Raw genomic sequence first — 71,888 nt, forward strand, 5'->3', positions numbered from 1 at the left:
CCATTGTCATCTTCTCAATCATTTAGTACCCTATACCACTAACGTCACAACCCTTGCACATCCACAACCACCCAACAATACTCTACACCGACACCACCTTGGCCGCCTTCCACCATTACACATAATATTATACCAAATGGAGGTAATGTTGGTAGAATATTTTTTACAATGATCGTAACTGTTGTAAATTTACAGAGTTGACAACATCATTTTAAAATAAAAAACCGCAAAAAAAAAGAAAAAATGGAGTTATAAAATTGAAAACTAGTTTTGATTTGTAAAAATTTTAAACCATAAAACTAGAAAACACCTCAAACGAAGCCTTATTCAATGAGTTTCTAGTGGAAGAATGTCTAAAATAATGCAATTTGTTTGGATATCATGTAAGGTATCTCTCGAGGGTTAGCTCAAGTGGTAAGAGCTATAGGACATAAGGGTTGGGGAGGGGAAGGTCCATGGTTCGAATCCTGTAAGGAAAATTTGAAGGGATTTTCTAACTTCCACTAACATTTGCCTATAAAAAAAATGTAAGGTATCTAGATTTTCATCTTGTTTATGAAGAATTCTCCTTACTTTTTGTCTTCTAGTTAATGTTTGTTTGTATTGGTGATAGCTGAGTATTCAAATATAGTCTAAACATTTCAATTTGTTAAAATTTTGCTTAGAGAACGATATTGAAAGATTTTTTTTTAGTTACAATAGGAAAATAAAACAAGCACAAAGAAACTAAACAACTATATCCTGACAAAGGAGGGGAACCACAGTCGACGGCGGGATCTTCCATTCCTTCCAATCCCGGTTCTCCGTGACGACAATCTTAGCCATTGCATCAGCCACCGTATTCCTTTCTCGAGGGACGTGGACTACTGTAACGCTCTAATTCCAGGCTAGCAAAACTCTTCCGGCGAGAATCTCCTCTCGATGCCAATAGCTCGAAACATCACCACTGCTAAGCAACACCTCCTGAAGCTGGATACAATTCACATAGCAATTAACCTGTCGAAATCCTAGATCCCATGTGTGAGACAAACCTTGAATCACAGCCACGAGCTCAGCTTGAAACGCATCACCAACACCAAAAGTTGAGAAATTAATTTTGATAAAAAGAACTATTAGGGACCAAAATTACAAATTAATTATAGTATAAGATAAAAATGCAATAACCCAAAAAAAAACTAGCTTGAAATATAGTTTAACTAGTGTTTTTTACCCGCGCGTTGCACGGGGAATATGTCTATTGTATTTGATACATCAATCAAGACATTGGTTATTAAAAATATAATAAACAACAAATGAAATAGAAGAGTAGGAAATGATGAGCAAAGTGGACAAAAAATCTTAAATTGAGACTCTTATTGCATGAATTAAAATTGGTACAATTGAATAACTAATAAAAAGTTAGAGAGTAACAAAGGAAAGAGAAGAAAGAAAAAAAAAACAGGGAAGAGAAAGAAATCAGAGGTTCTAAAATTATACTTGGTTTCTTGGGTCCTTTACCGTAGGTGGAGGTGAATCTTATTATAATTAACTCTTGTATGTTTGGTATTACAGACTATGATGTGCTTAAGAAAATCAAGGTATGCTTAGGTTTCTATTCATGTATCATCTATCATTTAACCAATTATATTCTCCACTCTTATCAGTCTTTGGCTACGTTTGTCTTTCCTTTTATCAAAACCATGACCCATGTAAAAACTTTTGCATTTTGAAACTATGTATTCATTTCAGTGCATCATAAATTATGTTTACACGCCACAATACCAGCATGGTTGAAGGAGAAAATTCTTTACATGGGGTAAACCAACTACCAAAAACAGAACAACACATTTGATCTTATAACCTCTTCTCTTTTGTAACTCTAATACTGCCTGCAATGAGGGTTTTTCCTATCTATGTAACTTGTTTACCGTGACATTCAAATGGTATAAAAACTTGTTTGCTTCACTCTCTTGTTTCTAATGGGAATATTTCAGGGACTTGCTACATATTCACATAAAAAAGGAAAATTGACTTGTACAGAGAACAAATAAAAGTGAACACAATATTTAATGGGAATAAAATAAAGGTAAACCTCCAATGGCAACAATGTTAATGTGAACGGTGAACCTTCTCCTCTAGCATGACTTCTTGAATTGTAGAACATAATCCAAAGGTTTTCAAGTCAGAAAATTACAGCAAGAAACTAATTCAAAAGGGAAAAGAGAACAACATGAAAGTACGCCCCCTGGGAGCCATTTTTTACAGATATAGGTAAAGCCTAAACATGTAAATGAAGACTTGACAATCTAAAGATAATTAAGAGGCGAGGAAAGATAAAAGCTAAAAATTCTTTCCAAGACCACATGTACCACAAGATCATATGACTTTTAATACGTAAAGGAGATTTTAACAGAAATCATTCATGGATATATCAATATATAGAAAAAAAAAAGACTAAAGAAATATATGCTCTTAGAATTTCATCTATAAGCCAGCCGGAACTTGATGCCACTGCTGCTCTAATACCGAAGCCAACTATATAAAACTGACTGATAATCATAAATAAATAAGATTAAGAACAGTAACAGCTTGAAATGAAAACCAAAAAATACATAGAAACCCAACAGGTGCACAACACAACTCAAGGAAAAAATCATAACATGATAGCTTAAACATTTAATTAAACGCACTTGTCTTGCATAAATGGAAAAATATAGCAACAACCACAACTAATGAAAAACTCTGTACACACCAATTCACCAGGAATATAAAACAAAGAACGAAGAAGAATACTAAAAAACCACTGAGTCCAACTCACCATTATAATGAGAATTCACACAATAATTGTAGCCAAAAGTGAACAAAGGTCTTTTTAGGCTTTGATATGTCTTCAAGCTTCACATCTTCTAGGTCCTTCAAGAAATAAAGTCAGCATTTATTTTTAGAACTTTGAAGTGTTATAACTACAATAGTTTGGATTCTGGCCTTTGTTTGTTGTCATTTCATATGCTACCTGCAAGCATAATAGTTTACAGGGTTGATAATAATCATTAATTACATAACAAATATACAAAATAAAAAAGATCAATATTCATCATACGTGTAGTACCTGCAAACAAATTTCTTCATTCAAAGATAGCAAAAAGGTATGGTGAAGAAAATTAATGAGAGTATCACACAATTTCACATGACCAAGAAATGACTAAATAAAAGAACTAAATTAACATAGTCTATGATTGACATCTGCAAGTTTAAGATGAAGAAGCTCAATAGAACATGACCACCACTTATGACAAAACTACAGTCAAAATGAACCTTACAACCATAGATACCAAAACATGGCCCAAAGAGAATTTAAAGGAATCCAATTCAACATTCTGCTCGTGGAAGCAAACAATGGTTCCACATTTCAGATTAAATGAGAAAGCGCAGTGTTTCCCAGCCCCCTCAAAAATAAAAATAAGAGACAAATAAAATGTTATTTGTCATCCACTTTAAGGGATTTTAGCTTTATGCTCCTCTAGTCAAGCTCCTTCAGGACACCATGTTTCGGTTTCTTCCTTTGCCTTGATATGGTATTGGTTTTCGTGGTACCTATCTAATCAAATATCCACCCACAAATTAAAGACATAAAATATGTTGTCATGTTTCTGCAATGTAACAAATATGTAGATAAAAAAGATATAGATAAAGCTTTAGATGTTTGAAGGAAGCAAAGCTAACAAATATATAGATAAATCATTTCCTTTGTTTCCTAAAATCCCTCAACCATATCAAGAATTGAGACCATTATAAGAAGAAGCATCTTTGAGGATACACTTCTCCTAGTATTAGTGATAACAAAATGAAGACATCATCTAATGTCTGGGAAACAAAATCCATAGGATTTTCAAAGTCAGTTCATCTCAAAACAAACAACCATACATATAACACAATCAATTTAAAAAGAAAATATAGGAAATTGAAAACCAAGGAAAGGAGATCAAGTTAAACAACATATTAGATCAAAGTTCAACATGAAACCAATCAGAGTAGCTCCCAACATTTTGGCTCCACTTATAGATTGCAGATCAGGAAAAATGCTAAGAATTCACATACAGAACAAACAAAACTGAACTGTTAATTCCTCAACAAATATAGAATTGGCTTTACTTCCTATGGTAATGGGCAAGCACTATCATAATTCAATATAAGTGTCATGATTTATTTTTTTATCTTTACCTATTAAAGGGATTGAAAAGAAAACTGCATAAAAAACCTGGAAGTCCAAGGTCATAAAACCAAAAATTTGGAGAAGTAGACTTGTTTGAGAACAACGCAGTCCGAGAAGATGCAGAATTCTGTTTTTGAAACATCCTGAAAATTTTCAAAGCTTGATTATAGGTGTGTTGTTCGTAAACAAAAGATATTCTAATTAATAGGACTTCACCACTTCAGTATAAGTAATAGTATAACATCATATGCAAAAGGGAGAAAGAGATAGCAGAATCCCTAACAAAAACTTCCTATGAAAATCAAAACCAGTTTTTTTTTTAGATAGAGTGAGAACCCATAAGGTTTAGAAGTTCTAACTCTTTCATGAAATCATGAACATGGAAATAAAGTAAATTGAACACCCTACACTCGTTGAAGGTCATGTTTAATAGAATAAGGAAAATGCAAATAAATTACACAATTATTTATCCCCAACTTCAGCTATAATAGCCTTTACTTCCAAACAAATTACTGAATAAGTATAGCAATAGCAAATACCTTTTATCTGATCTTACTTGAATCTTTTTGTGTCACAGACTATGAAAAACGTAATAGCCACTTTGAAATGGGCAGTAGATTCAGTTTCTTCAAGGGAAAAAAAGTTTTAAAGTTGTGCAAAACACAATATGTTCCATTAAAAATCAACTTGTTCGAAAGCATTAAAAATGCAATTTCAGTTTCCGTACCAATAGAAAAAAAACAGTTACAGAGAGAGTGAATCTTTGCCACCATGACCGCATAAATAATAGAAGAGTTGACGCATTCCATTTTTTTTTTATAAACCAAAATTATATTGAAGAGAAGTACAAGGGGTACTTCAACCCAATACAAAGAATAGGGATCAAGAAAGAGAATGTAAATACATACAAAAACCTCAAAGAACAACCCAACGCGAAGGAGTAAGACTTGATAAGGTATGTCTCATTAAAACCTTACTAGGAAAACCCCCTTGGGAAAAACCTAGAAGGAAAAAGAGTACATACAGTATCAAACCAAAAGTCTCCACAAAAAATAAATACAAAAACCACTGATTGTGCTCCACAAAAGCTCCACCTCCACATACCAGTAGCAATAGCACCCAATTTAAGGCCAAGCTAACCAATTCATCTCTTGGACACATGAACTAAAACTCCACCAAAGCAAAATATAATGAAGAAGGATTGTGCCATTTAGTACAAAAGAACAAATCTGCCTCCCTAAGCAACTCGGCAATAACGCAGCAAAGGATATCATTAGTGCAGCATAGCAATACATTCCTTAGGATTATTTTCCCATTCATAGAAAGAAGAGATGAAATTCCTATCATGAGTTCTCAACCAAAGCCAAACTTTGTACTTCACTAGCTCTACTATTCTAACAACCTCAACCCCCACACCACTGAATACCGAGCCATTCCTAGTCTGCCAAATTGAATTCACCACAGCAATCCAGATTAAGTTCATGATCTTACCATCTTTCATTTTGCAAGAAATCAGATTTTCATGAAGGAAAAAATGAGATTCTGCCTCACATGAAAAAGTTGTGTGTACTCCTAACCAGAAACATATCTCCATCCACACTTTCCAAGACACTCCACAGGTGAAGAAAAGATGCTTGCAACTCTCCTCCTCAACTGCACACAACCCACATGACAAACTAGTATTCACAGGAAGTGCATTTCTCCTAGCCAAGTCAATTTTGGTCTGCACTTTTCCTATAAGAACTCTCCAAGCCAAAGCTAGCGATCCAGAAGGAGCTTTAGCTTTCCATAAACGCCCGAACACTAACCTTTCCTCCAAAACCAGATCACCCTGCAACATCTCATATGCATAACAAACGCTATAAGTCCCTGAACCTTCTTTCACCCAACACCAAGAATCCTTGAAAGTTTCCTTTGGAGAAAAACTTCCAATTTTACTTTTCAATTCCTCAACTCTAACCTTTTCCCTGCTCAGTAATCCCCTATGCCACTCAAACTTCCAAATCCATCTTCCATTCTCCCAACCTCCCATATCATGGATGGAAGCTTCTTTCAAAGAAGATAGGATAAATAGCCTTGGAAACAATTGCCTCAAGGCACCTCCACCCACCCAATTTTCCTCCCAAAAGGAAACTGCTTTTCCATCTCCTATCCGTCTACAAACAGCCTCGCCAAACCACTTCCCCTCTTCAGAGCCAAAACACATTGAGTGCAAATCCTTCCACCGGTAAGAGTCATTTTGATGTACAACCCCATTATATTTAGCATGAATAATCCGACACCAGAGACTATCTCTTTCCATCATCAGACGCCAACGCCACTTCCCTAACAAGGCTATATTAAAAAGCTTTAAATCCTTCACTCCCAATCCACCCATGTCTGAACGTAAACCAAGAGTCTTCGTGAATCTTGGGGTGGAATCCTTGCGAATGCTTCTTGTGGAAGGATTGACTGTGGTGGATGAGTTTCCTGAAACACAGTTAAAGAAAACGAAATGTAGCATATCAAGACATAAGCATATGGAGAAGAAAATAGGCAAGTTAAGGCTTTACTTAGCAGTATATATTGGAACATCTATGGTAAAATTTGACAAACTTGACTACCTAGGGCTTCCTGTAATCATCTGAGGAAATCTGCTGAACCTGCAATCATTCAAGAAACAGATATCTGTAACACAGAAACAAATAGAAGCCAACGGAAGGAAGAAATCCAGAAAACCAACCTTCTCCTCGGAGCATGGGGTGTGCTTCAACGATTCCCACCACAACCAAACTCACTGGAATACATAGAACCGTCGTAATCTCTGTGGAAACGTCGGTTGGGAGGCGATGAATAGAAGAGGGAGAGAAGGGAATTGCACGGATGAAGCGTGACTTAGGCCAGTTTTTTATTTAATCTAGGTAATTTTAGATAATTAGGGAAAATATTTTAAAATTTTATGAAAAAGTTTCTCAGATTTAAAATTATCTTTAAAAAATCGGTTTCAAGATTTGTAATGGAAATACATTTTAGGTGAAGAAAAAGTTTATTTTTAGAGTATTAATTAAAATTTATGGTATTTTTATTTAATTTTCGCATTTTTATTTAATTCAGAATTTTATGAGTTTCTTTTTGTGATTTGGTAGATTTTGATAGTTTTTATTAATTAACTTTTATGGTATTTTTATTGAATTTTTTTCATGTAAATATGCAGTAAATTAGGGTTGAGACTTTTCCTAATTTAAAGAGATAATGGAAATGGTTTCAAGATTTATTTTGGAAATAAATTTAGTAAGGAGTAATCTAAGTAAATCTTAGACAATTAAGGAAAATCTTTTAAAATTCAGTTTCAAGATAAAATAACACATTTATTTTTAGGATATTAATTAAAATTTATGGTATTTTTATTGAATTTTCGGATTTTTATTTAATTCAGAATTTTATGATTTTTTTTTTTGTGATTTGGTAGATTTTGATAGCTTTTATTAATTAATTTTTATGGTATTTTTATTGAATTTTTTTCATGTAAATATGTAGTAAATTAGGGTTGAGACTTTTCCTAATTTAAAGAGATAATGAAAACGGTTTCAAGATTTGTTTTGGAAATAAATTTAGTAAGGAGTAGTCGGGTAAATCTTAGATAAAATCAAGAAATAAACAACCTAAATCCTAATCAAATCTAAAATTAAAAAATGTATTTTTTTATGAGAATTAACCTGAGTATGACACGTGGATTTTTTTTTATGAGAATTAACGTGAGAATGACACGTCACTAAGAATTAACGTGAGAATGACACGTCACTAAATCAGCCTGATAGAAGTTCTTCTTTTCTAATATATATTTATTTATTTATTTATTTATTTATTTATTTATTTATATTGATATTGATGATGAGTATATGCAAAACTAATGAGTTTGAGGAAAACATGAACCAACCTTAAGAATGGGCTAAACATACTCATGAAGATTAAATGTGAGCTCTTCATATGCTTTCATCAATTTGACCGACATGTGCATCGTTAAAAAAAAAATTAGTAAGTTGTGCATCATTCACATACAGTGCAAATAATATGCTTATACACACAGCTCAAACATGATGAATAAAAACATGCAAAATTTGAGAAATGAATATAAATTCAGGCTATCCTAAGTTTCGTAAATTTCTATAAATTATACCAAAATCTGGTTTAGAATGGCTTCACACGCATGGATTTCTACAAACTATACTAAAATCTGGTTTAAAAAAATACAAAAGCGGAAGAAGAACAATAGAAAAAACATTACATCAGAATCAAAATATTAAGTCTTCAACAATAATTCGTTAAAGGGTCTATGCAAAAATTTGTAAACTTTTGGATCAAAACACACAAAATATGTGAAATTTAAGAATTCAGGATTGAATTACGAACAAAGGATAAACTGAAATGGCACAAACCATCAATCACAACATGATAAACTCTTCTTCACGTAACATCATCTTACGACATACCTCTGTCCTGATCGCGACATGTGGCAGAGGTAGGAATAGCTGCTATCAAATCTTTGCGTGTCCATGGTAGCTTTGTGGACCCTCAGCACCAAATCAACTCCCTTTTTTAGAATTAGCATTAAATAAATAATAAGATAAAATCAAGAAATAAACAACCTAAATCCTAATCAAATCTAAACTTTAAAAAGGTACTAAATAAAGATAGATAAAAACTACCAAAATCTAGCAAATCACAATAAAAAACTCATAAAATCCTGAATTAAATAAAAATATGAAAATTCAATAAAAATACCATAAAAATTCATTTATACTCTAAAAGTAACTCAAAAATAAAATAAAATATTTCATGAAATTAAAATTAAATAAATAATAAATCCGGATAGATAAAAACTATCAAAATCTAGCAAATCACAATAAAAACTCATAAAATCCTGCATTAATTAAAAATCCGAAAATTCAATAAAAATCAATTATTATACTCTATAAATAAATGTAAAATAAAATAAAATATTTCCAGGAAGTAAAATTAAATAAATAATAAGATAAAATTAAGAAATAAACAACCTAAATCCTAATCAAATCTAAAATTTAAAAAGGTACTAAATAAAGATAGATAAAAACTACCAAGTCTAGCAAATCACAATAAAAAATCATAAAATCCTGAATTGATTAAAAATCCGAAAATTTAAGAAAAATTAATTAATATACTCTAAAAGTAAATCTAAAATAAAACAAAGTATTTCCTGGATTTAAAATAAAATAAAATAAATAATAAGATAAATTAAAATAAAATTAAGAAATAAACAACCTAAATCCCAATCAAATCTAATATTAAAAATGGTATTAAATAAAGATAGATAAAAACTAATAAAATCTAGCAAATCACAATAAAAACTCATAAAATCCCGAATTAATAAAAAATTCGAAAATTCAATAAAAATTAATCAATATATTCTAAAAATAAATTTAAAATAAATTAAAAGACCAAATCTTATCTTTTAAAATAATATCAATCAATTATTTTAGAATATATAAAATTAAAACATATATCAATTGAAAATTATATCTTCTAAAATAATATCAATTAATTAGGTTAGAATATATAAAATTAAAACATATATCAATTGAAAATTATATCCTCTGACAAATTGACACGTGGAATAATTTTTATGAGAATTAATCTAGTGCTGACACGTCACTATAAAAATTATTCTTTTCTAATATATATTGATTGATATTGATATTGATTTCTATACACCGACGGTGTTATATTTAAAAGGAAGAAATGGTTTTGCCCTTTCTGGAAACATCTTAAACCCTTGATTCTGGAAACTACCACACTGAGCCCTCGCTAGTAGAACTCTCTGGAACCCTGATTTCCCTTTATACCCTCTTCTCTCACACCACCGTTTCCACTTGCTTCACACTTCTTCCAATATCATCATCACCGTAACCGTAACCGCTTTTCACGCTCTCTTTCCACATTTCGTTATTCGGAAACCATGGACGAAGATTTCGATATTCCGGCGGCGGGGAACGACGACTTCGACTTCGCCGGCGCCGACGGCGGCAATCCGATGTTCAAGGTCGGCGATGAGAAGGAGATTGGGATTCAGGGCTTGAAGAAGAAACTCATCAAGGAAGGTGAAGGTTGGGATACCCCTGATGCTGGTGATGAAGTCCATGGTACCCTTCTTCTTCTTCCTCTCTCTGTTTGTTACATTCGTTGCTTCGATTAGATTTTGCTGTGAATGCGCTTAATCTTGGTTTTTCTATGGTTTTTTCCGATTTGCAGTTCATTATACTGGAACATTGCTTGATGGCACCAAATTTGATTCCAGCAGAGATAGGGGAACCCCTTTCAATTTCACGCTTGGACAAGGTGAGTGCACTCTTGAATTGCCCATTGTAATTGAATGTGTTAGATCCATTTCTCATGTTAGTTTTATTAGATGGTTTATTTGACTCTTTTTCTGAATTCACTTGTTACTCTATTCTAGTTGCATTTACAATTTTACATGTACTTTGTGTGTTTACTAGTATTGGGGGGAAGGGAAATGAAGGGATTTGCAGGGTGAAGGGTCATGTTCAAATCCTGGCGAATACTAACAATTAACAACTAACATTTGCGTATAAAAAATGTGTTTACTATTATTGCTTCTTTTTGCTTTATTTTTTGGTGGGGTAAATTGTTATGGTTGGATTGAATGTTTGCTAATACTGTTTGGCAAACACAAGCTACATTAGGTGTTACTCTTACAAATTACTAACAGGTTAATTGTTACTTTGGCAATGCAGGGCAAGTTATTAAGGGATGGGATGAAGGGATTAAAACTATGAAGAAAGGCGAAAATGCTCTTTTCACAATCCCAGCTGAACTAGCTTATGGTGAATCCGGTTCTCCTCCAACGATTCCCCCCAATGCGACTCTCCAATTTGATGTTGAGCTGCTGTCTTGGACTAGTGTGAAGGACATATGTAAGGATGGAGGTATTTTTAAGAAGATACTATCCGAGGGGGAGAAATGGGAGAACCCCAAGGATCCTGATGAAGTTTTAGGTATGCATGTTTCTGATGTCTTTAATTTTTTATTTGATTAGTGATTACTATGTTAGTTAACTCGTGTTTACTATAATTTGTACTGAACTCTTGGTGTTGCAGTTAAGTATGAAGCGCGTCTTGATGATGGAACGCTTGTATCAAAATCGGATGGAGTTGAGTTCACAGTCAAAGAAGGTCAGTGCCTACAAAATCTGTTAGTGTCTCTCGCTCTCTTGTGATTTTGCTTTTCATTGGCTCTTACATTGATGTTTGCAATGTGGCAGCTCATTTTTGTCCTGCATTGTCAACGGCTGTTAAAACCATGAAGAAGGGAGAAAAAGTGATTTTGACAGTGAAGCCACAATGTGAGTTTTCAACAGATTGTTTTTGTAAATGGTGAATATTACCCTTGATATTATTTTCCTTTAATTTTTAATAGAAGATTTATGCTTTTCTTTGTTGTGTTATAGATGGGTTTGGTGAGAAGGGGAAGCCGGCGCATGGTGATGAAGGTGCTATTCCACCTAACGCAACATTGCAGATTACTCTTGAGTTAGTTTCTTGGAAGACTGTTACAGATGTAACTGATGACAAGAAGGTCGTTAAGAAGATCCTCAAGGAAGGGGAAGGATTTGAGCGTCCAAATGAGGGGGCTGTTGTGAAATGTGATTGCTCATTACCTTGAATGATGACTTTTCATTTGTTTATAGCTAGTGCATGGCTTCTCATTTGTTTTGACCTCATTTTTATCTTTCCAGTGAAACTGATTGGGAAGCTTCAAGATGGTACTGTCTTTTTGAAGAAGGGCCATGATGATGAAGGGGAGCTGTTTGAATTCAAAACAGATGAGGGTAACCTGAAATGTCCCTGTGTTCTCCACCATCTCCTGCAAATTTATTTTATGCTAACTAGTTTGAATATTTAATGTGTTGAGCAGAGCAAGTAATTGATGGGCTTGATAGAGGTGTGGTGACTATGAAGAAGGGTGAGGTAGCATTGTTGACTGTTGCGCCTGAGTATGCTTTTGGTTCATCACAGTCCCAGCAGGAATTGGCAGTGGTTCCTCCTAACTCCACCCTGTATTATGAGCTTGAGCTAGTGTCATTTGAGAAGGTAAGTTGATAACTGGATGATGTCAGAAATTGTACATTGATCTTATATACGTTTCAATTTTGGTTATTGAGATCTATTATTGAAAAGTAGTGTGCTAATGACCATGCAATTATAGTTTGTCAAATTAGACCAGATTAAAGGAGATATTTATAACTAAAGCACTTTGCCTCTTATTTCTAATTTTTTTGGCTATAAATTCCAATTTTCATTTTCCCTCCTCCCTGACTTTGTGCCTGTTTTTATGTCTGTACATATTAATTAATTACAACCTGTCATTTTTTTCTTACTGAATCATCATTATGTGTGATCGGTTTGAGTGCCAAAAGGTCTTAGATTTTCTCATCCTATATGAACTGAGGAGTGCACTTTAGTTGGATAAACTGATAGGATAGTTGCTTATTGAAAAATTAGTGATTGAGGTTGTGATAAAAATGCTTATATAAAAGAAATATAAACTAAAAAAAACAGTTTGAATTAAGTCAGTATTCTTTAGTCTATGTAAAGCATCTATATGTGTTCTTAACTTCGCCATCATTACTGCTTTTGTTTATTTGCAAAGCTGCTTTTCTTGGTCCAAGGACTTTGGGAAGTTTCTTTTATTTTTTATTTTTTTGAATGATGAGTTGATGACAAATGTTTATATTTTGTTTCCTGATATTTACTGAATATATGCATTTAGGAGAAGGAATCTTGGGACATGAACACTCCAGAGAAGATAGAGGCTGCTGGTAAGAAGAAAGAAGAAGGGAATGCATTGTTTAAAGCTGGTAAATATGCAAGAGCTTCTAAAAGATATGAGAAGGTAAAGAGTAAGAGTATTCTATATATTGACTTCCTTCCATTTCAATGCATTCTCTCAGACTTTTTTGGTAACCATACCACAGGCTATCAAGTACATTGAGTATGATACCGCCTTTAATGAGGAGGAGAAGAAAAATTCCAAGGCCTTGAAAATTGCTTGCAATTTGAACAATGCAGCATGCAAGTTGAAGTTGAAAGATTATAAACAAGCTGAGAAATTATGTACAAAGGTGTGAATGCTGTCCTGTCTCTTATATTGTAGTTGTAGAAACTTTACTTGTTTGCTCACTAACATTAACTAATTTTAACCTGGGCAAGCAGGTTCTGGAACTTGAGAGCACAAATGTGAAGGCTCTCTATAGAAGGGCGCAGGCATATATCCAGTTGGCTGACTTGGATTTAGCTGAATTTGATATCAAGAAAGCTCTTGAGATTGACCCTAACAACAGGTATATATTTTGAATGAATTTCTAAAATTATTAATGGCCTCCTTAGATGGGTAAATCCTGCCTGCGTATGGTTCAGACATCAGTTGTATGTATTTTGGACTATTTATCTTTTCTCTGTTGTGATTTTTATTGTAAAATGACTAATCTAATTCCTTTTGATATATCAATAGGGATGTCAAGCTGGAGTATAAGACTTTGAAGGAAAAGATGAAGGAGTTCAATAAAAAGGAAGCAAAATTTTATGGAAATATGTTCAGCAAAATGAGCAAGCTAGACTCTCTCGACAGTAATGTGAGTATTCCATTTGGCAACTTCTAGCGGTTTTCTAGACAAACTAGTTGTGTATGAAATAGGTCCTGAACGTAGTCCTTTATCTAAATAATAGGACAAACTCAGAAAAAAAAATGTTCAAATTCTGTCATAGTTGAATTGAATTTTCATAGTATTCTTATAAAAAAGGCAAAGAAGAATCTTTTATTTTTTTATTTAGGAGAAAAGTAACATGTATATAATTTCGAATAATATATTCGTTGTATTTAACCTGTTCTTTCTACTGCAAAAATAAATGTGCCACAATATTGACACGAAGTCTTTGAACTCGGAATGTAGTGTTCTGTAATGTTGCTTCTCATTGTGATTAGTGGGAGAAAGTTTATGTTATAGTTATTTTTGCGTGTCTAATATGCTCATTCATTTATCATTGCAGAAACCAGCTTCCAAGGATGCCCAACCCATGAGTATCGACAGCACGGCATAATAAGCACAAGAGCTCCATATGATCTGGAGTCTGCTTCAATGTTTGTTTTTTGACATTTGGATTATGATGGATTTATGGCATGTCAACAGGGATAACTTTTATTCAGTTGTTGAGAATGGGGAAAAATGTGTTGTCAAATTTAAATATTAATGGATAGTGACATTTTGCCATTCTGGTTATTGTGTTAAAGTGTGCTTTAGTGTCTTGTTTTGATCTAATCGTTTTGCTATATGAAGTTGGTTCTGCGTATGAATTGATTTGGTGTCACTGATCTGTGTTTCTGTAATATGATTAATCATCAACAATGATGCAAATAAGTTATACTGATCCTAGTAACAAGTTGAAGGAAGTGTCATGAGGAGGTTGGGAGAATATGAATTTGTCTAGACTAAATTTTTTTCATGGATCACCTGACAGTTTATTTAAATGGCTCAGGCTCTTTTATGAAATGTGGTATTGTGAGCAAGATGATGATCACCATAAACCGGTGTGGAGATAATGAAGAACATAGAATAGAGCCAACACGTGTGGCTGTTATTTTTGTTTGTCAATGGTTCATAATTCATTCAAAACTCAAAAAAGTTGCTAAACGGCACTTACAACATGTGTGAAAAATCTCAATAGCTAAAACGTGATGTAAAAACCCTAAAGGAGACATGTTGACTTCTGAGTGGATAAATTTTCGCCTTCAAATTTAAACAACCTTCTGCTCTAACAACTCTTAAGCTCCACTAGAGTGGTAGTTCTTCACAAGTTAAAATAGTTTTTATGTAAATTACTTCTAGTACACAAGAGTTATATTGCAAATAGTATGTACTGACGGTAAGTTGTAACATCGAAATGCACGGTGAACCAATTTTTAACATGCATAACGGTAACGCTGAAAAATCCTTCTTTTAAAAAGTCATTGATTAGATTAACTAATCGATCTAGATCCAAAATTCAAACTACGTGGTGTCAAGTGAGGAATTGCATGAGGAGCAGTTGGCACGTATAAGGCGAAGCTGACACTTGGCCCTTATGACTCTCCACTGATGCCGAATATAAATACGCCTAATGTTTACGTCTATATAAGCATATGCAACTGAGAATTCAAGATTAGAAATTAAGAGAGAATAATCATTATGGCAGATATGGGAGGTAGGAAGTCTTGCAATGACAGTTGTGGATGCGCAATGCCCTGCCCTGGTGGTTCTACTTGCAGGTTAATTTCTTTTGTTACCTTATGGTCTAAATCATTGTCATTTTCATGTATGCACATAAAAACCATCCAAGTTTTTATGCTTTTCATGATTGGAAGAGGCCAAGATGCATAGAATTATATAATAGGATCACGATGCCGAAAAGACAAGATTGGATATATATTTTTCTCCAATAATTTGGATTTGATACTGAAATCAATGATGATTGCAGTAATCGTTATTTTGATCATTTATGATAATTACTATCATCACGTTAGAATTCAACTATGAGCATGCATGTTCATTACAATTTTTTGGTAGATGATGTTCATTACAAAGTTAGGAATAACTATTCAACACAAAAAGAACTTTTTTAATGATAACTTACAAGCTTGAATATATTCTCAGGTGCACTGGTAGTGAGACCTCCAGTGGAGGTGACCACTCAACATGCTCCTGTGGTGAGCACTGCGGGTGCAACCCATGCGCATGTCCCAAGACAGTTGCTGCTGGAACCGGTTGCAAGTGTGCCTCCGGTTGCAGATGTACTTCATGCCATGCTTAGTTAAACATGAATATGATCACCACCACCACCACCACATAAGAGAGACACTATATGATATATTTCCTTCCAATCGTTAGTTTAAGTTTAGTCATGCAGTTTCCGGATGTTATTTATGGCAATTTTGCTTCGTTTGTAATATGACAAGCGTTAATGAATAACAGCATATGTGCATTTCGTTCAGAATTCAGATAAATGACTTTTTGTTATTATTTCTTCGATTTAATTGCACTTTTGATCCCACTTAACTTGAATGTGCAATCAAGTCCCTAAACTTTAGAAATTGAATGTTTGATCCCAAACTTTACAATATGTCAACAGTTTTTATTTTCCCTCAATAGTCTATTATCTGTTAAAATATTAATGATTTATGGAATAAGAAAAAGAAAAATTTATTGTGAGATTGGATAACAGCGCTGAAAAACATGGCGTCTTGTCTCGCGGTTGTGTGTCTTATACGATTCGTACGATTTGTCCGTTCAGATTTAAGATCAACGAGTTTTGAATAATATATTAAAATTTCAGCTCGATCCAACGGCTGCAATAATGGCCTTAAATTGCCAATCAAATAATTATTTCACACATAAGGAGAAGATTAAGGGAATTTGTCTCCTTGATTCCATTAATGTGAGGACCTAGATTTGAATGTTTCAATTTCCAAGGACATTTTTTTCCCTCTCTTTTTTTTTTCATTTTGTTTTCTTGCTTTGTTTTCTTCCTTGATCAAGGTTGTAAAGCCTTAATTTCTCGAGGGTCACTTTAGTAATCTTTTCTGAAAACCTGAGTAAATTTTTGTCGAAACTTAAACCTTTTCAAAGCATAATAAATAGCAACATAAGAAGAAATAACTGAATACTCATTTTATTAATTTCAAAAAGTTGAGTACATTCATTTTATTAAACATAAAGGAAACTAATGCCTTAGCCTTTTCCGATTCGATCAACACACGATGACTTCAAGAAGGCGTCAGACCCTAGAAAAAGAAAAGAGGCTCGACCTCACCAACCCCAAAGTACAGACTCCACGCTCTCCCACCCGACTCAAGGTCCTCTAGCCTCTAACGCTACGCCAATAGCATCCTGGACTAGGGTCTTCATCATCCTTTCTTGCAGTCCCACCGCTTGTCGAACATGCTAAGAACCACGTATGCGTAGTCCTCAACATGAGCAGCCAGTAATAGGGGCTGCAGCTGTGGTCTCAGCGGTCACTAGCTCTAGCAAAGCTGGCGAGTAAAACGGTGAGTCCGAGCCTGGAGTATATACCCTGGCGACCTTAGGGTATACTCTACTGACAGGGGAGAATACTTTAGAATGTCGGAGGAATCCACCTCCATCGAAGGAGACATCGCATCGTCCTCTGTAGATGTATTTTTTGGGAGAGGCCTACCACATAACGTGGTCTTAAAGTCTCGAATGATTAGTCTTATGGTTACCGGTTATAGAATACCTCAGGAGAAAAATCCTCAGATACGTGGTAATTTTTTCTGACTAATTAGTAATACCATGATTTTAATAAATATGCACTATCAGTGTAAAATAATTTGGATATGCATCGTTAGTGTAAAACAGTTTTATATTGACAACCAATCATGATATGTTACATAGGAGCAGCAATTACTTTTTTTTTAAATTCCATTTAAAACAAAAATGTATTTCATGATTTGGCGGAACTTAATTGGATCAGTGTGTAATCAAATTTTATATTATATTACAGTTTCTTCCATATTTTTGTTTTTGTTAATATATATTTAATTCAATAATTTTCCTTTGAAATTTTTTTATTGCAAGAAGGCAGAAGTTGGGCCTGGTTCTGGATCATTTCATAGTGGACCATTTCATGACAGGCCGGGTACGTGGTAATGGAGCAGCAACTAGCAAGCAATCAACTAGGGTTTCCTTCGCGAAATATATAAGATGAAAAACAACACCACGATAGGGTTTTAACAACACACAGCGAGAGAGCGAGAGCGAGAGCGAGTGCGAGTGAGAGAGTGTTGCTGCTGCTTCACCATCCATCAACATGGGTACGTACATGCTTCTTCTCCTTCGATCTGTATCTCGATCCTCATACACCAACTGTTTGTGTTTGCAATTTTGTCTAATGGAGGTTCTTCTTCTTCTTCTTCTTCTGTATCAGGGATTTCTAGGGATTCCATGCACAAGAGGCGTGCCACTGGTGGAAAGCAGAAGACCTGGAGGAAGAAGCGAAAGTTAGCTCTTAGATCTTTTTTTATTTGTTTATTAATTTCAATTTGATTTTGATTTGTGCCATTATTTATTTTTGCTGATTCGAGTTGCTTCTTCAATTTCTGAATCTGAAACTGGATTAGAATAATGGGATTTTGCGTCATTTTGATTGCTACAATGGTTGGTAGTGCATTTACAAATTCGTGTTGAACCTTGATGCTAATTTGTTGAGCTTTTTTATGTCACTGCTTGATTTTAGTTCTTTTTCTTTATTTTGGATGATAAATGATTGAGCATGCTACTCTTGCTTACTGCTACTTGAAGGATAGGGCCTATCTGTTCATATGTAATTATAAATTTTTATCATATGTAAGGGGCATGGTGGTGGGATTATAGTGTAGATGTACATGATCCACTTGATTATGGTGAGCTTCTTGAATTCGCAGAATTGTCTCTGGATGAGTTACACATAGATGCTATGTTTTTTTTATGATGAGAATGGGAGACATGAAAATAATACAATTAATAGTAGATAGTTAATTGTAGGAAATTGATAAGAGCTAAGAACTAATTTTAAATAGCATTAGTTATGCTTTTGATGATATTTTGTTAGGTTCGGAAAAAATATGATATGTTTGTAACATGTTTGTGCAGTAAATAATATATTTTGAAATGGACTAGGGAAAGATACTTGTTTTTCTTAATTTTATGGTTGCAATTATATATTTATAAATTGTAATCCTCATCTAAATTGTCATGTATTATTTAGAAATATGAACGTCTCTTTCCAAATATTATGCATTATGTAATATATACATATATGGATTTATACATTTGTAATTTACATGTCTATTGCAGATTGTATTGCACCTTGACCTTTTTATAATGCAGTGTTTTTTTGTTAATAAAAATAATAGTATGACAGAAAAAGTAGATACGGCAATCAGGGCCATGAAATGTAGCTAAACAGAGTGCATTATTAACAATTATGGCAAAGATCTCTGATGCCATTTTGCAAATTTATACCAAGTTGAATAATCTGTTGGTGCTTATTAATAGTTATCTGTTTCATGTTTAATGTGCCTAAGCTTTGTCTGTCTGTTTTGAACTGCGATCTTAATTTTAATTCATTTATTTCAATGTATAGGGTTTGATGTGTGCTCTAATAATCCTATTTTGAACTAATATTTTTTGGTTGCCTCATATAGGTATGAGCTTGGTCGCCAGCCAGCTAACACTAAGCTATCTAGCAACAAGACTGTCAGGAGGATTCGTGTTAGGGGTGGTAATGTCAAGTGGAGGGCTCTGAGATTGGATACTGGAAACTTCTCATGGGGAAGCGAGACTGTTACTCGGAAAACCCGTCTTCTAGATGTGGTTTACAATGCCTCAAACAATGAGCTTGTCCGAACTCAGACCCTTGTCAAAGGTGCTATTGTTCAGGTTGATGCTGCTCCATTCAAGCAGTGGTACCTCCAGCACTATGGTGTTGAAATTGGCAGGAAAAAGAAAACAGCTGCCAAGAAGGACTCTACTGAGGTTATGGCTATGAAAATCTATTTATTCATTATTTACTTTTATGATGTGTTCTACTTTATGTCTTGCCTTGTTTTTCTTAATATTGGTTCTAGTTAGTAGCCTGAACACAATATTTTCAATTATATCTAACATAATTAATTTAGTATTTTCCAGGTTGTGTATATTTGATTGGATTTATTTATAATATATATGTATTTAATTTTAACTTTATACTTTAATTTATTGAAGCTGATGGTCATTCCTTTTGCGCTGCTTTGTATAACTTGTAGGAAGGTGAGGCTGTTGCAGAAGACACCAAAAAGAGCAACCATGTGCAGCGAAAGCTGGAGAATCGCCAGAAAGATCGTACCCTTGATTCTCACATTGAAGAGCAGTTTGGCGGTGGACGATTGCTGGCCTGCATATCTTCTCGACCTGGTCAATGTGGCAGGGCTGATGGGTAATGCTTACATTGTGATTATGTTTTGGAACTACTTGTATTGATCTATATATAGTTGTTCTTAAATGTTTTCATTTCGTGAACTATGCAGCTACATTCTAGAGGGTAAAGAGCTTGAATTTTACATGAAGAAACTCCAGAAGAAGAAGGGAAAGGGTGCTGCTTGATTGTAGTATTTCCCAAATTTTTCTTTATGGTTTTAGTTTTCATTGGAGGCTAGTACCATTCAAGGGTATGTTTTGTGCTTCAGTTGATATTTTTGATCGACAACCTTCAGATGATGCCATAGGACATCATTTAGAACTTTTACACCAGTTTTTTGCTAAGGGTCATCTTGATTGTTTTTAAATTAATGATTTACAATTTTATCCATGATTATGCTTTGCAATCAATATTACCTGGATAAATATAACTTCTCTGAAATGCTGTTGCAGATTAAGAATAATCGGGTAAATTGTGCATGTGGATTCCAAATAAAGCTTATCTAATTTTAGTTACTTATGAAATGCGTGTAGCGTTACTACTGTAGAGAATATTGACCAATTTAACTTTAAGTATGTTATTCTTGACTGGTGAAAATAAATCTTATTCTTGATTGGTAAACGAACTTTCACTTGAGACTATTAAAAGGATTGGGTTATTGAGTTTTGACCCCTTTACTGCTCACTGATTTCATGTGGGTAGATTTTAGATGTGAAAGAAGGGCAAAACTAAATGTACCTCCCAATGTCATGTGATACTTTCGGTTGCAGGGTTGTGGTTATAGAAGGGCAAAACTAAGTGAACCTCCCAATTCTACATTTTTACCATTTCGGCCTTGACTTCTTAAAATACAATCATTTTTTTAAAGACTTAGAATCGATAACTTGTGTTTTCAGGTTTCGTCATATAATTTACAAAAGCTTCATTTGAATTTAGTTCGTATAAGTAAAGTTGTCAGACTCGTGAGTCTAAGCAGACTCGTTTTGAATTTAGTTCGTATAAGCAAAGTTATCAGACTCACGCAGACTTGTTTTGGGTAGGTAGACTCGACTCGTAGACTCGACGAGACTCGAGTCTACCAGAAATGAAAATTTACTAAGTATAATCCTGTCACATGAAGAATAAATACAAACATATAATCTAATTATAAGAGCATCCAAGATTTTTTAACGCAAAGGAGGAAGAGGAACGCGATAGAGGTTGAAAATAGGTTTAGTTTTAGGGATTTTTAATAAATTTGGGATTTTTTAACTTAAAAAAAAAAACCTTGACTCGGTGACCGAGTCAGACCGAGTCAGGCCAGAAAACGAGTCTGGCAGCGAGTCGACTCGTTTTTCCTATGTAGACTCGCGAGTCTACCAAGTCAGCGAGTTAACTCGCGAGTCTAACAACCTTGCGTATAAGTCAATGTTAATTTAGGTATGTAAAGTTATAGTACTTGAACAATATTATAAATTTTTTCTAGAAACAAGAAGATTCTATGGATAATAGTGGTGTTTCAGAAACTTAACAAAAATATTAGGGTAGTTGTTATTCCCACCCTCTTGACATCTAGTTCCACCTCCGTTAAATATGTTAAATTTGAAAACACCCTTAAAAATTTTCCGCTTGCACTTTAAAGTTTGAAATTTGCAATTTTTTGTACTTTAAAGTGCGTTAAAATGCGAAAATTGCAAATTTTAACTTTTCATTCTCAAAAACTGAATTTTTTTCCGTCTCGAATCAAGATGAAGTGAACTAAAGTTAAAGAGAAAAACAATGTAATTGCATGTTTGTCGCTTCGCCAAAAGAGCTGTGTCCCGGACCCAAATTCCTTCATCTGCTATTTTGTCTTTTCGCCATTTTAAGGGGGTGGAATTAGATGAGAGGGGATGAGAATAACAATTACCAAATATTAAATCACCATAATAAGCCACCTCGAGACAACCTTCAAGTTGAACCAATAATCGTTGGATATTTTGCTTCATCACATAGGCTTAGGAACAAACCTTAAGTTGTAGGTTGTGATAGGTTGGTGAGGTCACAACACATCGTTTATTGGGAATCTTGTCAACATAGGGATCGAAATGGGTTAGGCCACGCTTCACACGGGCCAAGAATGACTTGCATTATACTTTTGCGGTCCAAACCTAGCTTATCATAGGCCAATTTTGAAGGTTTTTTTGGACGATCTAACATGGTGAGCCTATTTTAAATAAGCAGAGTTAGGTAGAAAAATAACAAATTATAGTACTGGTTTTTTTAAAGCATGTTCCATTCAAACAAGACATTATTTTGTTTGACTAGAGAAAAAAAACAGGCAACACCTCTTCCTTAGTGAAATTTTTTTTTAATAAATAATTTAGATAAAATAGTTTTAAAATTTAAAATTGCCGCTAAACATATTTAATATTATATGTGTATTATTGAAAAATATTTAAAACCAAAAAACTCCCAATTTCAGCTTCAAAACCCCAAATTCAGAATAGAAGAATTTCACCCAAATCTCCTTCCCATAGTTGCTGCCCCATACATCTCCGACCACCGCTCCGCCCATTCCCGGCCACCGGCGACCACTCCGTTCTCCGGCCACCGCGTCTCTGCTCCATCCAAGCTCTTAGGTAATTTTTTTCGTTTTTCCAGTCTGTTTCTGCGTCCTCTCACCTCTGTTTCTCAGTTTCTCAGTTTCCCTCTCTCTAATCTCCCAAAGGCTTGTTTCTTCTCCTCTGTTTTCTTTCCCCTTTTTAGTGCTGTGCTGGTGGGTGTTCCTCTGTTTGGGATTGGATGATTAGTTATTTAGATTAAATTCTACTCTTTAGACTTTATTTTTCATGTCAATTAAAACCTGAAGTCTTGAATTTGTCATCATGTTTTGGTAATTGGTATGTAATATGCTCAATGACAGTATGAGACTTAATATCTATTGATTGAACCTGTTGTTATGATATTTGCTATTGTATCTATGATGTTGAGCCTATATTTGATGATATAACTTGTTATTACTTAGCAGAATTTTTATTTGTTGTATTGTATAATTGCATTATGCAGGTTTTTAATGTGTGTATGTATAATTGTAAATTGTGGGCTTCCAATTGTGCTAGGTGTTATTGCAAAAAAAAAAGGTGAAATGACAGAGGTTAGTGATAGTCAAGGGAAGGAGTTGGAGAAGAAGAAACTGCACAAGAAAAGTAAAAGGCCAAGAGAATGTGAAAGCAATGGAGGTGATGATTTAGTTGTCGGTGAAGACAGGCAAGGCAAGAAGATGAAGTTGAGCAAGAAAGTTGGTAGAACTGAAGATGAAGATGATGACCAAAGTAAGAAGATGGAGAAGAAGAAAAGGAAGAAGGAGAAGAAACTGAGTGAAGAAAGCAAACAAGATGAGTTTAAAAGCAATGAGGGTGAAGATGACGACCGAGGCAAGGAGATGAAAAAGAATAAGAAGGAGAAACTAATTGAAGAAAGCGAAAGTAAGGAAGAGTATGACAAGTTGAGAAGCAATGAAGGTGCAGATGGTGACCAAGGCAAGAAGATGAAGAAAAAGAAGCTGAGTGACAAGAGCAAAAGTAAGAACAGCGAGTTTAAAAGCAATGAAGGCGAAGATGATGAACGAGGCAAGGAGATGAAAAAGAATAAGAAGAAAAAATCAACTGAAGAAAGCAAAAGTAAGGATGAGCATAACAAGTTGAGAAGCAATGAAGGTGAAGATGGTGACCAAGGCAAGAAGATGAAGAAAAAGAAGCTGAGTGACAAGAGCAAAAGTAAGAACAGTGAGTTTAATAGCAATGAAGGTGATCCCTCTTCGGCTAGTGTTAAGGAAGGAGATGCTAAAGCTTGTGGCGATGTCACTGGAGTTGATGATCAAAGCAAGAAAAAGAAGACAAAAAAGAAAGCCAAGGCAGGTACTGATGAATCTAGTATTCCTGCAGCACTAGGCGAAACATCCAAACCCAAACGAGTAACTTTTTCTGATCAAGTGGAGGTTTGTGGTGATGATGGTTTAGTGCGTGGGAAAAGGTTTACACCAGAAGAAGATGAGAAGATCAAAGAGGCTGTTTGTGACTATATAAAGTCTCATGGTTTGGGAGATGAAGGTCTAAATATGATTCTCTATTGCATATCACATCCTGAAGTTAGAGGTTGTTGGAAGGAAATTGGAGCAGCCTTGCCTCATAGGCCTCATCAGAGTGTTTATTATCGTGCTCATATTATTTTTGAAAGGGATGAGGGGCGTAAGTGGACACCTGAAGAGCTTGATTTTTTACTCAAGGCCCAGGATCAACATGGAAGTGATTGGAAATTAATTGCTGAAGCTTTAAATAAACATCGTCTTCATGTGAAAGATACATGGCGGAGAATAAGACGAACCAATGCAAACAAAGGACGTTGGTCCCAAGATGAGCATCAAAGGCTATTTGATTTAGTAAACAAAGATCTATGCGCAAGAGCTGCAGAGGATTGTAGAAAAACAAAACATGGTATGTTGCGAGATAATGTTAGTTGGGAGGCAATCAGTGACGAGTTTGGCACTAGAGCTATTGCACTGTGCTGCATGAAGTGGTATCAGCAATTAACTTCACCAATGGTTGCTGATGGTATCTGGAGTGATAGTGATGACTACCGCCTGCTGAATGCTTTATATGCTTTGGATGCTTGCTCCATGGAGAGGTAGACTGGGACAATCTGCTTGAGCACAGGTCTGGTGATGTATGTAGAAAACGATGGCACCAAATGGTCCGAAATGTTAGAGAACATGCGGGGAAGTCTTTTGCTGAGCAGGTGGAAATTCTTTCGAAGAGATATCGCCCTGACTTAGTGGAAGCAAGAGAGGCATTTGACAGCAAACCTGTAGTTGGTTGAGGTTATTATTAGAAATTTGGAGGCCTATACTCAACCACAAAAGCTAGCTCAAGAGTTAAGGTTTGCACTATCCTTATAAAGGCTATCTATGCTCTATCTCTAGCCAATGTGGGACTTCTAACACACCCCCTCACGTCCAGGACTGAACAACCTGGAACGTGGGATCAACAACAACGGGTGGCCCAATAATGGGAGGTCTCCACAACAAACAACAAATGGATCTAGGATAGGCTCTGATACCATATTAGAAATTTGGATGCCAATACTCAACCACAAAAGCTAGCTCAAGAGTTAAGGTTTGCACTATCCTTATAAAGGCTATCTATGCTCTATCTCTAGCCAATGTGGGACTTCTAACAGTTATGATCCTGTAAGGTAATTTTCCTAGGGTCAAATAATTTTGTAAAACTGGAATGTATTATTGAAGGCTATGATGTTTTTTTGGGATTATCCAAACTTTTTATTCAAATTAGTAACTGGAGTTTGATTGGATGATGGAGGTTTATGTTATAAAATATTAATCTTGTTTAATGTCATCTATTTTCATTTTCTCTTCTATAATAAAAGCAGGTTTCTGGTATGTTGCTCTTTATTACTCCCTCCATTCCTTTTTATAAGACCTAGTCTTACATTTTTCATGTTCCTTAATAAGCTCAATTTTTTGTATTAGGTCTTATAAAAAGGAACGGAGGGAGTACTTTCAATCGCCGTTTGTGTTACTGCTTTTTTGTCAAATTACTATTTTGGTCAAATTAATCGTTTTTTCCCACTTCTGCTTGATTACACAAACTGGACTCTTGTTTAATTTCTAATTACATTTCTCTTGATGATCCACAAACAGAGCTCTCAACCAAAGACATCACCATCTCTCACCACCCCACAATCTCAGGTTGCCTTTTCCTTCCAAAAAAACTCAACCAAGATCATCATGCAGCTGAGAAAGTACCAATCTTGGTCTACTTTCATGGTGGTGCTTTCATCTTGGAATCTGCTTTCTCCAAGTCATATCATGATCATTTCAAAACCTTTGTTCCACAAGCAAACGTTTTGGTCGCCTGTGTGTAGTACAGGCTTGCTCCTGAGCACCCTCTCCCTGCTTGCTACCATGACTGCTGGGCTGCCCTCCAATGGGTATCCTCCCATTCCACCAAAACCCTTACCAACACAGACCCATGGTTGATTGACCATGATGATTTCAACAGAATTTTCATAGGTAAGTAATTAGATTGGTCCCTTAAATATACAATCTAAGATTAAATGTGTTTGAGTGCATGGCCTAATTAAGTGCTTATGTTATTTTATTAGTTATCACATAAACATTTATTTATAAGTTTATTTGAGAAGATCATTGAAATAAACTCAAAAAAACTTATATATAGATATAAACGTTTATTCATAAGTTAATCAAAGAAATATATCAAAATAAGCTGAAAGAAGCTTATAGTTAACTCATGCTATTGTTATGAGTTTAATCAGTTCAAATAAGCTCTTTCAGATACATTTTAATATGAGTGATACCACATGTTTCAAGAACTAATGTCATTATTTACTTAAAATTTCCACAGGTGGTGATAGTGCTGGTGGTAACATTGTGCATAACATCGCCATGCATGCAGGGATTGAGGTTTTACCAGGTGATATTAAACTCTCAGGAGCATTCATAGTTCATCCCTTCTTCAACAGTTCATAACCAATTGGATCAGAGCCCATTATAGAGCCTGAACAGAACATTGACCACAAGATTTGGAGTCTGGTGTATCCATCCGCACCAGGTGGTGTTGATAATCCCATGCTCAACCCTGTGGGTCCTGGTGCACCTAGTTTGGCTACACTTGGATGCTCTAGAATCATTGTGTGTGTTCCTAGCAAGGATAGATTAAAGGACAGAGCTGTTAGGTATTATGAAGCTATGAATAAAAGTGGATGGCAAGGGAAACTGGAGTTGTTTGAAGAGGAAGATGAGGATCATATTTATCATTTGTTCAAGCCAGAATCTGAGAGTGCAAAAAGTTAATCAAGCGTTTGGCTTCTTTTCTACATGAGGAGTAGAAAAGAACTATCTTTGCTTGATTTGTTTTGTTCATGATAATAAACGTAATCTCTTTGGGGATGTGAAATAATAAATAATAAGAATAATGAGTATGCCTTGAGGTTTCAAGCGCGTTTGAAAGAGTTCATTTGAGTTTATCTCATAGCATAAACACTTACGCAAGTGTTTGAGAGAGTTTACATAAATAGCCTACGACTTATCTATTAGCCGCTTTGAGCTCATTTTCACAAGTGCTTATGCCTACATAACAGGTTGTGAATAAAAGTTTATGCCTACCACTTGTTTCAACTTATTACAATATACTTATCAAATTTATGAATAAGCATTATGCGATAGATATTCATTGTCAATTTTTTTTTACAAACAAATGTTAGTTGTCAGTAAATTAATACAAATTATCTTTCCTCAGGGTTCGAACCCAGACTCTTCACCTACAATTACTCTTAGTTCAACCATGTAAGCTACCAATTACTAAAAGGGAATTGTTATTCAGACCCCCCCACAGCTATTCAGACCGAAAGAATTTTTTGAAACCCGAAATTACCCCTTTCGAACGCACCTTTAGATTGCTTGACAGTCGCAGTTTGAACTTCATGTTCTGAGTGCGACATGAACGCACACTGAGAGAGCGTTGGTGACGCACTCTGAGAGTACGTTAAAACCACACCGGCCATTGACCATGAGTCAACAACCAGTAAAACTCATTAAATGAGTCATTAAGTGCGTCGTTACAACCTAGGTCACCGCAGCTCTATAAAAAGGGCTTCCCAATCCTTCATTTTCACACAAAATCTCTCTTCTTCCTCCCCTCCTCTTCTATGCTTTTCTTATGTCTTGTTTTAATGTTATTCTTTTGGTTTAGGGGGTTTTGAGTGGTTGGGGTTATGTGAATGTTATCCCCAACATTAGCAACTTTGAGTACTTTGAAAGTGAAATTTCAAATTTAGAGTGCCAAAGTTGCTAATGTAGGGGTGACCATCCTTGCTCATCCTTGCTTGTTCAAAGTACTCAAAGTTGCTAAATAGAATAGGTCCACACTCCAGTAGAAAATGCCCTCCGGCGTCTCCTTTTGTGATGGAAACATCAAGGCTCACCTAGGCTCAGGTGGCTGCACTAGATCCATCCGGAATGTCGAGGAGCATAAGACAATGAAGAGGACCTCAGAAGCCAAGAAAGAGACCTGAAGAAGAAGAAGAAGATTGCCTCTTCTTGGTTGTATCCCATATAGGGGTCATTGTACTTGTATATGTCAAGTACTAGGGTTAGGACTTAGGGTCTAGGGGTTATTGTACTTGTATGTTGGAAAATTTTGTAATGTATCATCAAACAATTATGAATAAATTTTTTATCTTGGATATGTTTCTGTTCATGTCTGTTTCATCATGTTTCTGTTTCAGACCTGTTTCTGGTTTCGAGTTTCAAATCGCACTCTCAGGGTGCGTCCTAGACGCTTCTACAAGGAGCGTATAAGACGCACCCTGGAGAAGCGTCTACAACGCGCCCTGAGAGTGCGATTAATTCAGAACTACTGTAATGTACAGGGACCCTGGCCTTAAAGTTACTGTTAGAACATACATTTTGTAACATAACGCACTCTCGTGGAGCGTCTTTGACGCATCTTGAGGGTACGACTTTGATGCACCATGAGTGTGCGATTATTATGTCGCACTTTGAGAGTGCGTAACGAGAACACCTACATGGTGCGATGTACACGCACCCTGAGAGTGCGTGAACAAGTGAACTCTGCAACAGAAACGTTTCAGGCAAAACAGAAACAGGCCCATAACACCATCACACAAAACAGAAACATAATAAAAAAAAACATAGCAGCTTAATGGTACAAAACACAACAATTGGAGACTAAATTAATCACATCACAACATAAAATAACATGTCAACGATAAATAATTTGTCTTTTTAACACAACCTATGTGAAAAGTAATTTGTGTTCAATACAGTCATCCATAAATTAATCCTAAAACACTAGACATAACTAGTCTTCGAGGTTGAGACCTCAGATGCTTTTCCTTTCTTCTTTCTGTCAGGGCCACCACCACCATGAGGTGCAACTCCATTGCCACTGCCACTGTCATCATCATCACCTCCATACTCCAAGTTCTACAGTATGATATCCCGCATACGCTGGTTTGCCTCGAGGATCCGCTGTGACGTCTCATTGGGGTCAATTGTGATATCACTCAACTCCCGTAATTGGTCGAGCATACCCTACAAGCAACAATGGAACAAAATCATAAATTGTAACATAAACAAAATCAAACTAGTCATTAAATTATTGATCATTACCACAAGAGTTACTGCCACAGGACCTCTTGTTTCAGGAGGGACCACAAAGCGGTGTGAGATTGACTTGTACCACTCAAAGTAGCGAGGCGTTGTCGTTGGAGTTTCAGTATGTTGACCAGCCACGCAATGAGTCATGTCTCAAACCTCTCATCAATATCCTCAATAGGGGGGATGTTTGCCGGTGGTAAATTCGGTTGATCCTGGAGCATATGGAACTGCCTCAACACACGCTCTGGCAGATATGGGCGGATGATGCCTGAATGCCGAATCCACCCACTGTAAAGACACTTCTGCTGAAAGGGCCAATCCTCTCTATGCCCGTCATATGGAGTCCATATAACACTGCTACCTGTAAGGTCATCTAGGATTAGCCTCTTCGCATGCAAGTCCACAGTCCCCCTCTTGGTGACCCATTTGGAAGCTCGCGGGTCTTTCTCACTGTATTTCCTGTTCAGGTTTCTATCAAACAATGACGCAGAGAAGTGCTCAAATATCCATGCCTGCAATGAAATATTTATACATAAAAATGTGATACTTTATACATTAAATTACGTTAATTATAATTTAACTAAAATAAGAGTTATAGAATCATACCTGAAACAGATTTAAGTATCCTCCAAGGCTAGTGGTGCAGACCTTGGTGGCGTCCTTCAGCTTCTCATAAAGGAAAGCCAATGCCATGGCGCCCCATGCATACTCCCCAACCTTTTCCAAGTCCATGAAAATCCCCAAATATGCAACATCCACCTTGTTGTTTGTCTTCCCACAGAAGATCATCATCCCCATCAAACGCAGCAAGAAGGCTCTAGCAGCTTTCTTGGTCTTCCCTTGCTTAGCCATGTCTTCAGCCACCTCCAACAACCATATATACCGAGCATAAGGTCCTAAGCACTTCCGGATCTCCTCTTCAGCAGCTGCTTGTGTAACACAAGCTGTTTATGCAATGCACTGGCTGCATCCTCACGACTCAGGACTAGGAGAGTGAAGAATTTTCCCTTCACAGGAATGTGTAGCAAAGAACTAACATCATCCAGTGTGATGGTCATCTCCCCAAATGGCATATGGAAAGAGGATGTCTCCGGCTGCCATCTCTACACAAACGCTGTTAGCATGGTCTTGTCAACAGAGGGAAGATTGCATATCAACAAAGGCAATAGACCAGAAGCCACAACCCTTCCCTTTACATAAGTCGAAAAGCATTTTCTCACATCGTTATGCTTCTCCTTATCCTTCTCAAGCATAGCATTCCCATGGTGGTAGGTTTTCAAGATACCTCTATCAAGCACTTCATCAGGTTTCTTGTAATGCTTCCACACCTTCAGTGATATATGTTGCTTGAAGTTCTTCAGCAAGGTATTGTCATAAGGCCCCCCAGGAAAGAATATGTCATCATCACCATCTTCCTCACCTTGATCCGCTTGTGTATCCCCTTCCTCCTCTTCCTCGTCGTCGTCCTCCTCTTCCTCCTCCTCCTCCTCCTCCTCCTCCTCCTCCTCCTCTTCTTCACCAGAACTCTCCTCCTCTCCTTCACCAGAACCCTGCTCTGCATCAACCATATCATCATCTTCAGGCTCCTGCTCCTGTACAGGTTCAGGTTCAGGCTCCTGTACTGCACTGGCAGCAGTCGTTGCACTACCTGCACGCCTTTTACGAGTTACCTCGTCACGCCTTTTACGTGCTTCTTCTTTCTTTCGTAGGGCGGCGGCTTCACGCTCCTTACGTACCGATGTCGTGGGGGGGGGGATTCTACTACCATGGCTAGAATGGTTGGCCGGGGGCAAATTCAAATTCTTTGTTCTTGGCATATATGAACCAACATTGGAAACATAAGACTCAAAATAGAACAAAAACATAAAGGCATTGAAGCTTTGACAGATAAGGGTCCAAGACGCACCCATCGCACCTTTAAGGTGCGTATCAAGCGCACCCTTAAGGTGCGTGTATTCTGAACACGCACCTTCAAGCTGCGACACAGACGAATCTACAAAGTGCGATAAAAACCATAACATAATGGGTCGGGTCGCGTAACGAACCTGTGTTTCGAATCTTGGATGGTTGGCAGCAGAAGGGGGTGATGGGGTGGCGGCGACTCCACTCGGTTGCGGTTGCGGTGTCGCTGGCGGTGGCAGGCGGAGGCAGTGGAGAGAATGCGTGAGAGACGGAGGGAGATTTTGAATGATGAAGATTTAAATGAGTGAAATGTGTTTGGGGGAGGGAAGGGTTTGAGAAGTTTGAAGAAGTGGGAGAAGTGGGAGGGGGGGGATTAGTGGGGAAAGTGGTAAGTTTTTTTTTAAACAGGAGCATTTTGGACAATTCACCAATTTTGAGGGGTCTGAATAACAATTCCCTTACTAAAATTGTTTTCTCGTGCGTCATTTAGACAACCCTGTTTTATAATTAGGGGAATATTGACTGTTGTTATTTAAAATGCTAAAGAGTCTACATCAATTGCAAATTTAACTTGGGGAAGTCTCACCAGAAGTTATTTGGAAACCGGAAATGTTAATTATTAGAAACACATTTTCTTGACGAAACGCAAGGAAGCAGCATTAACCGTCTGATTGTTTTTCACCATCCAATCATGAAGGACCATTAATTCCTTAGTTTTTTCTTCAAGGAAGAATAATGGCTATTCTTACAATTCTTCAAAATTCTATCATAACGTACAACACTACTGGAAAACGGATATACTAATACATGTTTGTTCAGTTTCTAAAGATGAAGCACTTCTCTTCAGAAGGTTATGTGTTCGATTCTTGTTACTGATGTAAGTGTTGTGATGGCGGGTCATCTGTAAATACCTCTCTGTAAGCGAGTAGTGGTCTCGATGACATGCCCTGACTAACATATGTTGACTCAGTTGGTAAAGATGAAGCACTTCCCTTCAAAAGGTTGTGTGTTCGATTTCCGTTACTCATGCGAGGGTTGTGTTGGCGGGTCATCTATACCTCTGTAAGCGACTAGTGGTCCCGGAGACATGACATGACTCATGGTTGTCACCGGAGCTGAACCCAACAACACTTTTATTTACCAAAAAAATAATAATAGTAAAGGACACGTGTTTTGCAATCTTGAAGGATGGGCTGTAAGTCTGGACTATATCTCCTATTTATCTTTGACCTTTCATTTTCTTTCTTCTCAACTTTTTTTTTTTGAAAATGGCCCAGCAAATAAATCAAAATGAAGTAGGCAAAGATGCTACTACATCAGAAGCTACCAAATGATCTGCATTGGGAGGAACCTCCTCGACCGACACAAATGTAGGAAATTTGAGGCGTTCCTCGCAAAAAAATATGCGACCATATTGCCAGAACATCTAACAAAAGAAAGATTAAAAAAATCAAAAGCTAAAACAAGAGAGCGACCATCTCGAACTACAAAATCTAAATAAGAAAAACCAAAATCATTCCGCCGCCACCACTCATAGAGCTGTAAGCAATCTGTCCCAAAGCACACCCGACGGAAGCCAAACCCAGTGCCCATTTCAAACTATAAGCCTCAGCCAAAAGAGGAGAAAGAACGTGATGAGGAAAAGATGCTGCAGCACCCATCACCAATATAGCAAATAAACTCATTTTCACACACTCCTCTCATTTCATAATACTTTCACTTCCTTAAATCTATATTATATTTTTTTTTTTGTCTTGACCAAGGTATCTCCACAGTTGACAGCCGTGAGACTAATCCCTCGCCCCACGGAGCAAAGCTATAAAATCGATATTAATACTTATTTTAGATTCTTTGCTGACAAAAAGTTGCTTACCATGCTTGATATCCTCTTCTAGTTTGATACGCTTGTAAAAGAAGCTCAAATTTGGTACGATTAACAAAAAGTGCACTGAAAAGTATTATTTTCTAATTTTGATACTTTCTAACCGTAACAGACACTCAGTTCTCATCAGATATGTATTGAACACAAAAATTAACTACGATGAAGACAACCGATAAAATCAATGGCAAACGATGAAAACATGCTTGCTGAGAGTTGTACTAGAAATGAAAAATCTCACTACAAATACAATTTGAGCAACCGACACAATGAAGCTATATGTGATTGTACAGCTTGTCAATAAGGAAAAAGAATAGGCTTAATTGCACTTTTGCTCCCTGATCTTTCACCTTTGTGCGATTTACCTCCCTCATCTTTAAAATGAGCGAATTCCCTCCCTCTTCTATTAATATGTGTGATTTAGGCCCTTCCGTTAGTTAGCCGTCCAATTGCTAACGGTAGTTGCTATTTTCACCCCCCTTTTACTAACCACACCCCCTTATCAGAAATAAAAATAAAAAAATAAAAAATAAATTAAATAAAATTAATAGAAAATAAAAAAAACTATAAATTAAAAAAAACTGAAAAAATATTTTTATAAAAATCAAAGAAAAAATAATAAAATAAATGAAATAAGTTAAATACAATTAATAGAAAATGAAAAAATATTTTTATAAAATCAAAGAAAAAACTGAATTTTTTTTTATAAAAATCAAAGAAAAAAATGTTTTTATAAAGTCAAAGAAAATAACATATTTTTTTTAATTGAAGATAGAAATTTAAAAATAAAATAAAAGAAGAATTTGTTTCTATTTGCACCACCTACACTAAATTAAAAATAATTATTCTTTTATTTTATTTTTAAATTTCTATCTTCAATTAAAAAAAATATTTTATTTTCTTTGAATTTATAAAAACATTTTTTCTTTGATTTTTATAAAAATATTTTTTTCAGCTTTTTTTTTTATTTTATAAAAATGTTTTTTCATTTTCTATTATTTGTATTTAACTTATTTCATTTATTTTATTATTTTTTCTTTGATTTTTATAAAAATATTTTTTTTCAGTTTTTTTTTTATTTTCTATTAATTGTATTTAATTTATTTAATTTATTTCATTTATTTTTTTATTTTTTACCTTAATTGCACTTTTGCCCCCTGATCTTTCACCTTTGTGCAATTTACCTCCTTTTTTATTTTTATTTTTATTTTTATTTCTGATATGGGGGTGTGGTTAGTAAAAGGGAGGGTGAAAATAGCAACCGCCGTTAGTAATTGGACGGCTAACTAACGGAAGGGCCTAAATCGCACATATTAATAGAAGAGGGAGGGAATTCGCTCATTTTAAAGATGAGGGAGGTAAATCGCACAAAGGTGAAAGATCAGGGAGCAAAAGTGCAATTAAGCCAAAAGAATAACAAATGTTAGAATCCAACAATTTCCACTTTTTTCAGTTCATGCAGGCAAACAACTATATATTGGTAGGCACTATGAAGCTCAGAAATGAACACACACCCACCATTTTTTCTTTGTTAACACCTTTTGCCATTCGGAACTGAAACAACAATGGGGGCAGAAGTCCTTACACCAAAAAGACAAACAGAACTTCAAGTTGGCCCCAAGAAGCAAACCACTGAACAGCTTAGGCTCAAATCAACGCGTTCAGGGATACGTTTAAGGTTCGGCCATTCTGACCTTTTTTTTAATCTTGAATCAATGAGAATTTGAGAGATTTTATACCAAATTAGGAGCTCAACTAACCTGCTCTCCTATCAAATCAAGACCAACAACCAGAAAGCTTACCCCTTGAAACAATAGGAAGTAGAAGTGAATTCCTTGGGCAGATAATAAGCTTCTAACTGAGGCAGTTAGCAATATAAATGCAAGAGCAAGTTCCTTCCTGTAGAGACGATTTCTCTTGGTCTTCACTATTTTCTTTGACAATTCAAGTTTACTTAGTTCTTCAATACCGGAGTCTGAGGATGATCTATGAAGACTAGTAGATCGCATTAGAGGATCAGATTCCTTCTCATAGGCAACCAAATCTGTCTCTGATGATCTTCCCAATTTTTTCGTGACCACCCACTCGTAAGAACTTCCGAAGCGAAATAATCCAGATATCATGGCATTAAATTTAGTTACTGACATAGTGTTCTCAAATAGAAGGTAAGGCACTATAAATGGAAATGACCGAGGGGCCGGAAGAACACTTAGGATAGACATGATTCCGGGAATGTAGCAAACAACCCAGGCTGGGAGCTCAGATTCTGGAAGGAACATAGTCAATGGAAGAATGATGCAGAAGAGGGTGAATGAATAAAATGGCAGGATAAGCTTTCTCAGGAGGAAGAACAGAAATATCAAATTGGCCTTCTTTCCCCAACTAACCTGGTACAAATGGCATTAACATCAGCATAACAGTAGATCCTTCAAAAAGTAATATTTTCATAAAATAGATGACATAACCTAGTTATAATTACATACAGTGCGAGACAGGGGTAAATAATTATTAAAGCGCATCAGTAGCATATATGAGGTTTTCTAAAATCAAAAGTTTTATACAAATTTAAGTAGTATTTTCTAATCTAGGACTGGGAACACAGACAATAGAGAGCTTTGAACATGATGGTATGGTCAGGACAGCATATTCCTAGTTACAACAGCAATAACAACAAAATCCGTACCCCCCACTAATGCAGATCGGCTATCTAGATCACACAACGTCATTGCACTCAGTAAAAAACCAAATTGTTTGGGATATTATTGACCTAGAGATCAAAATTTAAGTGAGGACAGCATATTATTGACATACTAATAAGGACCAAATTTTATTTATATTGTGAGGACGCCATTTTTATAAGAGTAAAATACACTCACCCCCCTCAAGGTTTGTGAGAATAACACTTAACTCCATTTTTATCCAAAATATACACTCCACCCCAATAATAATCTCATAATTACACTTAGCTCAATTCTTCTCTGAAATCTTCACTCCACCCCACCCCTTTAACATCATCCAAAAGATGCTAACGGAATATTCCTTTAACTCAAATTAATTAATTAAAATATAAATGATAAATAAATCACATTATCCTCTAACCAAATAATAATTGTACTATAATTTTGTAAATATTCTAAATATTTATAAAATATTTTGAATACCTCCAAATAAAAAATAATAATTAAACTTGATGTTTATTATGGTCAAAATATTTCTCTCTCTAATATAACTCAAATTTAAATATGGAGTATTTCAGTCAAAATATTTATCAAATGATGAGTTCTTAATACCTGTGTATAACCTTAAACAACATATATTTTAGAACTTAAAATGTCATGTGCTTAAGTGCTCATACAACCTAATAACTAAGGTAATCACATATCGTCATAACACAATTATATTTTGAAAGTTTAGTAAACTTATTGACAAATTTTTGTAGTAAACTTAGTGGTAAAGTTTTTGAGTTTTGATGGTTCTGACATTGAGTTAAGTTTTGCTAAATTTGTGATGGAAAATGTTGTTGCCTTGAAGAGGATGATTTCAAACTTAGCTGGAAGCTACGTAACTCAGATCTGGAAGAAGTAAAACAGAAGTTGTTCTCGTTTAAGAAATGTTCTAGTTCTATGAATTTGGAATTACACCAAGAAGGCCAGAACATGCTTTATTGTAAATCATTTGTGCTGCCCTCCAAATAACAAGGATTTGTTTACTTGAATGAGCAATGATTATCTCGTGCTACTTTTTTTTTTAAAAAACAAGTATATTTATTATTTAGTTAGAAGATAATGTAAAGTATTTATATTTAAATTAATTAATTTTGAGTTAAAAGAATATTCCGTTAGCATCTTTTGGATGGTGTTAAAGGGGGTGGGGTGGAGTGTAGAATTTAAAAAAGAATTGAGTTAAGTGTAATTGTGAGATTATTATTGGGGTGGAGTGCATATTTTGGATAAGAATGGAGCTAAGTGTTATTCTCACAAATCTTGAGGGGGGTGAGTGTATTTTACTCTTTTTATAATTATTATTAATAATAATAACAGAGTAATGGCTTCCTGGATTTAAAAGAATTCAACTGGTATAAAAATATAATATGCACAATAATCAATACCTTTGAACGAAGTATATCAACAAAACACAAACGGAACAACTGCATTGGACCAGAATGCCAGCGGTGTTGTTGTTTCTTATATGCTTCATATGTCTCTGGAAGTTCACAAAGGCACTGCAAGAAGCATAATAGACATATAAAACTCTGAAACATTTCTGATTAGGCCGCAAGATTTGAAATATAATAGTGCACCTTAACATCATTGAGAAATATGAACTTCCATCCACAGAGATGAGCACGAACAGCAATATCCATGTCCTCCACAGTTGTTCGCTCCAACCAGCCACCACTCTCCTCAAGGGCCTTTATTCTCCAGACACCAGCAGTTCCATTAAAACCAAAGAAGTTAATGAAGACACTATTCACCTGCTGTTCAACCTCAAAGTGGAAAGATAAATTAATGTTCTGCAATCTTGTAAGCAAGTTCTCATCCTTGTTTACAAATGCCCATCTTGTCTGGACTAATGCCACATCATCCTTTCCCTTCAATAAGAGAAAAACAAGTACAAAAAATTGGTTAGATCAATGCTCAGTACAGACCCAAAAAGAATATAGATTTAAAATGACCTAGTGACAAATAAGCATTTTTTAACATGTTTAGACTGTTGAAAATTTGGAACAGTACATATATAGTTCTAAGATATTTAAAATCTTTTTATAACTTGAAATGATTTGTGAACTGACATTCCAATACAAGTCATCAATTACTTTCACAACTCATATTGGACTTGTGAATAAATTTACAACAAGCAAAAACAGTTGCAGCATTAATGTGTATGATGCCATCTTGCAAGAGCTGTATTATTCATTCTAGTTTAGAATTGAAGATTGTAAAGATGGAGATAGTTGAGATTAGAGAAACTGAACATTTTATTGATACAACCTTTGATTAGTGGTGTGCAATTATATCAAGAAATATAAATACAATATATAATGGTGGATGGCATAGCATGTGTACAATTTATTACACATTTACACTTCCCTCTGAATGATTAACATGATTTAGAATAGCAATTAGATCACTACAGATAACATTGTACTTGATGCTTGAGATTCAAAAGTGCACCAAACTTGGAAACTAACTTTAAGGATGTGTTCAATCTAAAACATGAAGGGATCATTATAAGCACTGTATCTATAAGACTATAACACTATCAAGCACCTATGATTGTTCTCTTCGACACTCCAATATCAGCTGCTATATTTACTCAAGTCAACAATATTTTAATTTTTGAATCTATAGACATAAAATTACCTTGAAATAAGGTATTGTCTTCTTCAAGAAATCTGGTGTAGGTTGAAAATCAGCATCAAATATTGCCACAAACTCATAATCCTTAACATAATCACAGCCCATTGCGGATTTAAGATTCCCTGCCTTGTAGCCTGTACGTATAAGCCTATGTCTATAAATTATCCGAACACCCCTTTGTTGCCATTTATTCACTTCTGCCTTGATGAGCTGTTGGGTATCTACTTCATCAGAATCATCAAGAACCTGTACAAGCATTCTCTCCTTTGGCCAATCCATGATACAAACTGCTCCAATAGATTGCTGGTAAACCTATGGGAAAAACAAGAAAAAAAACAATGATAACACAGGAGAGTAATGTGATATGAATTAGGATATCAGATTCTTAATAGCTAATCGCTCACAAAGAAGAATGCCTTTGCTGAATTAATGTTTCAAGGAGGAGGAACAGTGCTTTTTGGAAGAGACAGATAGAAGCCTCAATTGAGTAGTGAATTTGATGAGAAGGAAGCACCTCCTCCTTTCAATCAAAATAATATTTATTTATTGATTCGTGAGAAGAGAGACCAGAAAATAAATGAGGAAAATAAGAGAAGAGACATGATATGAAAAATAGGGGAGATTACTCAAAGAAATAATAACGAAGTGAGCATCATATTGTAGGATGTGAGTCGGACAAACCCCCATTCTATCATAGCTCTAAGCTCTAAGATAAATTAAAAACCCTTGCATTTCGCTTTCCATCAGCTCGTTACAAAGCTCCAACCAATCAGCCACACTCTAGCCCAAGCTACACACCCTTGGAAGACACAATGCACCACCCATTCAAGCCACAACAATACTTGTGCACTCACCCACCTCATTTAGGTCCTTTTCACCTTAGAAATAAACCCATCACAAACATTTAAGTTTCATGAATATATCAGGGCAATGCTATTCACTGAAAACAGCAAATGTGATGTAATCAACTACAACACAAATAAAAAAAACCAGCACCAGACATTTTCCCATAAGACATCAAAATGGGCATCAAAAGTGTACATTTCATGAATGTGACAAGTAAAACCACCCCTTCCACTTTCCCATAAGACATCAAAATTTGTATGTCCCCAATAAAATGTCAATGGAACAACAGAACAGAATAGATCACAGACAAAAAAACAAAACAAACAACACAAGCATCAGAATTTGACTTAAGAACAAAATGGGTTTGAAAAGGACTAAGAAACCTACATCTTCTTACCTCCCTTTCATTGCACATGGGAATCTGAACCAACACCATAGGGTAATCCTCCACACTCTCAACATCACCCTCATAGTCCACTTCAGCAACAGGCCTAATTCTCCTAAACTTGATCCAGAAGCACCCCAAGATCAAAACCACCCTATCCACAGACTGCACAATGAACAACGCAATGCACATATTCGCCAAACTCTGCAACGGCGGCGCCAAGTAACTCGCCCGAATCTCCAACCACCGCGCATAAACCACCCCCACCATTCCCAACACCTCCGCAGACCCCACCGACGGCGGCCGAAAATGCCACCCTTTGAAGTACGCCACCAGCTCAAACCCTAACAAACCAATCACCACAATCAGAAACACCCTGATCGCACGGTAGAGCCGCGACGTCCCTGAATCCGCCAGCGAATGCGACGAGATCCGGCGGTTCGCGGCGCGGAGGAAGAAGAGGAAACCGTTGGAAATCGATGAGAGATTCGACGCAATTTGCTGGAACCTCAACAAGCAAACCCACCTCAACTGCCGCGCGCTGCGTGCACGATCTTTCTCCACCGACGGATCTGACCGACCACCACCAGCAGCTCCGCCGCCGATGTCTCCGACATCGACGGCGGTGAAAGGGGAGGAGGAGGCTTGGTCCGCCTTAACTTCCAAGAGGTCGAGATTCTCCTTGTCTCTCTGCTTGTTCCACCATTCCTGAAACTCATAGTTGGGAGCACGAGACATAGAAAGAAAGAATCAAAGAAGAGAAGAAAACAAAAATGGATTTGATTCGATTTGTGTGATTGATCCAAATGAAAGAGGTTAGAGGAGTTATGCTATTTTTGGAAAGGAGGTTCCATGTTTTTAGCAGGTTGTGTCGTGTTTGTTTGTCGTGTTTTTCAGGGGCTGACTGAGCAACCACGTTATGGGGCGGAGTGCGGTGGCGCGTGCGGTGATTTGACGGCGCAAGTGGAGGATGGGGGGATTTGATTGTTGATTTGGATGGAGCAGACAATGAGAGGGAAATTCATGTGAGTTCAATTAAGGTGGGCATGTTAGTGTGGTCGTTCAGTTTGTTATCCATGTTCGAGTATCCACTACTAGTTTAGCAATAGTAATAGTAAGGGAAAATTTACTATCGACCACTTTTTGGTGGTGTAAAGTTGCACCACCCCCTTTTGACCGACAATAGCAGGTTTTAAAAAAAAATCAAAAAACATATTTTTCATAATCTTTAATTAATTATCTAAACCTGGTTTATTAAAAACTAGTACTTTTTATCCGTGCGATGCACGGGGATATTCATTTTTTGGCTTTGTATTTTTTTTATTAAATCGGTTCTTTTTATTAAATATCGGCTTAATTGCACTTTTGGACCCCAACTTTATCTTTTCTGCCAAAATTTTCCCCAACTAAGAAATTAGCAAAAATTAATCCCCGAAGTTACCCTCCGTTAACACATTTGGTCCCTTTAGCAAAAATTAATCCTGCGAAAATTGGGGGACCAAAAGTGTAGTTCACGATGGTGAGGAAGTTGACTTGCATTTTGATCACTCGGACCGTTAGATTTTGGATGAAAAATACTAAAGGGACCAAATGTGCTAACAGAGGGTAACTTCAGGAATGCTTTTTGTTAATTTCTTAGTTGGGGGACGGTTTTCGTAGAAAGGTCAAAATTGAGGGACTAAAAGTGCAATTAAGCCTTAAATGTTTGTATTTGTTTTTTTGTGTTGTTGTTTTGTTTTTGTCTTTTGTCCTGTTGTTTTAAATGGTAGATTAATATTAATTTTGTGTCTATTGATTAGTTTATTTCAGCTAGTTGAAGTAACATTGATGCGCTAGGTTTTTTTTTGCAATTGACATTATTTTATTGAGAATAAAACTGAGAGCGCATTATTTCACATTTTTTTCAGGTAGTATTGTGACCCGTGAGATGCACGGAGGATATTCATTTTTATTTTTAGCGTAAAATTTTTTAAATGTGTTTTTTTTTTACTTTTATCTAGAAAAAGTATATGAATTAAATAATAAAACTTATTTTCGTTATAAAAAAACATAATCTGAAATGTTTTTTTTTTACATAAATGTGTTTGCGTTTGTATTGTTTATATTTAATTTAGTTTTTTATATTCAAATTTAATAGTCTCATGCTACTATTATTTTTAAAATTATTAATTTAAATTTTTTTTTAATCAAGATTCTTATAATTCAAAATTTACGAACACTTTATATATCTTATTTATTCTATCCTTAATCGGACCACCAACGTATCTCAAACAGGTTAAAAACTTGTCAAACACCAAAAAATAATTAATTTTTCATAATTTGTTACATTTATTAATCATTAATTGAAACTTGAAGGATTCACATTCAATATTTTATTGAAGCCCCTTTATTTTGTAACTTATGTCCTTTTATGCAATTTGGTAAAAGAAATATTGATTTGCTATTCTTGTCTTTCTCTTTTGTACCGACGAACAATAGCATTGGGCACAAATTGTACCGTACAATCTTAATGCGCATATGGAGCTCACTTTTACAAAATCTGGTGCAATATTGGGTATTCACAAAACTGTAGTATATGGTAGAGGAAAACAATTGCAAAAGGAGATGACTTCAGATTTTTGTTATAAGCATAATAATGAAATCTGGTCTAAGATTAGAAAGCATATGAATTTCGACGTAGCCTCGTAATTAAGAATGTTGGTCTCTTAAATTTGCACCCAGGAATAATTACATAGACAGTTCATGTTATAGGTCTTTGATGGTCCTGTTGGCCTAGCTTACTTGTCTAAATGACTTCTTTGGAATGCAAAATGTCTTTTCTACCTGTGATAAGGTAGCTTCAACATATTTGTAATACAAACTTCAGCACCTTTGTCTTTAAATTTACCTCTTCCTGAACCTTTGTTTTTCCCTATTTTAAGTTTATCTCTTTTTTTCTGGAAAAAAAAAAACATGGATCCGTTGTTCAAAAGAAAATTATACATAAAAAAGTAGCACTTAGGGAACTATTTCTTTGAAATTTAAACGGACGCAAGACTTGCTTAACTAACCTGAGGAAAGAAAGTTGAACAACCACAATGACCTTAAAAACTGGCCACTAATGCCAGTCATTCCATTTAAAAAATAAAAAGAGACAGCCTTAGAGAGCTGAATCCAAAAGTTAAAGTTACATTTAAAACGTAGGAGCTTGATACAGTAAAGCACAATGATTATCACACCGACAAAGCAATGCTACTAAAATAAGGGTATACCCAACTTGCACAATTTTTCTTCAATTTGAAGCGAAGGAAGTGGGAGAACTACAAAATTCTCCTATAAGTTACTCCCAGGAGTAGATACCTCAGTATTGCAAACATGGCAAACCTTGTTTATTTTCAACCAATTGTTAATGCACTAAGGATGGTAAAGATGTTTGCATGAAAGATTTGTCAAGGACTCACCAGTGTCATAGTCCACCCGGTAAATAACACATGATTCATTGCTTCCATGTTGATCTTTCCCAGTTTTGTACTTGACTGAAGGCAAACATGTATTAGTATCAGTTGGATGACCTCTGCTTTCAGTTTCAACTACTTCCCCCCAATGCTAGTATGAAAGTTCATTTGGACCTACATGCTCCCAAGCATCCTGTGAATTACTACCATGTCCATGGCCTCCACTGTAATTGAAAATGATATTGTCTTTATAGAATTCAGAAGCTGCAACATCATTTCAGAGAACCTAAAAACGAAAGACAAATTCTATGTCACTTACAAAGAACACATTTGAAAAGCCAAAGCAATGTAAACATAATTTTGATAAGAGGCTAACTTTGCCGGTTAACTGTGGCAATAGCAATTTTCAGAAATTTCAAACCAAATGATGTAACTAAAAGCATATTAAGTTGAGCAAAACCATGTCCATTTAGTTTCAAAAACAATAGAGCAACTCCATAAAGATTTATGCATTAAAAATTAAGGGAGGAAATAAAAACAGAAAACCAAGTCCAAATTGAGCAAAACCATATACATTGCCAGCATGAAGTTTGATAGACACAACATCCCCAAATAAACATAAACCTGAAATGCAAAGGAACACATGAGTCCAACAAAAAAACATAAATCACTAAAACAACAGCTATGTGAGACTGACAGTTGTATTATTCAGGTTTGTGAAAAGAGGAAGAGCAAGAAGTTATTGATGGTCTTGGAAAGAAAAAGATTGTGGCTGGTGGAGAGACGATAAAGATGAAGTGTTTGGGAAGGTGGAAGGGGATTACGAATTTAGGAAGTTTCCGGGTTATATTGAACTGAAAGGAAAGACAATAGAAACACACAGCTAAGATTGAAAGGTACACAGTTCAGATTTGATCCCTGACTAATTACTCCCTCCGTCCTAATTATAAGACACCATTCAAAAAAAATTCTTTTATAAATATTTAAGATAAGATTAAGATGTTGTCCTCAATGTAATGCCATAAAGAGGGTTTATAAACTTTCTATGGCAGGTTCATATAAAAGAGGTACTTTGAGGGTGATGTTAAATTTTAGCACTAATCAATCAGACCTACGAATGAGATAAACGATCTTAGACAACACATACATGGAAGGTAGATAGAGAGATCAATCTTTACCTTTCTTCAATGACTCAAGTACTTCTTTCAAAATCTAAGGAATAATTGGAATCTAATTTAATCAGGGAGGTAGTAGAAAATCAAAAGATAAGCAAGACACAATTCTGTGTGGCTGGACCAAAATAGAAGAAATGCGACAAAAAAGAGAGCAGATTGCTTAAAATACAAAATATTAAAAAAAAGGTGTATATTTATTCAATACACTTTGTTTTGGTCAATTTTTTTTATCATTATTATCCACTTTAAAGCCGTATTTAATTCCTTATTAAGCGGTACAAATTCTATAACTGCTATATAACTTTTGAAGACAATTAAACTTCGTAACTCATGTTTTTTTTATTATCCACATGGCATCTTTACATTTATTTAAGACACTTTATTGTGTTTAATTTGGATCATTATTGAAGACAATTTAATTTGGTAACTTATGTTTTTTATCATCCATTTCAATGTCTCACTGATATTCCACACGTTGATCATTAATAGCATTTGAGAAGCTTCCATATACATGTGCAGTATTAGCAGAGGACCCATATAAATCATTGATGTCCCTAAATGAGAGTTGAAAAAACACCAGAAACTCCACATAAAAGAATCAAATGGCCACAAAAGGCAAAACTTCTAAACTATCCCCTCACTAAAAACTGTCCAAACAATTTTTCCTACCTTCATTTCTCTCAATAGGGTATATAGAGATAAAAAATGAATAGTATCATTATATTTAGTAGATAACTTTCATGTGTAATGGCATAGCTGTAAAAAAATAAAAAACCCAACCTTGCCATCTATGTCTCCAGTAGAAATTGCATTGTTTAATCAGTTCATTGTAGATAAAACTGAATCCATTTCCTGGCGCTATGATTTGAGCAAGTCCCGTGCAGCTCTCTCTACTTATATTGCAGCTCTAACTTCTTGATTATACTCCTTGCAAATGGCCTGATCAAATTATCATTCGAAATGATTATCTAACATAAGATATGGACCTTAAAATTAAAGAAAAGTATACTGGTTTTGCCATTGAAATAACTCCAAAGTATACTGCACTAATTTGCTAAAGAAAACAACACATATCCCTCATATGTAAAAAACCCAACGGTTACGGTCATGACATGCTTTTCTCTTCATGTCAACACATCTATGCGAGCCCTTTCTAAGTTTCTATCCCTTCTATCACCCCTGCAAGCCCCAAAACCTGCAACATTATCTCTCAGTATCTAGCAAAAATAAAGGGAAGAGAAAGGATTTTCTTACCTTGCCATATTTTTGGGAGAGGAGACACATTCTGTAGCGTCAAGAGCAACAACGGAGTGGCTGGAACGAATAAATAGGAGGGCCGAGACAGATGAAGGAAGCCAAAGCGATACATGGAGTGGAGAGGATGAATGGATCTAGCTAGATTTTGCATTGTTTATTTGTACTCGCTAAGAATAGTAGTTGCAAGTGCAGTGGTAGTTAGCAATAGCAAAGCTCTCACCATTTCTCAAAAGTTAGAAATAGTTAAATGAAAAATAGCATGACTTAATAGTTATATGATTTCAACTTAGAAGAAAAGAAAGAAAAGAGGTTAAAACGAAGCTGTAGAATAAGGTTAAAGGGTTCAATTTAGATATATGGAAGTAGAATAAGAGCACCAACATTTGCATGCAATTTAGTCAAAGAAAAAGGGTACAAAAAAAGGAGAAACACTTGCAGAATTGTAATCTGTAAAGCAGCAAGGGCTGTAATTTCAAACACAATAGTAGTGAAGGATAATACACACAGAGGGAAGAACAACAAACACAGTGAGGGAAGAAGGACAAAACATGTACTGCAAATAAAAAAAATTTACTCACTTGATATTTGGTTGGAGATTTCTGAAAATTCCTAGAGAAGCACAAACAGAAGAATGAAGCACCTGATTTGTGAAGAACAAAAGAAAGTGATCCAATACATATGTACTACAAATGCAAACAAAGGAAAATCAAGAGAAGAAAATCATATAAATAACAAAAAGTACATGGAATAGCAGACCTTGCACTTTAAATTCAGTACTTCATGCTGACCATTGCTAGCCAAGAATGATGTTTTATTGATGAAAGCTTCAACATTCACTATGTCATCATCCTCAAGGTTAATCGATCTATTTCACTTTCATCATTCAGCTTTAAAAGGTATAATATCAATCAAAACTAAAGAAAGAAGTACATAACATTGTAGGTTACCTTCAAGTTGATCCTTCTTCCTCTATGGCCAAAGGCAAATCCATGAGCGATTAAATTCTGCAGACACCGATTTCATATCAGCAGAGAGAGGACGGGGCTGCGTTGCAGTCGCTGCTTCAACTCTGTCGCCAGGTGCGCCATCAATATCACATTCAGGACCACAGAAGAGAAAGAAATCATTTTGAGTTTGCATCCTCAAAAGGTAAAAACATAAGAACCAAAATTTAAGAAGATTGTATGAGAGAAAAAAGGAAAGAAACCACACCTATCCATTTCAGTCCTTGAGAATTCGTGTTCTGCTACACCAAATTTCTAAGCTTCTCTGAAAAGAAAATGCTCCAAAACCTGGAAATTAGGCATGGATTCAATGCAAAGCCGTAACTGATCTCTCTGATGCAGACAATCTAACGAAAGGGGGAATGTTCAGAGCGAATGAAACGATCACCCATGACCCACCTTAATACTGGAACAAAATGAATTGAAACTGAAGCCTTGATTGCAGAACAAAAACGTAAACATCAGATGGGATGATAGAATGGAAACGGAAATCTACTGGAGCGAATGCGATAGGGCAATCCGCAAGGACCGTAAAGATTAGAATCAATGGACGGCTAAGATTGAGTTGCAGTATAATTATTTGGAGATTTACTAAAATAACCATGTCAAAATTGAAGTTCATGTACATTGGCTTATTGAATTACTGATTTGCCCCCAAGGCTGTAGAAACTCTGCTTTTATATATAGTATAGATAGATAGATAAGCTAATCCCTAAATTAAACCCTTCACCCATCTTCATCAGACTTGTTTCCATTTCTCCATTCATCCCACAGCCTTGTTCTTTCCTTCAAAGACACAGAAATTAGTGAGAATTATCGGGAAGAAGATGAATCAAATAACCCAAAAATCAAAATTGTAACTTCATCACCTCCCTCACCACACTTCACATCATTCACCATAACCAAAGCAAAATGTCACAAAAACAAAAAACCCAATAGTTCTGCTAATCAAATATACTGCAGAACTATATTGCATTCCTTCTCCTTTTTTATTTTTTCCTCTTTACAAACATGTGTTTGAGATGAAAAACAGATCTGGGAATGAGTAAAAAAACTACATCTGAAAAAATTGAATTCTAGATTGAGAAAGGATCCATCCTTCACCACCGTAACCCACACAACAACACCCTCAAAACCCAGAAATCACACTCAGCAACACAACATTCTTCACCATAACACAAGCCCAGTTGCAGAGATGGTTCAGTTTCCGATGCAAGCCTCAGCTGAGGATTCCCGGTGGTTCTGGGGTTGTGGCTGGGTGAAACAATCACCAAGCTTCTACCTTTTCTCTGCTTTGGCTTCAGATCTGAACAAGGATGGAAGTGCTGTGAAGCATATCGAAGCCATGCAAGGTTGTGTTTCCATCGATTGAACCAGAACAGAGTTGCTTCCTTCGAAGGAGATCGAAGCTTGCAAGGTTCCCAGCACCCAGTCTTCCACCGCATCTCGAAGGTGTGGTTAGGGTTTGCGAGGAAGGAGGTGAGGGAGCGGTGGGGGTGGCCGGAGAAATCGTTGGCACCAGCGGCGGCGAGGGAGGGGGAGAAGTGGGTGAGGATGGTGAAGCAATTCTGGAGAAAAGGATTTAACCTAATTTTGTATTTTATCATTTTTAATTTTTGTGATTAATAAATATGTATTTTTATTTTTATTTTTAAAACCGGGAAACCTACAATAGCAAGTCAAAAGGAGAGTGGTGCAACCATAGACCAGAAAAAACTGGTCCATAGTAAATGGCCCCTAATAGTAATAGTAATATTTATAAAAGTAAAAATGTATACATTAATAACAATTTTAATAATTTCCGAAGAAAAAAAAAGTACAACCTCCTCCGGTCGCTATTATAAGCAAAAAACAACATTTTAGATTCATTGAATAAATGATGTATTTAGTCATTATTATAGACTAGATACATCATTTATTAAATGAATTTAAAACTTTTTTTTTATAATAGTGATCGGAGGGTATAACAATCATAATCATTAACGGTAAGAATTATCAGTTTCTCATATTTAAACAAATTATTATTTGTTAAACAGTAATTATTTTTTTTTAAACAATTAAGTAGTAATTATTGTCACAACTTGAAAAAGTTTATAAATAATAATGATGATAATAATGATAATAATACTAATAAGTTAAAGTAATATTGACTTGATCTTTTTTAAAATATATATATATATATATATATATATATATATATATTGACTTGACCTTCACATTAATAATATTATTAGTAACATTTTATGTTATTCACTATATTAATTACTGATTGTAAAATTTTTGAATTTCTAATATCTAAAATTAATATTATCTAATTTTTTAATTATTAATCGAAAATTCAAGATATTTTTTAGTAACAAGTAAAATTGACTAGACATTTGCATTAATAATTTTTTTTACATTTATAATAATATGAATTATTTATTATTACTTTTCTATATCTATAAATATTGTGAAAATTTTCAATTTCTCATATATTAAAATTAAGATTAATGTTATTTTAATTTAATTATTAATCACAAGTTGGGATTTTTTAAAATAATAAATAAATTAAAAATAATTACCATTTTTCATATATGATAAATATATTAGGTATTAAAGTATTTTTTGAAGGGTAATGTATTAAAGTTAAGTAGGCTCTGTTGCTTTTGGTTTAGGTTATTTTGTTTGCCTCTATCTTTGTTATGCCAATTTCTTTGTAGATTGAGATTTTTCATTTTCATGAATAATATTTAATGTTAAGTAAATGAAACTTAAATCTGAAAAATATTTAATATTTAATATTTGCATGTATTGTTTGGTTAAATCGGTTGAAAATAAATGGCATAAATCTGAAAGACCGTAAATGAAACTTAAAGGCGGAAATGTAAAAGCATTGGAAAGTAAAGGAAAGGTTAATGTGAGAAATTCGTAGTTTTGGTTGATTGATGAGTTGTGTGTTTTACAAATAACTCTTCCTCCATTTATAGCGGCAAATTTGGCTAACCTACAACGGTTAATAACTTCCGTCACTACCCGCGTTTTCCAGCATAATTACACTTCGTGACAATGTTGGAAGTTATTTCCTCTAATCAACCTATAAGCTTTTGTTTAAGCCGATCATCCTACTTCGGCTAGTTCTTCAAGCGTCAACCGCTTTTCCTATTTTCAAGGGATGAACCACGAGATGATTTTCTATATGCGCAAGCCTTAGAACCCTTGAAAAATATATTCTTTGTGGGCCATAGGGCCTGTGTTGTGTACCTTTCTCCAATTTTGTCCAAGTTCAAATCTTTAGTCGATCCCTGCTTTGCTTAATCGACTGCTTGCTTTCTTCAGCTACAAACTTTTTCACAAATAACTTGCCATGCTAGCGCCCGAGATGATTTGACTAATTTCTAGTCGTTATGTATTTTTGGGTGACAACAATACTTATTTTTATTACCTCATATTACATTTTTTATATGTATATGTGTGATGAGAATGGAAAAGTTGGTGAGCGATGTATATGAAGAAGAATTTGTTGTGAGATACATGTTTACTTAATGTAATTTTAGAGTCTCGATGAGATTAGTTTGTATGGACACTTAGGTGCCACCTAATATGCACCACTTTTTAGTGGTGCAACCTTGCACCACTATACCAATTGTCCATTTTATCCATGTTAAAAAAATTATTTTATAAAAAGAAAAAAATATTGGTATTACAGGGTGGATTTTGATGAGATTAATTTTTTGAACATGAGTAAAATGGACAATTAACATAGTGGTGCAAGGTTACACCACTAAAAAGTGGTGCATATTAGGTGGACCCGGACACTTAATGCAGCTGAAAAAATGGAAAAGTGACGTGCATAAATCTGTGATGGATAAGAGGCAGAAATGTGAAGTGAGTCCGAAAAATGTGGAAAATCACCTCTTATTTTCTTATTATTATGATTTTTGAAGTGTTTTTCTTTCCGGTGTTAGGTAGATTGGACTGATTATTGGGCTTTTAGTTTGTTTGGGTACCTTTTAGTGGGCCAGTTTACTCATAAAAAATAAAGCTAGATGGTTTTGGAGGCCTCAGTTAAGTTTTTTGTGGTGCTAGCAAAATTTATTTTAGTGGACCAAATTGTTTTTTTTGAATAGGTGGACCAAATTGTTTTTCTCTTTTAAAAAATAAAACTAAATCGATCAGGGAATATGGATCAATAGGATTGTACGTTAACATTAGCAAAAAATAGATTCATAACAAAAACAATTTTACATTTTACTTTTAGAGTAGCATGGCATTAAAATTTTATTGTGGGTAAAAACTATAACACAATAGTTCACGCATAAAAAAAAGTTGATAACCAAACAAGTAAAATAATTATATTTCTGAATACCCAAGCAGCACTTGACAAATAAATTATATAATTTTTAAATTGTTGATTTTACGTCTTGTTATTATAAAATTCACTTGAGCACCGACTTGTTGTTGATCTATCCACTAGATTACACGTAGTCAGAGGTGTAGTATTCATTGTACCAACATTTGACAAAGACTTGCGCACACGTCTGGCTTGTCCAATCATGATGAAAACTAGGCGTCCAATCAAGTGCTCAATATTGCCACTAGAATCTTTAAAGAAATACTCCCTCCGTTCCAGAAAGTTTGTTGTCTTGAACAATCTTTCAATATCATAAAATGTTTGTTGTTTTACAAAACCAATGCATTTTTTACTAATTTTTTCCACTTATACCTTCATTTAATACATTTTCTCTCACTTATCACCTTTCATATTAATCAACTACAACTCTTCTCTATTAATTACATTCTTCTCTATCTAAGTATAATTTAATAGTTGCACATCATACTAGTAAAATTAAATAAGGGCAATCTAGTCAAATTATACTATCAATAATTGCTTTCTTAGTCTTTATGTCACAACCTTAAACTACAAACTTTCTGGAACGGAGAGAGTAAAAAATATGAAAATCAAGATTTTGTAGAGACTTACTACTCCCTCCGTTTCTTTTTAAGTGTCGTTTTAGCATAAAGCTCTCCAACTAAGATAGTGGATTATTAGAGTTGTTTTTCTCATTCTACCCTCTCACATCTCAATCATAAAGTCATAAAGCTCTCCAACCAAAATAATTGATTGTTAGTTTTTTTTCCACTCTCTCATATTATTAAACCATCTACCACTCTCAACCAATCATAAAGTCATAAAAGACTTCATAGTTATTAAGAAAGAAGAATTTTATGGGAAATGTGAAGTGGAGTTATTGAAAAAGTAAGGGTATAGTTGACAAAATGGAACCTAAGACATCAAAACGACAGTTAAATAGGAACAAAAAATTTGTTCTAGAACGACATTTAAAAAGGAACGGAGGGAGTATCAAGGGATTAGAAAATTTCACTGTATTTTTACCTTTTTACTTTTAAGATGCCTTATAAAAATCAATTAGATATTTTAAAGTGCGACATGCATATACGAGACTAGTGATTTTTGTCCACGTCTATAGCAAATAGTGTCATTATTTTGTACTTTACTTTCTTCATGTTTAGTCCATTTTTCCTCCCTTTTCACCACTTGAAAGAGTATGATCCAATAACATTTGCTTCTACTACCCCTTTTACCACCATGACCACCACGGCCTCGTTCACTACCTTTAAAACACGCCACCTTCATTCCAGGGAATAATGTTAAGCAAGTGGGACAAAATTGTTGGTTTTCATTAACTACACTTTGCTTTGTCAAAGGAATCATTAAATTCACTATCACATAATTGACTTATTTTAAGTAAATCGTGTTTACGCCCCTTAATGAGAAGCACATTATGAATAACAGTAAGTGGAGCCTTACCTACTTTACTTTCACCTATGATTGGGCCTTTCTGATTGCCTCTAAAGATGATAGTGCCACCGCCTTCTCTAATTTGGAGGTCTGATAACATAGACCTTTCTCCTGTCATGTGTCGTAAGCATCCATTATCCAGATATCATTGTTGGCGTTTCTTTTGCCATGTTAAACACATATGCAATAGGCAAAATCTTGGACTAAGGTACCCAAATACTCTTTGGTCCTTGTTTGTTAGTGTTAGGTTTGAAAGGAACCTTCTTCGTATACGAGGGTCTTTCACTTATTTGTTCAAGTTTGTAGTTTATAGTAAACGACTTATGGTTAGAGGGTATTGATGCAGACAATATGAATGTAATATCAGACGATACATCATTGGACTGTGATTCGTTTTCCTCGTGATGACCTAGGCCACTCTTATCATATACATATCTATTATTGCCGACCAAGCTCACCAGGTTATCATGGCCAAGAGTGAATGTTGAAAGATCATCAATTAAAAAGCTTATTTTATTTTTTAGTGCAACTATTTCTTTCGAAAAATCATAATCTTTGAGTTTCTCATTTTCTTTTGACAAGATAATGTTTTCATTTTTGCATATGTCGAAATCTTTTTGAAGTCTTGAAAACTTTTCCTTCAACATTTTATACTTAGATGGTAAAACATGAGAATGACATAGTGTAATTCATCATATTCATCTTCAAGAATTCATGTTGTACCTCATTGTGTTCATCATCTGTACCATCCACAAAGGCCATGAACGACTGGATGCCTTTATCATTGTCCCCTTCTTCATCGTCTGAGGTGTCCTCAGAGTCATCTCATCCTCCTAGGAGTGTCTTCTTTTTGCTGAAGTTGCCCTTCTTGAAAGACGTTTTTGATAGCTTAGGACACTCAGCCTCCTTAATGCATGTCCGGGATTTTTGCACTCCCAGCAAACAACTCGATACCTGCTTTCCTGAGGCAATGTTTTGAACGGTTGCATTATGGTATTATCATATGATTATTAAAACCGAGAGTGTATGAGTGCAACGTGTTGCCACCTAAAAATCGTAACGGCTACTTAGGCAGCCGAGAAAAGAAGCTAGTCGTAATGTAGAAATTAACTATCAGAAATGCAATTGAAAGCAGAGGATTAATTGTTGATAGACACAACGTGTCGAAGCTGCCAAATGAAAGCAAACGAAAGAGCTTTTAAACTTTGTGCACATTTATTAGTTTTCCCTTTTTTATTATAAAATTGTATGATAAACACCACAAACATGCACCGACTTACCTAGAGCATGTTTGGATTTCTGTTTGCCCCTCTCAAAATGCTTTCAAACTGCACATAACGCAGTGCCCTTTTATTTGGCAAATTTTTATGTTAGTTGGCTCAACTGAGTTACGGTCATAAAAGCCAGTTTTCTCAACGAGACAAAATCATCACTTTTCAGTTGAACAAAAGTTGGTTGTAGTTCTAATACTATATTTAAAAACCCCAAAACATTTTATGTGACATTATTGCCCCACTATCATCACCGCATGCATTATATTAATATACTTACATCTTTTAACTATTAATATGTATCATTATCACTATATTTTTCTTATGTTTTATAATTTAATTTAACCTCCAAAACTTTTTTTTAAAAACGTAACAAATATTATTGTTCATGTATACTTAAGATTTAATTAGTTGATTAATCTAAAGTTTACAACTTTCAACTGACTAAAATGCATTTTATTTTCTTTTAAAATTTCATATTATCTGGCAATAGTTTAAAAAAATATTATTACTTTAAAGGAGACTTAAAAAATAATGAAATGAATCAATTTAAGTGATATTAACTCCATTAACTCATATCCTTTTTGGCAATTACACAATTTAAAAGTGCTTTTAACTAATATTATCCAAACAAGATTTATTTATCAACCGAACTTTTTAAATAAAAACATCCAAACATAAGTCACTTTACAATCAACACACTTTCACTCAAACACTGTTTTGCAAACTCACTTTTACTCAAACTCTGTTTTGCAAACTGAAATCCAAACACACACCTAGCTGTTAGAGGTTTGATATTTGTTGCACCGTTATTGAAATTGGTGAAAATGTCGAACGATTTGTCAAACCAACACCTTGCAGGCTTGCACCCATATACCCAGTTGGTTTCTCCATTTATGATCTCTGCTGGGATCGCTTTTCAAAAGTTTTTGCCAACAATATGAAACTAAGACACTGTGGGGTTTTACATGTGACATAATTATATTTTTAATACTTCATCCGTCCTAAAATATTTATTATTGTTTTAGTTTTTATGTTTTTTGTTTAAATTATTGTTGTTTTATAAATTCAAAGCATTTTATCTCATTTTCATGCTCTTATTTAATATTTTCATGTTTCCATTCATGCTCTTATTTAATATTGTAATATCCTAAATAGTAATTCATATTTTCACCCACCATAATTCTCACAAATTAGTTGACAAGGAATTATTATCATTTCTTTTTAATATAATTCAACATTAAATAAGTGTGTTTTAGTCAAATTATATTATCGATTAATAAAGCACTGTTAAAATATATAACCTTAAACAACAATAATTTTAGAACAAGAAGAGTAATATAATATCTACTCTTAAAACATTACTAGAAGTTAATAAAGTCATTAAATACATTGAGTTGATTTTATCTAGACTAAATATCCCCACAATTTGTAAATGAAATTGAGATTAATCTCTCATTCCACATTTAACATGCTAACCATATTATATATTGGCTTACATTATTATTTCACTTCATTATATTCTTTCTAGTTCCACTTAGAAATACAAAGACTTTTAATAAAATCTAAAAATAATAATATTCTCTTAATTAGTTTGTTTAAATTGATGAACAATTTAATTAAGGATTCTGAATATTATTTTGAAGTTGCGGGAATATAGTCAATAGCTAGCTTGTATCCATTGTCCAATTCATATTTACTCATTTTATTATTAATAACAAGTATGAGAAAAAATATTTTGGTATAATTTTGTTTTGATAAAGTTCTTTCTCTCTATATTGGCCGTTGTGGTATTTAAAATCCACCACAAAAAATATGTCTAAAGAATGTATCACCTCTTAGAATATAATTAAGATAAGGTCTAACTTAAAAAAAACTAATTGAGCTATGTTTTTAATTATATCTCTAATCAGTGTAAAAGTGTAAGACTTCTGAACATCAATTAAAATAATTTGTCATTCACTCATTTTCGAATAATTTTCATTTGACTAAAAATTAACCTCATTATTTCCACACGTACAGTCACACACATTAGGTGCCGTCACATGTACTTCTCTATATATGCTGGCACGGTACCTCGTTTGTAGAATTTATTTAGATTCTACAATAAATAATTAATCTGAAAATTAACGTTGCTTGTTTATTTCATCTTCTCTTTCTCATCGTCCAGCTTGTGTTGTCTGTAGAGGCTTGTAAGCAACAACAACCGGAAAAAAGGTAATTGAGATTCGAGACTAATGTATTTAAAAACAAGTTAGTTTGTGTTTACGTTGACCAAAAAGTCAAAGTCGCAGAAAGGTTACACGTTTTTATTTCATGCATGACACCAAAATCTTAAATGCATTCATCATGTATGTATAGTTGGAAGATAGAATTTGGTTAAATATGTCGAGAGTCCATTTTTTTTTCTAAGTTAGGCGTGTGATGTTTTTCTTATGCCAGAGGTGGTCTGGTATGTGCGGATCAATGTAACTAATAATTGGGCTTACCAAACTTATGTACCAAATGGGCCGGGCAACCCATGATCCAACCGGATTGAAACCCAAGCTATAAATAACAGGTACCGCCCAAGCGGCGGGGGACCTATCATTTCACGCAATTTTTTTAGTTTTTCATTTACTTCGTTTGCTCTCAGTTTGATTAGCCCACATCGAAGGTTCTATACCGGAACATTGGCGCCCACCGTGGGGCCGAAGGATACTTTCTTAGGCTTCACTTTTTACCGCAATGGTAACTCGATCCGGGGCGAACGGAGAGAGGAATCACGTTCAACAAAGTGATGTTCCTCCCGATGTTCTTCAGCGGATCATGGATGATCTCAATGAACTTCGTCAACACAATCAACAGTTACAAAATCAACTTACTGATCTCAATCAGACTCAGGGGTTACGAGAGGGCGATCGAAGAATGGCTGAGACGGTGGTGGACTTTCAACTCTTTACAGAGGAAATAGAGAACACCGTCGTCCCAGATAATTTGAAGACGTTAAAGCTTGATTCTTATTATGGCGATTCAGATCCAAAGGACCATTTAGTGTATTTCAACACGAAAATGGTCATTGTAGGCGCATCAGACGCGTTGAAGTGCAAAATGCTACCATCAACTTTTAAGAAGTCAGCGATGATTTGGTTTACAACGTTACCGTCAAGGTCAATTGTCAATTTCACGGAGTTATCTACAAAATTCTTGTCTCAATTTTCTACCAGTCGCGCACAAAAAGTGACTCCGGCGACATTATTCAATGTTCGTCAAGGACCAAATGAGACTTTGCAGTCTTACATGGGGCGTTTCAATCAATTATCTGTTCATTTGGAGGATAAAATGCCGGAAATCTGCATTGCAGCTTTTGAATTGGGTTTGAAGCCGGGTGGCTTAAACAGTAACTTAAGTAGAAAACCTGTGGAGACAATGGCGTATTTACGCGAAAGGGTACATCAGGGAGGAGCAGAGCGATTAGATAAAAAACAACCGCCCAAATGCAGCGGTTACAGGGCAGAAACAGCAGTTTGAGGTGAAGAAGAGAGCGGTTGCGGATCAATATTCGAAGGAATGGACTGAACGTGGCAATGTAGGGTATAACAATCACAACCTTTATGACGGCCGATTTGATAACCGTTCTAACTTCAAAAATCGTGCTCAACCGTATGTAGTGCGTGGGCCGGGACATTCGATGACGTCGACTCGGAATCAAAATGATCGTGCAGTACCTTTGGCGGTTAATTTGACTGAAGCTTTGCACACGTGTTTAGAGGCGAACATTATCCGTTTTCCGCGGCAGCCAAATCCGTCAACAGGTTATGTGGATAAGAAGAAGTGGTGTGAGTATCATAGGATTTCGGGACATAATACTGATGATTGTTTCACTCTGAAGAAGGAAATAGATAAATTGGTGAAGGCTGGATGTATGAAACAGCTTGAAGGACGAAGCAATTCAGATGAAGCAGGAACTTCAACAAGGCGAACTGAAGATGGAAAAGAAATTGAGAGCGATGGTCAAGACAGACAATCAGAAGGGAAAGCAAAGGGGCGGATTCATTCTATTTTTGGTGGATTTCGCGGTGGAGGAACGACTAATTCAGCTCGTAAGAGGTACGTTCATTCTATTAATGATGTTTATTCTAACGATTGGGGAAGTTGGGCGACCAATCAACCCGATATAACTTTTACTGTGCGAGATTTTGAGGGAGTTCAGCCTCATGAAGATGATCCAATTGTTGTAATGCTGAGAATTGCTGATTATGAAATTGAGAGGGTACTTCTGGATCAAGGAAGCTCGGCGGATTTGATTTATGGCGATGCATTTGAGAAATTGGGGCTAACTGAATCTGATTTGTTGCCTTATGATGGCTCTTTGGTGGGTTTTTCTGGAGAAAAAGTATTTGTTCGAGGTTATGTGGAGCTGAAGACTGTCTTTGGAGAAGGGAAAAATGCGGAGACATTTGTTATTAAGTTTTTGGTAGTAAAATGTACTTCGCCTTATAATGTACTCATTGGGAGGCCTTCACTAAACAGATTGGGGGCGATCATTTCCACACGACACTTAACAGCTAAGTATCCGTTGAGCAAAGGAGGAGTTGGAGTTTTAAAGGCTGATCAAATAGTTGCCAGGAAGTGTTATTCAGAAAGCTTCAAGCAGTATGGGCACATGGGAAAGAAGGCCGTGAAAGAGGGGCATCGAGTCTATGAGGTGAATGTAGATCAAACAGACATTATTTTGGATCCTCGTGATGGATTCATTGAGTATAAGATGACATCAGAAGAGGAAACTAAGGCGATCGAGATTGGCAAGCGAAACTTGAAAGGTGGTGTCAATTTAACTACAAGTCAAGAGGACAAGTTGGTAAAGTTGTTATCTGAGAATATGGATTTATTTGCATGGAGTGCAAAGGACCTTCCAGGAATCGATCCGGAATTTATTTGTCACAAATTGACTTTAAATCCCGGGGTGAAACCTATTGTTCAATTCAAAAGAAAGATGGGCGAAGAAAAAACAGAGGTAGTAAAGGTGGAAAGCAACAAGTTACTGGAAGCTGGATTCATTAGGGAGGTTAAGTATCCAACATGGTTGGCGAATCTAGTAATGGTGAAGAAGGCTAATGGAAAGTGGCGAATGTGCACAGATTATACAGACTTAAACAAGCATTGTCCTAAGGATTCTTATCCTTTACCGAATATTGATAAGCTTGTGGATAGGGCGTCAGGATTCGGAATGCTTAGCCTCATGGATGCATATTCAGGGTATCATAAGATAAGAATGTATCAGCCAGACGAAGAGAAGACAACTTTTATGACGAATCAGGCGAACTATTGCTATCAAACTATGCCGTTTGGGCTGAAGAATGCGGGAGCAACATACCAAAGGTTGATGGATAAGGTGTTTGACAAGCAGGTGGGGTGGAACATGGAGATTTATGTGGATGACATGGTGGTCAAGTCAAAGGAAATGATGGCACACTGTTCTGATCTTGAAGAGGCGTTTGGCGAGCTAAGAAAGCATAACATGAGACTTAACCCAGAAAAATGTTCGTTTGGGATTCAAAGCGGGAAATTCTTGGGCTTCATGATCACAAAGAGGGGAATTGAGGCAAATCCTGATAAGTGTAAGGCGATACTTGACATGCAGAGTCCAACCTCAGTTAAAGATGTGCAGAAATTAACAGGAAGGATATCAGCTTTATCCAGGTTTCTTCCGTGTTCTGGAGAAAAATCAGCACCATTTTTTCAATGTCTAAGGAAGAACAAAGCTTTTCAGTGGACTGAAGAATGTGAAGAGGCGTTCAAAAGCTTGAAGGGTCATTTGTCCAGCCCGCCAATTTTAGCCAAACCAATTCCAGGTATTTCACTGTCAATGTTTATTTCCATATCTGGTAATGCAGTTAGTTCAGTTTTGCTGCAAGAGATTAAAGATGATTTGAGGATCATATATTTTGTGAGTCAAGCTCTTCAAGGAGCTGAGGTTAGATACCAAAAAATTGAAAAGGCTGCATTAGCTTTAATCATATCTGCCAGGAAACTAAGACCTTATTTTCAAGGCTTTCCAATTGTGGTAAAGACTGACTTGCCACTGCGCCAAGTTTTGCAAAAGCCTGATCTGGCTGGAAGAATGGTCTCTTGGGCCGTTGAGTTGTCAGAATTTGAAATCACTTTTGAAAGGAAAGGTTTGGTTAAAACACAGGTATTGGTGGATTTTGTCAATGAAATGTCTTCCAGTGAGAAAACTATGGAAGTTGGCGAATGGATTTTGTCTGTGGATGGATCATCCAATGTCAAGGGAAGTGGAGCTGGAGTAATTCTAGAAGGACCAGGAGGCGTGACAGTTGAGCAGTCACTTAAGTTTGACTTCAAAGCAAGTAATAATCAGGCAGAGTATGAAGCTATAATTGCGGGATTGAAGTTGGCGATCGATATGGGAGTCAAGAGCATAATGATTAAAACAGATTCTGAGATAGTCTCCAGGAAAATTCAAGGTGAATATCAGGCAAGGGACGCACAGCTGGCTAAGTATTTACTGAAAGCTCAAGGATTGATAAAGCAGATAGGCAAAGTGCAGGTCAATTATGTTCCGAGGGAGAAAAATACAAGGGCGGATATTCTGTCAAAGTTAGCAAGCACCAAGAAGCCGGGGAATAATAAGTCAGTTATCCAGAAGGTTTTAAGCAGCCCAAGTATCGAAGAGGATGAAATAATGATGGTGTTGACTGTAGCGGACTCAGATTGGATAGGGCGTATCAAAAAGTGTTTGGTAGCAGAAGGCTCTGATTTGCTGAAATTTTCTAAAGATCAAGTTCGTGAGGCAAGTCATTACACGTTGCTGGGCGATCAATTGTACATAAGAGGGATTGGAGTTCCTTTATTGAGATGTGTCTCTAAAGATGAGGCGAAAAGAATTATGTTTGAAGTTCATGAGGGCGTGTGTGCAAGTCATGTGGGAGGCAGATCTTTGGCGGCGAAGGTGCTCAGAGCAGGATTCTATTGGCCAACTTTAAGAGGGGACTGTACGGAATATGTGAAGAAGTGTGAAAAATGTCAAATTTATGCAGATTTACATAGGGCGCCACCTGAAACTCTTAGTTCAATGAGTTCATCGTGGCCATTTTCAATGTGGGGAGTAGATATCCTGGGACCATTTACTCCAGCAGGTTCTCAGATTAGATTTGTTTTGGTTGCAGTAGACTACTTCACTAAGTGGATCGAGGCGGAGTCAATGGCGAAGATAACACTGGAAAAAGTCAGAAAATTTTATTGGAGAAAATTGATTTGTAGGTTTGGCGTACCAGCGACTATCGTCTCAGATAATGGAACACAGTTTACTAGCAGGAGTGTGAAGAATTTTTGTGCAGAAATGGGAATTGAAATGCGCTTCGCCTCAGTTGAGCACCCTCAGACAAATGGTTAGGTAGAGTCAGCGAATAAGGTTATTCTCAATGGAATTAAGAAGCGGCTAGGCGAAGCTAAAGGATTGTGGGCTGAGGAGTTGATCACAGTGATTTGGGCTTACAATACTACCCCTCAATCAACTACTGGCGAATCACCTTTCAAGTTGACCTATGGGGTAGATGCTATGATTCCAGCAGAGTTGCAGGATGTAACTTTCAAGGTGACAACTTATAATGAAGACCAGAATGACATGAGTAGATTGGTTGATCTCAATTTGGCAGAGGAAACGCAAGCAGAAGTTCGTCTGAGGCAAGCAGTGGTAAAACAGAGGTCTGAAAGGCGATACAATTCCAGAGTGGTTCCGAGGCAAATGAAAGTTGGTGATTTGGTGCTGCGTCGAAAAGCAAAGGGATCGGATGATTCGAAGTTATCACCTAATTGGGAAGGACCTTATAGGATTCTTCGAGAGCTTGGTCAAGGGGCTTATCATTTGGAGGAATTATCGGGGCGAAGGGTTCCAAGGGCTTGGAATGCACATCATCTCCGTTACTATTACAGTTGAAGTGCAGGGTGTTCGTCCAGTTTGCTTGGCGTTGTACAGTTTGGTTCAGTTTATGTGTGTCTAAGACTATGTTAGTTGTTTCAGTTTTTGTGTGTTGAAGACTACATTTGTTCTTCGTATCGTTTAAGACTATGTTTGTTGTGTAAGACTCAGTTTGATGCACTCTTTTCTCTACATCAGGCGGGAGGGTTTTTAACGAGGCATCAACTATTAATGAATAACAGGTACGCACTCTTTTATTTACCCCGGGCGGGAGAGTTTTTAACGAGGCATAACCTTTTTAAAATGTTCAAGGGCGTAACATTTTGTTTATTTTTTAATCTTTTTCCATAGCGGAAACTTATCAACTAAGGTCTATCAATTGGGCGACGTCAGACAATTAAGAAAAGAGTAAGTCTCTTAAAACAAGAGCATTTGACCACGAATTCATAAGCACAGCCTTAAATTGGATTTAAGCTTGTCCAAACTAAGCACAAGTCTCCACGCGAGCATACTAATGAAATCAAATATCGTGACTTTGATTTCCATGAATAACTATGTCAAAAAATGAAAAATTTGACTAAGTTATATACACAAAGGCCTTATGATTCCAAAGTAGTTGATTAAGTTAAACTTTACAAAATTTCTTCAATCAATCGAGAGTATTTTACTATATACAGTAAAGCAAGAAAGTGATGTGCTTGAATAATGATGAAGGCGGATCGATTCTGATGAAAAGGTTAGTGATTGAAATTTCTATTAAGTTATGTTTTGACCTTTAAATATATTGAAGTTATATGATAGCTTTGGTGACTGTGGGAAATAATGCTTAGTCATAGAGTTAATTATTTTGGCGTTTCGTCGTGTGAATGAGGGAATAATATTATTATTATGGAAGATAGTAAAGTTATAGGTGAAATAGTTAGATTAGGTGGAATGTTTGAGTGTAAAGAATTTAAAGCACTCATGTAATTCTGAAAGGAAATTCATAACGTTAAAGGAAAGTTTGTTACATAAAGCAGGGAACATAAAGTAACTTAAACAAAAGAGGCTTGCAACCTTTTACATTGAAAGTTGAAAGAAAGGAGGCTAACAAAATAGAAGCCTAGATCATTTAGATAGTTTCGCCACCTCCTTCTTTGCTGTTGGCATTTCCTTCTTCATTTTCTCCTTCTTCATTTCCTTTGTTTCCTTCTTCTTCTTCTTCTTCTTCTTCTTCTTCTTCTTCTTCTTCTTCTTCTTCACCTCTTTCCTCATCCGCGTTATCCGAGCTGATCAATTTTCCATCCACAATGCGAGCATAAGGGTCTGTTCCCGCCAAGTTGATCGCCAGGCCAGGATTAAGGAAAGTAACTTGAGTAATTGCTTTAGAAAAGCCAGCTTCAAACTGATCCAGAACGAAAATTTTCAAATCAGCGATTTCGGTTTTCATCTGGGAATTCTCTTCAAGCACTTGATTGTGCACAGCAGTCAGTTGGGCGCAGTCAGCCTTCATTTTTTCATTCTCTTCATTCAATGTTTGGATGGAAGCATTGTTTTCGTCAGAAGTCTTCTTCATTTTTTCCAACTCTAAAGCCAAATCCGCGACTTTCTTTTCATTAGCTTTGTTCGACTTGTCCAGCAACTTGAGTGTAGCCTTCATCTTTCCAATTTCTTTTTCCTTCTCCTCAACAAGCTTGGCTGAAGCGAGACCATCGAATCCGGCAGATTCAAGGTCGATCATCTTGGAGATTGCAGCAATCTCCAAGCCCTTTGTCATCATGGCTTGCTTCCTTCAAGCCTAGTTTCCTCATCTTGTCATGGTCCGCCTCGAACACCAGATTTGTCTCCACCAAAGAGTTGAAGTCAATTTTGGAATCCCAAATTGAGGTCACATCATCCGAGGATAATTCCTCAAATTCTTTCAGCAAACTTTTCCAGCAAAGGGGTGGCGTACTCGACGAACAACCTTTGTTCGCCACAGCGGATTCGCCCTTGCTCATGAACTTTTCTAGCGAGGTTTGGTTCGAAGCTTTGCTTTTGACAGAGGCAGGATCTTCATTCTTCTTTTTCTTCTTTGAAGGGCGGCCCGATTCAGTACCGGAGTGGCTGGTGTCATGTTCGACCGCAGATTTCCCGGAGTTTCTTTTCTCGCGGGCAGCTTGTTGTTCGCGGCGAAATCGAAGGATGTCTTCCTCAGATAGGCGAGCCATTGTGCCTGCAAATAAGTGAAAAGAATTAGAACTTAAGAAAGGTTTCTTATACAATTTAAGAAAGGGGCGAAATAAGTTAAGATGCCTTACCAACGTATTTACCCACTGCATTCTTAGAGAGAGCAACCATAAAATCTTTAAGGTTCAAGCCTAGGCCAGATAGAAGTTGGCAATCTACTAGTTCCTCTGGGGTAAGAGCATCATCGGGAATTTTGATGATGCCCTCGTATTGGTTCGTCCAATAGAAGGGAAATTTTGGGCTTCCATCGGCAAAATAAAATATGTCTTTGCAGGCGTCAGACTCGCGAAGTTTAAAAAATTTACCTTTGAAGTGTTTGTAATGGCTTTTGTACAAGGTGAATAATCCTAAACCCCTAGCGGTGGCAAGTGAGACATATTCGCCCCTCACATTTCGTCCACAAGTTTCAAAAAAGTAAAAAAAAATTGTTGCTGGTGGGTATAATGTGTAAGGTTTGACACAGGACTTCAAAAGCTTTTAGGTAAGCCCAAGCGTTGCCATGGAGCTGAGTGGGGGCAACGTTTAAAAGGGTTAGTACAGAGCAGGTAAAGTCAGAGAATGACAGGTTGTATTTTAGATCGGAGAATAAACTTTCGAATAGATAGGTGAAGTTTCTCCCTTGACCATCTGTTTTCCCAAAACAACATGGTTCATCAGGGGCGCAAGGAATTATGTCCAGGTGGGCATCTAGGCCATCTTTCCTAAAGTTGTATTTAGTGACTAAATCAATGACAGCTTTTGGGGTACAAATTTTAGAAAATTGTTTTTTGATTTTGCTAGAAACCCATAGAGAATCAGCGGAAGACGGAGTGGTAGAGGCAGGAGCTTCTTTACGTGTACGTTTAGTGACCATTTTTAAAGGGTCCCTGAAAGTAGAAGTTTCAAAGTGTGAGATGAAGAGAGAAATTAGGTTTGAATTTCTGGGTTTGAAATGTAAAACATTGTTGTTGGGTTTCTGGGTTCAGTAGGATAAGATGCTCATTAGGGGCTCAAAAGTTCAAACGCATAATGAGAAATGAAAAAAGTTAAGAGAAGAAGAGAGGGGAAATTTACCTTAGAAAGATGGAAGCTTGGACGATTTCTGGGAATGTCGTTGGTGAATGCAGGGAGAAGTGTTGAAGATTGAGCGAACTCGGTGGGAAACAACAAGGTTTCTACTGCGTTGAGTGATTAGAGAGAATGTAGGTAAGAGATATGAAAGTAAAGTGTGAAGAAAAGGGGAAAAGTGTTAGACTTTATATAGAAGAGCAAGAAAAGGTGAAAAGGTGAGTTGAAAGGGTGAATTAATTGCGGCATTAAATGCTAAGCAGACGCGTCCTTTCGCTTGCGTACACAAAGGATGGAGTTTGACGTTTGGATTCGGGGGGCACGTTGGTCCAAGATCTGATTTCGAAGGGATGTGATCGGTGGTGATTTTGAATTAAAATGACACTTTAGTCAATTAGATGTGACGTTTCAAAGACGAGTAAAAATTTCATAGAGTAGAGGGGGTGCCTTGATCTGGGGAGGTATACATTGAGAAAAAGTTGTGACTTTTTGTATGCGAATTTAATTGTTAAATCATATTTATGTGTGTACTTTGATGATGAGGTTAGGGAGCTTTAAAGACGCATTATAGCGTTTGTGGCACAAGTTCCCAAGTATTTACAGATATCTCTTTGATGTGCTTATGACAGGTAAAGCAATAATGACTTTGAAATGTGCCATGGTAAGGGCATGTGAAGTGACAGCTGAGGAGACTGACAAGCCCGATTCAACACGCAAAGATGATTATCATTATCTGTTTTATCAAAATTTGCAGGAATCAGAATTTACACGCCTTTGTTGGCTTTGTATATGATGTAGCATTTGAGGGCTTATTAAAGACACATTCGCCTTATACTAAAGTCTTAGTGTCTTGAGGGCTTGTGGTCTGGTATGGGCGGATCAATGTAACTAATAATTGGGCTTACCAAACTTATGTACCAAATGGGTCGGGCAACCCATGATCCAACCAGATTGAAACCCAAGCTATAAATAACAGGTACCGCCCAAGCGGCGGAGGACCTATCATTTCACGCAATTTTCTTAGTTTTTCATTTACTTCGTTTGCTCTCAGTTTGATTAGCCCATATCGAAGGTTCTATACCGAAACAAGAGGATATATATGGAGTAAATAAAGTCCATTTTCTTCCAGAGGATCGATATGAGTTAGTCATATTTCTTAAACGAGGATTTTTCATATATAATTTGAGCATTTCTACATGTTATATGGTCAGACAGAACTTGACAAATTAAGGCTTGAATCAATTTTCTGCCCTTAATTAAAGTTTCGGCAGAGTGAACTTAAACACAGATTAAGTAATGGATTAAGGCAAAGTGTTTAGCATATCATGACTATATAGTTTTTAATTACTGTTGTGGGGATCATGATATCCTCTTATACATTTTATATATATATATATATATATATATATATTTTATGAGAAATTAAATGTGATTTTATGTGAAAATATGAGAATAAATTACGACTATTAAATTTAATCATAAATGGTTTAAATTAAAACATGAAGTGATCGAATTGGCCTTCCTCCTCCAATTGATTGTACCATGCAAGAATCTTGTATTTACATTCCTTCAACCATTTGAGCCTTGATTTTTTTGCAAAGCAATGACTCATTAAGATTTGAGATTTTCCATTCGGCCTGCAGGAGCTATTTTCTTGTCATATGTTCCTCTTTTCTAAGAGCCACTTCTTCTGCTTTCTTTAATTTACAGCAGGTAATTTGGTGAAGCAGAATTCCCCTATTATGTGTTGTAACGATATGATTTGCCGTTGAATGTTATTTAATGGCTTTGTTTACAGAATATAACAAGGGCTTTAACATTCTTGTCATAATCATGCATAAGCTAAATGATCACTAAAGATGGTGATGGTGGGTTTGAAGTAGAAAACTAAAGAAATAAAGATGAACTAGATAACTGGAATTGTTGAACAATTCATAGCTAGCCAAGCTCAATTTAATATAATTTTATGGAAATGTAGTATTTCAAACTAAGATCATACATGGATATAGTGACTATGCTAGATTAACCAAGAATGTGTAGCACCTCATTTAAGCTAATATAATTGGTAACTAGCTAGTGAACAGAACATGAAAAAATCAACTAAAGTAACTAGCGGTTGGTGGAGCATGTGGCGGGTAGTAAATATTTTTAAGCACAGAAAGAAAACAGTCATTAAATTAATGAAACCAAGCATATTCATCATTATTTCATTATTCATGAGGTTAAAGATACTTTCCCGGAGCTCCATGATTTTAGAAGCTAAAACTTTAGATGCAAGCAAGTAATTAGCTAAATCGTCTTAAGTCAGTAATTTATGGCAATAGAATTCTGAGTGATGAGTTGTAAAAAAATCTAATTACAATTTGGCTAATAACTTCAATTGTACATTTTCAGCAAAATTGGGGATAGTGAATACGAATTAAACATGGAAATAATTGGGGTGTGAAACAGTGATTTTATTTCCCAAAACAAACCATTATATGTTTCACTGCTTCTGTGAATTACAATTGTTCCTTCATCAACAACATGCCAAGTAGAATGTGTTTGATGCTGATGGGGAATAAGACAATTGAGGTAATTATACGGATGACAGGTTGGATCCAATATATTATGGTGGAATTTTTCTTGGTCTGCCTCTATTTCTTCAAGATTTCTAATGACTAATGAAGGGCTTAGCTTGTCTCTCTTGCAGCTTCAAATGTCTAATGATTAATGATAAAACCTGAATAATGATTGCCCTGTATTATATTTCATCATGCAATTATATTCAAAAGACTGAAGTTTGTAACATGGATTGGATCAGGTTTCGCAATCAAAGATAACCACAGCTTAGTTCTGTTTCACCTATCATCAACAAATTTTGGATCAGGTTTTGTAATCAAAGATAATCACATTGTTTTTCCTATAAGTTGAGTTAACAGGAGTGAAAACACATCTACTATAATTTTATAAGAAAAGTTTTATTCACCTTTTACTCGAATTAAGTGCTATGCCTCGTTGTTTTATTTCTCATTTCTCTTTATTTTTTCATTTCTCTATTAGGTGAAATTATTATTAGGGTGTGAACTGTGAACATATGCTTTTTTTAAAAATTCCTATGGGTTTGTATTTTGTAATTTGTTATGCAATTAAGATATTCTAATTTTCAATAGAATTTAATGGATATGCACAATCAGTGTAAAATAGTTTTACACTGACATTCAATTGAAATTTCATTAAATAAGTAAATAAGAGAGAGTCACATTCATTTTTAATTTTAATTACAATAAAATCACATTTACTTATTTGGCGGAATTGAATTGAATTTAAGTGTAAAACTATTTTACACTGACAGTGCATATTCATTAAACTCTTTTTAATATATCCACCAGAAGTTAATTAAATCATGCCACATTAGGGTGGTTTAAATGAATTTAATTTTGATGTTTTAAATTGACATCCAATGAATTTAGTTTTGATACACTGCTTTTAAATGTTACATTATTTTTTCTAATTTAATTAAATTAAAATTTTATTTACTTGATGTGTCAATGAATCAATGAAGTTACTATAAAAAAATTAAAAAAACTGAACAATTTTTTTTATCAACGTGTATATTTTCACAGTCAGTAGTTGTAAGATAAATCATTACTACATGATCAACACGTACAATGGCATGAGGTTGGCTAATGAATTTTGTTCATTCACAAATATTAAGAATTAAACTCTTAACAACTTAATTAAGGAATGAAGTGTTGAACTTATATACTTAACCATTACACCAACCTAATTCGTATACAAATTAAATTAAATTTAGTGCAATTTATCTTTCCGATGTACCAAAAAAAAAATCTTGCCAAAATTATAAGAGTTAAATAATTAAATGTCGGTGTAATTTTTTATGTTATTATTATCTTATATATGATGTTACTTGTTTCAGAGTCTGACTTTGCATAAAACTATTATCATAATCAAATCCTTTCAATAATGCAAAGTGTGTTTTCGTGTGTGATGAAAGGTAATCAACTGTGTCTGGGAGAAAAATTTAAACAAAGACAAGACAATGCATTTTTTTTGTTTGTTTTCTCAGAGAGTTTTCCCTTGTTAAATCCATCTTATGATGTGTTTGTCCACAAGGGTATGCTTCACCGTGGTAGAAAATGTCTTTGAAAAATCTTTATGTATTGCCAAATCAACAGTGTATATCGATTCCTATTTCCTAATTTAATTAATTTCTATGATGAAAGGATTAGACTTATTAAAATGAGCTCCGACTCGTGACATTGCATCGCTTCACCAATTCCTTAAGTGAATTTAGTTTGAAAAATAGAATCTTATATTTATGTGAGATTTTTTTTCTTGATTCACCTAATTAATTCGAAGACTAAACAAGATATATAGAAGTAAAGTGAGTTGAACTAGCTCGTGACATGACTTGTTATTTTATTAATAAATTGTTTTTTTTTTCATTTTTTGTTTTGATACGGTTAAAATTAAATTTTTTCCTCACATTTTGATTTATAGTACTTTTTACAATTTTTTATCAATTTTTCTTTTATAAATACAAATAAGTCACCTCAATTAACCACCGGCTCATTGTGAGTTGAGCTGAGTTATCATTTTAAAGACTCACTAAAAAAGATGAGTTAGGTCAACTAAGTCATTTTGTTCCAACTCGTCGTGAGTCGGCTCAAGTAAGCCGGACTGTCTTATTTGGCCAAATTAAAAAGAGATGATTTAAACTACGGGATCATCACTTTAGCTAAAAAGTAAACTACAAGTGAAATCTTTCACTCAAAACTTTAAGGCATTAGGTGTATACTCTCACTTATAAAATGTTCAAAGTTATAATTATTTTCCAATGTGAGACTTACTCATAAACTTTTAATACAAAGAGTCGATCACCATGGTCAAACAATCATCGACTCTAATACTACTGTTGAACCAAATTAAAACATATGGTTAAAACTACGGGCTAGCTCAAGTCATTTTGTTCCAACTCGTCGTGAGTCGGCTCAAGTAAGCCGGACTGTCTTGTTTGGCCAAATTAAAAAGAGATGATTTAAACTACGGGATCATCACTTGAGCTAAAAAGTAAACTACTAGTGAAATCTTTCACTCAAAACTTTAAGGCATTAGGTATATACCTCTCACTTATAAAATGTTCAAAGTTATAATTATTTTCCAATGTGAGACTTACTCATAAACTTTTAACACAAAGAGTCGATCACCATGGCCAAATATCATCGACTCTAATATTAATGTTGAACCAAATTAAAGCATATGGTTAAAACTACGGGCCGGGATCATGACATTGAGCTCAAAGAACAAACCATAAGTGAATTCGACACTACATTTTTCATCCAAAATCTTAAAACATTAGATGTATGAGTCATATCACACTGATAAACTGCTCAAAATATTATTCTTACCCTCCAATGTAGAACTTACTCTGATTTTGTTATCACAATTGTCTCACTTAAAAGCAATTAGCATATATATATTTTGGAATCTAATTCACGTGAGCAAAGAAAATTGGTTTGACGTTGACAAAAAATTTAAACAATCTTTCCTTTAGTGGGAAAAAAATTGGCCATTGATGGTGAGAGCCTTTGAAATGCAGAAAAACTGGGTCATAAAATCTTACAGTTGTAGAGCACGAAATAATGGATGGTAGGTGAAACAAATGATGGGTTTCTTTCATAGGGCCTTTGTTTTTCTTTCCCCAACCAAAGAAATTAACTTGCTAAAAGCCCAAAAAGTAGGTCATTTTCCCTACAATCCGAAGGTAAAAGAGGGAAAGAGGTCCCTAGTGAAAGTGGGGAGAAGAGTGGGTGATATAACAGTGACAGCTTTGCTTAGTAGGGTACCTACCCTAATGATCATTATAGTGCCTTGTAAAATTCCCAAAACATTCTCATTTGGTAGGGCCTCATTTTCTCGTCATTTTAATTAGTGGCACAATTTTAAAACATTTATTCATAGGAGTGAAGTGAAGAGTGGTCTTTTTATCTTTTTCTAAAATTATTGTTGATGAAGACCACATTAGCTACACTGCAATTTTGTTTGAGGCTGTTTCTATGTGTCACAAATTGCAGAGCTTATTAAAAAATAAATCGTGCAATTTGTCGAGTTACAGACCTTCATAAAATGCGGATGTTGTTAGAAATCGTATCAACCAATTGTCTGCTTTTTTCCCCTTCTCCTGCTTTTTCTTGGAACATAGATTTCAGCATATGATTATGACCATTGAACTGCAAATTCCCATCTGTAATTAGCCAAATTAAAGACCCATGTTAGTTAAAGGCACCAGATTTTCATTTGGTGCAGGTTGTACCTAAGCAAAGGTGAATTATAGAACCAAACACAGGGAAACAAAAGAAGGAAAAGGAACAAACTAAAGCTATAAAGAGAGAAAAGAAAAATCACGAACTTTGGCGTGCAAATTGTGCTCATTTAGTCTCTTAACTATATAGTCAGGATTTGATTCTTGTTCATGAAAATAAAACGCATTTAGTGACCTTTAACCTAAAGCATACACCTGAAGTGAGATAATTAATCATTGTTATCAGCAACAGATACTTTGGTTTCAAAATAAAATCCTTTGAAAAGGAAAATAGAAAAGATTATCTAATCTGCGTTTAGAACTTTGAAAAGTGCTTATGCAAGACATTCACTGATGATAAAGCTCTGCCACGCCATGTTGTCAGATTAATTAAGCTAGCCCTTTTTGCTGGTTGTTTGTTTCCTTGGCCAATCCCAATATACCTCTTACTAGTTTTCTGATTGATTTTGCACTAAAATGATTCATTAAAGAAATAGAATCCCAGCAGAGTACGACTCTTCATTTCTAAAATTTTGATGATAAAAAGTTCTTGCTTAAGTGAAAAGTGATTTTAGGCAAAGCTTCATATAGATAAAATCATATTCTAAGATAGCTTCGTTCCTAAGGCATAGATAGACTGAATTCAAATCAAATTTTCTTATGTAATTATTTGGATCAAAGCACTTAAATCAAACAATCCATA

General features: G+C 35.4%; 5 protein-coding genes and 1 pseudogene across 5 annotated transcripts; 5 read left to right on the plus strand and 1 right to left on the minus strand.

Moving 5' to 3' along the window:
- The first annotated feature begins 9,984 nt into the window (after window positions 1-9,984).
- On the plus strand, window positions 9,985-14,575 carry LOC130746955 (peptidyl-prolyl cis-trans isomerase FKBP62-like). The gene is made up of 13 exons (XM_057599759.1): window positions 9,985-10,347; window positions 10,457-10,543; window positions 10,960-11,220; window positions 11,323-11,397; window positions 11,487-11,567; window positions 11,673-11,867; window positions 11,961-12,053; window positions 12,140-12,315; window positions 12,995-13,117; window positions 13,200-13,346; window positions 13,438-13,565; window positions 13,736-13,856; window positions 14,272-14,575. The coding sequence occupies exons 1-13, from the start codon at window positions 10,164-10,166 to the stop codon at window positions 14,320-14,322; spliced, it is 1,722 nt and encodes a 573-aa protein (XP_057455742.1). The 5' UTR covers window positions 9,985-10,163; the 3' UTR covers window positions 14,323-14,575.
- A 714-nt stretch (window positions 14,576-15,289) lies between these two features.
- On the plus strand, window positions 15,290-16,241 carry LOC130746957 (metallothionein-like protein 4B). Its single transcript, XM_057599761.1, has 2 exons — window positions 15,290-15,526; window positions 15,912-16,241. The coding sequence occupies exons 1-2, from the start codon at window positions 15,447-15,449 to the stop codon at window positions 16,066-16,068; spliced, it is 237 nt and encodes a 78-aa protein (XP_057455744.1). The 5' UTR covers window positions 15,290-15,446; the 3' UTR covers window positions 16,069-16,241.
- A 1,709-nt stretch (window positions 16,242-17,950) lies between these two features.
- Window positions 17,951-20,601, plus strand: LOC130746956 (40S ribosomal protein S8). Its single transcript, XM_057599760.1, has 5 exons — window positions 17,951-18,088; window positions 18,202-18,274; window positions 19,460-19,790; window positions 20,060-20,229; window positions 20,321-20,601. The coding sequence occupies exons 1-5, from the start codon at window positions 18,085-18,087 to the stop codon at window positions 20,394-20,396; spliced, it is 654 nt and encodes a 217-aa protein (XP_057455743.1). The 5' UTR covers window positions 17,951-18,084; the 3' UTR covers window positions 20,397-20,601.
- Window positions 20,602-22,591: 1,990 nt separating this feature from the next.
- On the plus strand, window positions 22,592-25,627 carry LOC130746954 (uncharacterized; annotated as a pseudogene).
- A 525-nt stretch (window positions 25,628-26,152) lies between these two features.
- LOC130743575 (2-hydroxyisoflavanone dehydratase-like) lies at window positions 26,153-27,061 on the plus strand. The gene is made up of 3 exons (XM_057595820.1): window positions 26,153-26,222; window positions 26,613-26,681; window positions 26,751-27,061. Exons 1-3 carry the CDS (start codon window positions 26,153-26,155, stop codon window positions 27,059-27,061), a joined length of 450 nt encoding a protein of 149 aa, XP_057451803.1.
- Window positions 27,062-33,346: 6,285 nt separating this feature from the next.
- On the minus strand, window positions 33,347-40,844 carry LOC130743348 (probable xyloglucan glycosyltransferase 6). The gene is made up of 6 exons (XM_057595556.1): window positions 39,774-40,844; window positions 38,534-38,842; window positions 37,471-37,761; window positions 37,279-37,392; window positions 34,589-35,557; window positions 33,347-33,488 (listed from the first exon to the last, which is right to left on the minus strand). Exons 1-5 carry the CDS (start codon window positions 40,497-40,499, stop codon window positions 34,922-34,924), a joined length of 2,076 nt encoding a protein of 691 aa, XP_057451539.1. The 5' UTR covers window positions 40,500-40,844; the 3' UTR covers window positions 33,347-33,488; window positions 34,589-34,921.
- Window positions 40,845-71,888: the final 31,044 nt, after the last annotated feature.

This window comes from Lotus japonicus, chromosome 3 (genome assembly GCF_012489685.1).
Source record: "Lotus japonicus ecotype B-129 chromosome 3, LjGifu_v1.2".
Taxonomy (NCBI): domain Eukaryota; kingdom Viridiplantae; phylum Streptophyta; class Magnoliopsida; order Fabales; family Fabaceae; genus Lotus; species Lotus japonicus.

What these genes read in the sequence shown, in the direction of transcription:
- LOC130743348 (XM_057595556.1), bottom strand. Translation starts at nt 40,499, where the DNA reads ATGTCTCGTGCTCCCAACTATGAGTTTCAGGAATGGTGGAACAAGCAG. An exon ending in AGACAATACCTTATTTCAAG is followed by an intron (nt 37,762 to 38,533) that starts GTAATTTTATGT and finishes CTCTTATTGAAG; the next exon opens with GGAAAGGATGATGTGGCATT. An exon ending in TTGATATACTTCGTTCAAAG is followed by an intron (nt 35,558 to 37,278) that starts GTATTGATTATT and finishes CATTTGTACCAG; the next exon opens with GTTAGTTGGGGAAAGAAGGC.
- LOC130746957 (XM_057599761.1), top strand. Translation starts at nt 15,447, where the DNA reads ATGGCAGATATGGGAGGTAGGAAGTCTTGCAATGACAGTTGTGGATGC. An exon ending in CCTGGTGGTTCTACTTGCAG is followed by an intron (nt 15,527 to 15,911) that starts GTTAATTTCTTT and finishes ATATATTCTCAG; the next exon opens with GTGCACTGGTAGTGAGACCT.
- LOC130746956 (XM_057599760.1), top strand. An exon ending in ACCTGGAGGAAGAAGCGAAA is followed by an intron (nt 18,275 to 19,459) that starts GTTAGCTCTTAG and finishes TGCCTCATATAG; the next exon opens with GTATGAGCTTGGTCGCCAGC. An exon ending in CCAAGAAGGACTCTACTGAG is followed by an intron (nt 19,791 to 20,059) that starts GTTATGGCTATG and finishes TATAACTTGTAG; the next exon opens with GAAGGTGAGGCTGTTGCAGA.
- LOC130746955 (XM_057599759.1), top strand. Translation starts at nt 10,164, where the DNA reads ATGGACGAAGATTTCGATATTCCGGCGGCGGGGAACGACGACTTCGAC. An exon ending in CAATTTCACGCTTGGACAAG is followed by an intron (nt 10,544 to 10,959) that starts GTGAGTGCACTC and finishes TTGGCAATGCAG; the next exon opens with GGCAAGTTATTAAGGGATGG. An exon ending in TAGACTCTCTCGACAGTAAT is followed by an intron (nt 13,857 to 14,271) that starts GTGAGTATTCCA and finishes TTATCATTGCAG; the next exon opens with AAACCAGCTTCCAAGGATGC.
- LOC130743575 (XM_057595820.1), top strand. Translation starts at nt 26,153, where the DNA reads ATGACTGCTGGGCTGCCCTCCAATGGGTATCCTCCCATTCCACCAAAA. An exon ending in CTTACCAACACAGACCCATG is followed by an intron (nt 26,223 to 26,612) that starts GTTGATTGACCA and finishes AAATTTCCACAG; the next exon opens with GTGGTGATAGTGCTGGTGGT. An exon ending in AGGGATTGAGGTTTTACCAG is followed by an intron (nt 26,682 to 26,750) that starts GTGATATTAAAC and finishes CAATTGGATCAG; the next exon opens with AGCCCATTATAGAGCCTGAA.